The 71,876-nt window shown below is 42.5% G+C and overlaps 3 protein-coding genes across 3 annotated transcripts; 1 reads left to right on the top strand and 2 right to left on the bottom strand.

Annotated features, from left to right (window-relative positions):
* Positions 1 to 24,802: 24,802 nt before the first annotated feature.
* Positions 24,803 to 42,375, bottom strand: coq8b (coenzyme Q8B). The gene is made up of 16 exons (XM_085370386.1): positions 42,320 to 42,375; positions 41,608 to 41,789; positions 40,871 to 41,027; positions 40,376 to 40,581; positions 38,706 to 38,772; positions 37,694 to 37,768; positions 35,626 to 35,745; positions 35,456 to 35,541; positions 33,097 to 33,237; positions 32,929 to 33,010; positions 29,448 to 29,541; positions 28,860 to 29,001; positions 27,965 to 28,072; positions 27,813 to 27,878; positions 27,524 to 27,610; positions 24,803 to 25,788 (listed from the first exon to the last, which is right to left on the bottom strand). Coding segments are annotated over exons 1-16 (1,920 nt in total). The 5' UTR covers positions 42,321 to 42,375; the 3' UTR covers positions 24,803 to 25,482.
* Positions 42,376 to 45,487: 3,112 nt separating this feature from the next.
* Positions 45,488 to 56,067, top strand: fbxo46 (F-box protein 46). Its single transcript, XM_085370897.1, has 3 exons — positions 45,488 to 45,885; positions 51,579 to 52,159; positions 52,299 to 56,067. Exons 2-3 carry the CDS (start codon positions 51,692 to 51,694, stop codon positions 54,126 to 54,128), a joined length of 2,298 nt encoding a protein of 765 aa, XP_085227023.1. The 5' UTR covers positions 45,488 to 45,885; positions 51,579 to 51,691; the 3' UTR covers positions 54,129 to 56,067.
* Positions 56,068 to 56,694: 627 nt separating this feature from the next.
* On the bottom strand, positions 56,695 to 67,848 carry slc5a2 (solute carrier family 5 member 2). Its single transcript, XM_085371578.1, has 15 exons — positions 67,762 to 67,848; positions 67,619 to 67,690; positions 65,157 to 65,261; positions 64,984 to 65,043; positions 64,796 to 64,900; positions 64,601 to 64,706; positions 60,516 to 60,596; positions 59,809 to 60,038; positions 58,944 to 59,079; positions 58,635 to 58,742; positions 58,385 to 58,535; positions 57,541 to 57,709; positions 57,236 to 57,451; positions 57,017 to 57,149; positions 56,695 to 56,930 (listed from the first exon to the last, which is right to left on the bottom strand). The coding sequence occupies exons 1-15, from the start codon at positions 67,846 to 67,848 to the stop codon at positions 56,716 to 56,718; spliced, it is 1,974 nt and encodes a 657-aa protein (XP_085227704.1). The 3' UTR covers positions 56,695 to 56,715.
* Between the last annotated feature and the right edge of the window lie 4,028 nt (positions 67,849 to 71,876).

Here is a 71,876-nt window from a genome sequence, read left to right as displayed (position 1 = left end):
CGGCTCTGCAATCTTCACCAAACTCGATCTCAAGTGGGGATACCATCAACTAGAGCTTACCCCGGAGTCAAGAGAGATAACTACATTTGCAGTGCACAACGGAGTATACCGGTACAAAAGGCTAATATTTGGAGTCTCATCAGCTAGTGAGCAATATCAGCATGAGATTGCCAATGCACTAGCTGGCATTGAAGGAGTTGAGAACATTTCAGATGACGTAATCATACACGCGCCAGACCAAGAAACACATGATAAGCGCCTGCATGCTGTGATGAAGAGACTCTCTGACTGTGGCCTGACACTAAACTCAGAGAAGTGTCAGTTCAACATGGACAGACTCGTGTTCATGGGAATACTGCTGACACAGAAAGGCATCGGCCCGACTGAAGAAAGAGTGAGAGCTGTGGTGGAAGCCCGAGAACCGAAGAATGCTACTGAGGTGAGAAGCTTTCTTGGACTGGTAGGCTTCAGTAGCAGGTTCATACCACAGTTTGCTACACTCTCTGAACCACTAAGACGTTTAACTCGAAAAGAAACTATGTTTACATTTGGGCCAGAACAAAAGCAAGCATTTGAAAGACTAAAGACTGAGTTAGCCAGAGCAGGTACCCTAGCCTATTTTGACAAAGAAGCCCCAACCAGAGTCATAGCAGATGCAAGCCCTGTAGGCTTGGGCGCAGTGCTAATACAAATACAGAACGGAGAAGAGGTACCAGTGTGCTACGTAAGTCGGAGTTTAACAGACTGTGAGCGAAGATATTCTCAAACAGAAAGAGAAGCCCTAGCACTGGTATGGGCATGTGAGAGACTACATCCATATGTGTATGGCAGGAAGTTTGACCTCATCACAGACCACAAGCCATTAGAGGTCATATACAGCCAGAAATCTAAACCTTGTGCACGCATAGAAAGATGGGTTCTCAGACTGCAACCATATGACTTTAAAGTAGTGCACATTGCGGGAAAGCAAAACATTGCGGATTCACTGTCAAGACTGCTGGCTGACACCACGTCAAAAGAGATACATAAGCATGAATCTGAAGAATACGTGAGATTTGTTGCAGTTAATGCTACTCCAAAAGCACTCACGACAAGAGAGGTTGAAGAAGCCTCTGCTACAGACTCAGAATTAACAGAAGTGCGAAGAGCTATTGAAAACGGACACTTTGAAAAATGCAAAACATATGCACCCATTGCAAATGAACTGTGTGTCATCGGCTACATAGTTTTGCGGGGAACTCGCATTGTATTGCCAGAAACCCTCAGAGCTCAAGCACTGTCACTAGCTCATGAAGGACATTTAGGAATTGTTGGAACCAAACAGCATCTCAGAACAAAAGTTTGGTGGCCAGGGATGGACAAAGCTGCAGAAAAGTTTTGTAAAGCTTGTCACGGATGTCAAATAGTAGCCAGACCAGATCCACCTGAACCACTGAGAAACACACTTTTACCAGATGGACCATGGCAAGATGTGGCGGTAGACTTACTGGGACCACTACCTTCGAACCACTCAATACTTGTACTGATAGATTACTACAGTCGGTACTATGAGTATGATGTAATGTCATCTACAACTGCTGAAAAAGTCATCGACTCTATTGACTGTATGTTTAGCAGACATGGGCTACCAGTTACAATCAAATCTGATAACGGCCCACAGTTCAAATCTGAGCTGTTCAGAGAATATTGTGAAACTAATGGAATCAAACATATAAGAACTACACCAAAATGGGCTCAAGCAAATGGAGAAGTGGAACGGCAAAATGCATCATTGATGAAAAGAATCAGGATCGCACAAGCCGAAGGACTTGACTGGAAGCGAGAGCTAAGAAAATATGTAACAGTGTATCGCAGCATTGAACATCCAACCACGGGCAAAAGTCCGGCAGAACTACTGTTCAACCGCAAAATGAGAGGAAAGTTACCGAACATCAGTGAGGCAAAAACAACGGAGTTGGACGTGCGTGACAGAGACGCTGAACAGAAAGGAAAATCAAAGACTTATGCTGATGAACGAAGGGGAGCTGAGTATTCAAAAGTTGACTCGGGAGACACAGTGCTGGTTCAACAAGACAAAGTGGACAAGTTTACAACACCATTCAACGCAACACCACACAAAGTTGTAAGCAGAACTGGAAACCAAGTCATTATTGAATCACCAACAGGAGCTCGCTATCACCGGAATACCACACATGTGAAGAAATACGAGACGAATGAGACCAGAGAAGGACACTATGACACAATACCTGAAAGGGAGGAAGGTGAAACACCCACAAAGACTGACACCTTCACTCCAACACCACAAGAGGGCTCCCAGGGGCCAGAGAGACCAAGTAGATCACAGAGGGCTAAAAAGATACCCGAGAGGTTTCGTGATTTTGTGGTGAAATGAACTATAATATGTTAAGGTGAAGAGGTAACTTAAAGTTGACAAGTTTCAAGTTCATATGTGTATTTTGACATGTATATATTGAAAAAAGAAAGGTACATGTGTGGTGAGACAGTTAGATTATATACTTGTTAGAAAGTAAGACAAGAAGAATGTTCAGTGTTGAAAAAAAAAAAAAAAAAAAAAAAAGTTATTACAACTAAAGTTTGAGTCTAAGGAAAAGGGGGATGTCATGTATTGATATGGCTATGTCTTAAGGTGATGACCTTTGAACCGGATGTTGTTGTCCGAAGGAAGCCCCGTTAAGTGGCTAGTTGTAAGATGGACAGTGTTCAATAAAGCAACATAAAGACCGTGCTTTATGTCCTGATTCAATTCAGAGTGCTCTGCCTAATTTAGTAATAAGGTGAGCATACAACACTAACGTGCACGAAAAAGCACGCATGAAAGTGCAAGACTCAAACACCGAATTAATGACTGCTAAACTTATCTTGGTCTGGCAAGTTAACAAGCTTACATGATGCACATAATAAATGCTATAGCCTCCGAACATCAGTTAGCATGTGAGCATTTTAATATGCCAATACTAGCATAACCCAAAGAGCTATATGCTAAATGGTAAACTGCTACTTGCATAGTGATTTTGTACTCTGAATACAGAGAGCTTTTACTGCAAACTTCAATTATCCAATCACACACACATTCATTTCTATACCTAAGCACCTTGTCTACACTCTCACTCCGAATGATCCGTCGGGGCAACAATATTTTGCCCAAGGACACTTCGACATGCCGGCTGGAGTAGCCAGAGAATCGATCCACAAACCAGTTCTACCTCCTGAGCCACAGGCGCCCAGGAATTATTCACCAAGCCATAAGAAATTCCTGAATGATCAGTCAGTTAATCATTCTCTTTTTATGAACAAGTTGTATTTTTTTTGTATTTTTTTGGAACTGAAACAAAGTATTCAATAATTCTCCGCTTTTTTCCATTAGCCAACTTTCAATATCACATTTCCACACAGCCACGTTTTCCACTCCCTGTTTGGCAGCACAATGACAATGTGTTAGTGATGAGCAATTACCTTTGAATAATTACATATCTTAAGCATGTATCAAGTCTCAGCAAGTTGATATTGATGCAAAATAACATAAAAAATGAATGGCTTTCCAAGTAAAGGGTAAAACTGATTCCCATGACCAAATACAAGGCAGAAGCCATCCTGGAGGGCCCAAAGACTCAGCTGGTGGATTTACTCCAGCCTTAGGCTTTTACTCACTCTAACGGATACATCAGCACTCGTGGGACATGTTTAATGTGACTCGCTGGATACAGCCTGAACAGTCTAAAGGTGCTCACGCACGTGTTCTCGTTGAAGAACGTGCATGTTTGTTTAGTTTTGGTTTTTTGTATGCGTGCAAGGGGGTCAAGATGCATTGTGACAGGGGAATAGAAAGGTTGGAACAGCTGGGCTGAGTCTGCAAGAGGACACGACAAGGGGAAAGCTGGGGGGAGTGAGTTAGAGAAAGAAAAAAGAAGAAAAGGGACAGGCACGTACATCCAGGCAGGCAGGCTGCTGACAGGCTTCTTTTGAGGCAGCAGCTGGTTAGACTGGGGGTCTCACCAGCTGTGCCTCTGCTGACCTCTCCCTAAAACTCTCCACCTCCTCTTCCTCCCCAAACTCCACTTCCCTTCCCCCAACAAACTGGAACCCTCACCCAAATGCAGGCAGGAACACACACACACACAGACACACACAACCATCTGTCAGTAGGAGGACAGTTGTCTCTCTGATTGCTCCATAACGGTGTTGAAGCAGACTTGGTAAGACACAGCACCACGCCCCAAACGAAAGCCCTGGAGATATGGAACTATTCTAAACCAGACGTCTTCCAACAAGCCCCAACTGACGTCTCAAACTCGGAGACATGTCCCTGGATAGATCACCCAAAGCCTGTGACTCATGCATGATTGCGAAGCAACACAGAGACGCAGAATTAGCAGTGATGGGAAAAGAAACCATGTACATGCTTTCATAGCTTTTATATTTTGACCAAAGAGATTCATGCATCAACACTGTGCTTATATTAAGTAATTTTTTTTTTAAAGACCACGCTGTTTGCTCTTATTTTTATAAAGTAAGACAAAATTTACCAAATATGGTAACTCAGTGGAAGAATCATCAGTGATCCTTCTAAAAGAGCGAGCTGCTGTTCCAAAAGTGCATCTCTCATTTTTCAAATCAAGCTTCTTGGAAGAGAGAGGCTGACTCACAATCTCACCAGCTCCTCCTTCATTATGATCTGCATCTAGGCTGACAGCAGATCAGCACCGATCAGATCTGATTTATGCAGAAAAAACAAGGAAAAGTTGCCTCGCCCGATTCAGACAGCATCACTTCAGAAGTGCTTATACGGAGCACCACTAAATCAAGTGCATCCAGTGAGTAATTGATTCAAGCTCTGTTCTTGTTTTTCACTCTGCCGTATAGCTGGCAAGGCAAATCTGCTGTATCTACAGCAGGAGGAAAAGAAAAAGTGAAGAGAAGAGAATGAGAGGAGACCATACTTGCTTTAGAGGGGAAAGAAACTAAAATGATGGCGTGCACAACATTGGCAAAGTAAAAAAACAATAAAGTCACTTCTGAGATACAGAGAATCTCTGCTATTTTTTTAAATCTTTCATTTACAAAAAGATTTTTAAAAAATGAAATACATTTTATGGTTTGTGTCTGTATGATAACAGCCGGTCTCCGACAGACTCTGGGATAAACTGCATGTTGACATCCTCAACAACACAAGCAAACAGCATGCCTGGGTGACTCCACCAAAGCACAGCGCAGCATAACTTTACACTATTAAACAGAAGGCAGTCAATCGGTCAATTCAAAAAGCCTCCTCTGTCCTCTAGTTTATTTCATGTCACAATATAGTCCACACAAACGTTGTTAAAAGCTCCAAGAGGAGCACTTTTCGCTTTGATTCTCATGACTAAAACTGCAAAATCTGGTTAAAAAGGAGCTGGCCACACCAATAAACAGCCCACACATCTGTCTTCAAATGTTTTAACTTAAAAGCTCCAAAATTGAAATATACACTAAAATATAAGCCATGTAAAATATAAGAAAAGCTGTTTAAATTTGGCAAGAACACATGATTATCTAGGACACCATTACGTATATGCTTTTAAAACTTTTTTATGGTTACTGAACATTAAGGTGTGTGTGTGGAACACATAAATCACTTACACACACACATGCATTTGTGACTTAAGTTTCAGTCCACCTACGAAGTGTCTGCAGCACTGTATAGACATGCCACACTGGCCACTTGATTGCTGTGGCATTTGCCAATGTGTACATAACTTTTTTTTCCAAGTGTGTGTATTAAATCTGTTTATTGGCATGCCAAATCCCTCTCTGCTCCTCCTCTCCTCTCCCTGAAGGGTTAGCAGTGTGAATATTAGATGGGGACAGATTGTATTAGATAACACAGACCTAAATAGAGCCACGCACAGATTCTCACACACAGGCAGCTTTGTGATGTACAGTTACACAGATGGTGAAGAAGTGCACTTGAAGAACACTTCATGGTGGCTCATTCAGAAAGGTAATGTATGACAATATGGCCACATTTCACCCAGATTTTGCTGTTTTATACCTAACATAACTCAAATTGAACACTGTTTTTCATTTTTACAGCAATGCAAACTTCTCTTTCTTATCACTACTGCAGCGGTCCACTGATGCACGCGGGAGAGATGAGCCCACACAGCTCACTGGGGGGCCCAAACAAATCTCCCCAAACTTTACTTGGTAAAGCTGGAGCCTCGGGCAAACACTTAGATGGCAGGATTTTTGTTTTATTTTCACATGTTAGGCAAGGTTTTAAAAGAGTACCTCTGCACTGGGGGATCAGTGGAGAAAAGTGAAAGAAATGAGTGCTGAGCTCTGCGATCTGCAGCTTGCAGGGATATGAAATGAATGCAAAATACATGTTTTGGATGCTGTCCGTACGTGTGGATCGCCAGGCAATGTAACGCTATTCATGAGACACCATAGTATGCACATGCATTTTTTTTAAGAGCTACTTTAGCACATAGTGGTAGGACATGGTTTGAAAGTGGAGCTGCTGTGGTGCACAGACACAGACAGCGTTGCATAAACAGTCCTGCACTTCACAGGCAGCTGGTGAACATGCAACTGCTCTGTGGGCTGGGATCTGTCCATCAAGTCACGTCTCAGGGGAACAGGAAAGGCAAGGATGAGAAACCAGCACGCTAGGATGTTTTCCTCCTCAGTTCTAAGAGCATGACAGTCTAAAAAAAACTTCCAACATACCTTTTTTTAAAAAATGAAAACAAGGCCAACTTTGCAGCCACATCATCATCACCATCAAGCAAGCACCGCTCAACTTAGCTGCACCTCAGCAAGAGCAAATATCTAGTCATGAACAGCAACACTTGGCTGCCACAGTGTAAACTGAATACATGCTTTCTGTAGTCTAGTGTGTGTGTGTGTGTGTGTGTGTGTGTGTGTGTGTGTGTGTGTGTGAGAGAGAATTGCAGGAAGAGAAAAAAGGAAAAAAGGAACTTCAAAGTTGGTGAACAGCTAAAAAGTAGGGTTAAAAGGGGTTAAGATTTTCCTCTGGCCCCAGAGCGGGAGCAATAGCGCATTCCCTGTGTGGAGCGCAGTGAGCATCCTAGGACAAAGGCATGTAAACATGCAACCATGCACTTATGGAAACAAGTCTAGGCCAGAGGTGTCAAACATAAGGTCCAGGGAACAACATCTCTGGTTTAGACTCTCTTGGTCTGTTCTCCCTGCACATACCAAGCAGCCATCTGGTGAGCCGGACAATTCAACCCTGCAGCCATTTATCTACATTCTCCTCACAACTGCTTATCACCTCGGCCAGCATCCTCTCCTTCTTTTAAACCGTGCCACTCTACTGGTACCTCGCCTTTGAAAGCAGAGGAGACGAGGAGTAATGTCAAGGGAAGGAGGGGAACTTAAAGAGAATAGCAAATGAGCTCTCACCTCCTCGGACAGCTCGGCTCTACAGAGACTGAAGGGGTGCTACGGGGTGAGAGATGAAGGGAGAGAGGCCCCCCCTCATCACAACATAGTGTTCCCATTACATCAAATCATTTCTACATTACACTGGCTGGGTGTCGCCTTGGCATCACCACGATATTCCTCTGTGATCTGAGGCGAGAGCAGACATAGCCTGTGGGAGGACAGTCTATATACTTTCTATTGATCTCCTTGTAAAGGCTTGTTGAGGCCTGAGGTGCTTGAAGCTTCATCCATTAAAACATAATTTTTGGAAAAGAAAAAGAGAGAGAGAGAAAGCGCTGTGGCTTTATCCTAGATTTCATCATATTTGGAGTCATATTAGAGTGTAGACAAAGCTGGGAAAATGATATCTGAAGGATCGTATTGTTCATAACAATGTAAAGCAGTTTCAGCTTTGAAATATGATAGAAAATCAATGTCACTGAATGTTTTTGGTTTCTTTATGTGGTTAAGAGAGGACGTTTGTGTGGATAGTGGAGTCTTTTCTAAATGAGGAGTGTGTTTATGGTAACTTGCACAGACAGATAGCTCAGAAACTTGATGTCAATAAGCCGGGATTATAGTTTCATTACGTTTGTGTGCCTCTCTTTTATGAAGTTTATCTGTGTATTTAGCTATTGAGGAGTCACTCCTCACATTGCTAAATCAGAACCAAAACTAAAAGGCTACTTCAGCAATATTAAGTAAATAACAGTAATCGTAATACGCAAACCCTTTACTCAGTGAGACATATTTTGGGGAATATGTTGTCTGTTAGGAACAGCTAAATGAGAAAATCACCACCACTGTATTTCTCTCAAAAATGGATATCAGCTTACTTTAATTAGCTTGGCAGGAAGAGATGGCACCCTGTACCACAATCTGGAACTTTTAGCTTCAACTTTTTTAACATTTTATTGACAGTTACAATGCTAAAAACAACACTTAGCAAGATGCTAGCTTAGGTCAGCTTTAGCTAGCTCTCTCAACAACTTGGCCATTTTAAACAAACAAGCTATGACTTGTTGTTTGTTTTATTACATGTTAGATTCAACATGAGTTTTATAAATGCTGGACAGATTTTAGTGTTGGACAGGGCAAGCTAGCTATTTGGCAACTCTTTGCACTAAGCTAATAGAGAGCAATAGTGGCCGCCCACATTTTTTAAGGACTCCAGTTCTAGAAATGAAAATCCACATTCATTTTCCCCACTGTCGTTTGAGAAAATTCTTATATAAAGAGTTTTAAGTCTTGAACATACTAGTTTCGAGGTACCTCGTCACCATAAGGAGATTGAATTAGGTTGAATTTTTGTTTTTTAAATTAAAGAAAAGGAAAAAAAGGAAAAAAACAACAACAACAACAACAACAACAAAAAAAACTTTGTACATAATTACTTTCAGATGTGAAGGAACTACTGATCCCCTGGCCTCTAACCAGCTAAGGCTGATGGCTGTCCCCCACCCCCGGAGCCTGGAGGTTTCTTCCTGTTAAAAGAGAGTTTTTTCTTCCCACTGTCGCCAAGTGCTTGCTCAAAGGGGGTCTCTTTGATTGTTAGGCCTTTGTCTTTATTATTAGAGCAACTTGAGGTGACTTTTGTTGTGATTTGGTGCTATATAAATAAGACTGTACTGACCAAAATTAATCCTAAATTGCAATGAAACTTCTAGATTTCAAAGCGAATTATTTCTAACCTTAAAATTCATTATCATATTGTTGTATAATAATAGTTTTGTATTTATTTTATAGTTTGAGTAGAGCAGACTAAAGTCCAGATGTTATATTTTTCTTTACCATAGAAAGGATCCTGTCATCATCTACTACCTTTGTCTTCTACAGGGAGTGCAGAATTATTAGGCAAGTTGTATTTTTGAGGAATAATTTTATTATTGAACACCAACCATGTTCTCAATGAACCCAAAAAACTCATTAATATCAAAGCTGAATGTTTTTGGAAGTAGTTTTTAGTTTGTTGTTAGTTTTAGCTATTTTAGGGGGATATCTGTGTGTGCAGGTGACTATTACTGTGCATAATTATTAGGCAACTTAACAAAAAACAAATATATACCCATTTCAATTATTTATTTTTACCAGTGAAACCAATATAACATCTCCACATTCACAAATATACATTTCTGACATTCAAGAACAAAACAAAAACAAATCAGCGACCAATATAGCCACCTTTCTTTGCAAGGACACTCAAAAGCCTGCCATCCATGGATTCTGTCAGTGTTTTGATCTGTTCACCATCAACATTGCGTGCAGCAGCAACCACAGCCTCCCAGACACTGTTCAGAGAGGTGTACTGTTTTCCCTCCTTGTAAATCTCACATTTGATGATGGACCACAGGTTCTCAATGGGGTTCAGATCAGGTGAACAAGGTGGCCATGTCATTAGTTTTTCTTCTTTTATACCCTTTCTTGCCAGCCACGCTGTGGAGTACTTGGACGCGTATGATGGAGCATTGTCCTGCATGAAAATCATGTTTTTCTTGAAGGATGCAGACTTCTTCCTGTACCACTGCTTGAAGAAGGTGTCTTCCAGAAACTGGCAGTAGGACTGGGAGTTGAGCTTGACTCCATCCTCAACCCGAAAAGGCCCCACAAGTTCATCTTTGATGATACCAGCCCAAACCAGTACTCCACCTCCACCTTGCTGGCGTCTGAGTCGGACTGGAGCTCTCTGCCCTTTACCAATCCAGCCACGGGCCCATCCATCTGGCCCATCAAGACTCACTCTCATTTCATCAGTCCATAAAACCTTAGAAGAATCAGTCTTGAGATATTTCTTGGCCCAGTCTTGACGTTTCAGCTTGTGTGTCCTGTTCAGCGTCTTTCAGCCTTTCTTACCTTGGCCATGTCTATGAGTACTGCACACCTTGTGCTTTTGGGCACTCCAGTGATGTTGCAGCTCTGAAATATGGCCAAACTGGTGGCAAGTGGCATCTTGGCAGCTGCACGCTTGACTTTTCTCAGTTCATGGGCAGTTATTTTGCGCCTTGGTTTTTCCACACGCTTCTTGCGACCCTGTTGACTATTTTGAATGAAATGCTTGATTGTTCGATGATCACGCTTCAGAAGCTTTGCAATTTTGAGACTGCTGCATCCCTCTGCAAGATATCTCACTATTTTTGACTTTTCTGAGCCTGTCAAGTCCTTCTTTTGACCCATTTTGCCAAAGGAAAGGACGTTGCCTAATAATTATGCACACCTGATATAGGGTGTTGATGTCATTAGACCACACCCCTTCTCATTACAGAGATGCACATCACCTAATATGCTTAATTGGTAGTAGGCTTTCGAGCCTATACAGCTTGGAGTAAGACAACATGCATGAAGAGGATGATGTGGACAAAATACTCATTTGCCTAATAATTCTGCACTCCCTGTATGGACATCCAGGCCTGTTTGCTTTTCTGTTCCCACTATCTGTTTGATGGATTGCATCCTCACATGGCCTGTTTCAGACTTCTTTGATGACATTTAGTAAATTCACAGCAACAGCTTCCAAATGCCAACGCCACCCTTGGAATGAATTGTAGAGCTTTTCCCAGCTTAATTCATTAATAATGATATAATGAGGATATCCCACAGCTGTCCATGAAACAGATTTTGACTCTAGTGTCCGATTATATTTAAACAAGCAAAAATTGGGGAAACTTTAAAAAAAAGGAATTGCTGTAATTCTTCAACATTTAAAGCAATATTTTGTTTAAATTAAAGCTTAGTGATAAGAGACAAATGTAACTTGAATTTTGTTTTGCTGATAATAATAATAAGGCACTGCTTTAGTGCGGGCAGAGGTGTTAGCCTTATTGAGGAAATAGCTGAATTAACTTAATGTTTTAATGCCTCTTCATGTGAAAACAAACACTGGCAAATCTCCCTGCAGCTCACATCTGTACATGTATCTGTACATCATAGCGCTGCTTTTATTTCCCTTTCTCACACACATGCGTCAGTGTTTTTTGTTAAAGTTGACTATTACCAAATAAATCATCTAATTATATTCCACAGAAACAGGCATAAACAGGTCGTACATGTCATATGGTGTTTTAGATCATCTGACAGTTCCCACTGGTTGCTCTCAGTTCTTGGCATGAGGTAACAAATTATGCTGCAATAATTTCACATTTTGGGTTTTTCCTCCAGGCATTGGAAATGTACGTATCGCTGTTCAGATTTCAAAGCCATTGTACATTTCAAATGCGCTTGGAGTCTCTGTCTCCGTCTCCACTGTGCCTCCCTGTCCACTCCTTCTAATAGTCGTGAGTGTCTGACATAATACCTAGTTGGCTGGCTGGCTGTACAGACCTTGAAAGGCCCTGGCTTGAGTGGCTGGCTGATTTACAGGCGTTCTAGGTGGCTGGCTCGCCACAGACAACCCCCTCACTCCTACTGGACTTACTGGGTTTACTGGGTGGACTGGCTACTCATCTTCCTACAGTGAAGACAGACAAAGGCAGGTCTGTTCCTCTGGGAGCAAGCAGGCAAAGACTGCCACTTCCCGTGGCCAAAAGAGGCAGAGGGAGGAGGGGGAAGTGAGACAAATGAAGAAAGGAAAGAGAGAAAACTGAGACTGATAAAGAGCAGAAAAAAAGGAGGGTCCTTTTTAACTGAGGGCTACGAGGAAATGGGAAAAAGACATTATAACAAGAATCAGGAGAGAAATGTGAGAGATAGAGTGTAGAGAAAGGGTCAGGCACAGCCTATTAGTTGTATATTGTCCAATATGGTACTTGCGCAGGTACCAGCAATCAATCACAATGTTGCTTTCTATTACACTTTTCACAAAGTATTTGTCTCGCAGCCCATAAGCAGTCACGACAGGAACAATCCACTCTAAATGCTAACGCTATCAATAATCTTCATCTCCCATATGCTTGTTTGGTTTTTTTCCCCCACTATGGCATTTTAGTGCAGCTCGCCTGCGAAACAAGACACCTCTCCCTCCTCCATCTTGCCCTCTTTTCATCTCCCCGTCCATCTTTCCAGCGCCTACAATGGCTCCTCACCTCGCTCCTCTCCTCTTGGCCTGCAGCCTCATCCATCTGCCACTGCAAATACTGACATGAGAAAAGCAGTTTGGAAGATTTGGAGTCCATTTCCCTGTTTGTGTAGTTCTGCTGTTGCAGGGGACAGAATATATAGCAGGTTACTCCACAAAATTTCAAGCATATGAGCATGCGACTTTTTAGAATGGGAGGGTATTTTATGCTGTGAAAATACTTATTATCTATAGACGATGTATTATGAAATAATAGGTGAAAAAAACATATTCTTGTACTTTTATGATGCTAATGCTGCTTTATATGTTGTATGTATAACTTGATGAATAATATATAATAAACACATAAACACAATAATATCTATGGACACCTGTGGGGGTGTCCATAGGTTGCACAACACACAAGGAAGAGAAAAGGGAAAGGACGACAATGCTTCAGGGTCACAAATGGTATAAAGATGGACATAGCTTCTGGGTCAAAAAATTGAAGCAGATTCGAAAGTCCTTTAAACCTGCATTCTATCTCAAGGCCACCAGATGGCGATAGTTGTGGTTGCAAAAAGAAATCCAGGCGTAGATAAAACCTCGCTCTGTCTTGATACGCATAAACACTTTCCTGGTGAGTTTATTGTCTCAGTCACTCATTTATCCAAGGTATGCAGTTGGTTAATGACTTGCGATTGACAAGTCTTTAGCCAATGAGCGAGCAGTCTCACAGTCCTCAACCTTCTTTGTCAAATCTGGTTCTTTTAAGCCAAGATGGAAGAAACCCTCATCTTAAGACTTCGCAAACAAAAAGGATGTTGTCTCAGTAGAGCTGTCCGTTTTTTTACGCCGTCTATTGTTGGCAGAGATGGGCAGTAGCACGTTGCAAGTAACGCGTTATTGTAATCCAATTACTTTTTTCAAGTAACAAGTAAAGTAAGGGATTGCAAAAAAGGTAATTAGAAAGGTAATTAGATTACTGTTACTTTCCCGTAAGCACGCTGCGTTACTGCGTTACTAAAACCGTGATTTTATTGCGAGAGTGTCTCATGACAATGATGTAAGCGAGTGCGACGTTCGTGGCAACAGCTGTGTGCAGATCAAAAATGGATAATATAACGAGTCACGTGACGTGACGCTGCGGCTGTGATTGGTTCGGCTCTGCGCTACTTAATTTGGATTGGCTGTTCTTCTTTATTTTTTTTTTAAGAGGACAAGAGCGGTGAGGCCTATCGCAATAGTTAAATTTTTCTATCGAGAAAAAGTTATTTCGCAATACATATCGTTATCGTTCTATCGCCCAGCTCTATGTAGCACTAATTGGGATCCAAAAGGAGTCTGTCTCTGTACGATACAATTTCTTTTAAACAGTTTTAAGCATAATTTGAATGACACAAGGAGCGCACACAGTTACACTGAATGTCAGCTGTTATAATTTTTTAATTAGTTGGTTTTAGAGACACTGAGGTGAGGCTGCTAGCCTAGCTCTACACTTTATCGAACAAGTGTAAATGTAACTTAAATATGTTAAGTGACTAAATATTTCATATATGATTAAATCTTTTTATTTTAATCAAAGGTTTGTATAAATTTTGTGGTTATATAGTCCTGAATTCTTCTGAATTGGTCGTTGTGCATTTTCTTGTCCAAGCTGTGACACCATGGGTGCAGCTGGTTTCTGAGTTACAGACCCTGCGTCCACACACAGGGGTGGCTTCAGTATGATGCTGTACCTGTTGCTAAATTAAAAAAAAAAAAAAAAAACTGTAGCTGTTTTTATTTTTAAGTTGGGAAAACAGTAAATTATATTACCCACAGTGCAGTTACATGTCTATGTTACTTCATAATATGGTATTTTTTAAAATCAAAATGCCAGTTTGATTAAAAAAAGACGATTTAAACTATACAGTGGATCACAAAAATCCCAGTGAAATACTTTTTATACAAAAACAAAAATGAAGCAACTGTTTATATAAACTTTCTTGCTTGATTATATAATGATGTGATTCAAATAATGTTTTTAAGAGGTTCCAGCAGGATCGTTTTGATCTGTGTAGGCGTTACAAGAGTCATTTCCCCCGGTGTTTTATGAGAACCTACGCCAACCTCGTGCTGCTGCTGGAGCTTTTTATTTTGACTCACATTTTAACACATTTTAACTCTCATTAATACTGTGAAGCACATTTTCTAAAACATTAACCTATTGCTTTATACGGAGAGAGGAATACAGGCTACTGAGTGATATTTTTATTTCTACACTCTAGAGCTTTTTCTAGTCTGCTAATAAGGATTTTTCTTCTGGTTGTAGTCTGCTGACGAGGTCTTCCTTTCATTCCTGAAACTCTACAAATATCCCTTATGTAACTGCTAATTTTACTACAAACATTATCATGTTATCTCGCTGTGCTCTTGTGAGGTACACTCAACAGTATTCAGTGGCATTGCTATAATTTCCCCATGAAGATTTAGAGCGTGTCTGTGGTACTCGGCACAGTGGGTGATAAGATGGGTAATAGGTTATTTCAGTCTCAACAGCAGGGTGATTCAATTGTGGTTAATAGTTGTGGTGTGAGGGTTTTTTAATAGGTTATTCTTACTTCCTTCGTGAAATCTGTATCTTTATTAATACTTCTCATTTGCATTAAAAGGACAATCTCTTGTCTTTCATGAGGGATCCTTTCCAGCTATTCCTCCCTTGATCGCGATCGTGATGCCAGCAGCTCGGAGAGTGAGCTGCATCTGGCGTAAAGCTGGACACCACAGAAAGACAAACAGATGGAGATGATTGAAAGACGAGTAAAAGAAATCAGAGAAGTCATAAGAGTTTAAGATAGGGAGCTGTGAAGGGCAGCAGTCGAAATAAGAAAATCTATACGAGCTATATTAAAGGTTGATGAGTGCTGCAGGAATAAAACAAAGGGGAAGGAAAGGCGCGAGGCGAACAGTGGAAATAAAGGAAAGGAGAAGCGAGTGAAAAGATAGCAACAGAGCAAGAAATGGAAAGATGCAGAACTCCAGAGAGAGAAAGAGAGACGGACCGGTGGAGGCACAGAGACAGAGAGAGATGAAGGGGGGTACAGTCATGTGGAGTCAGATGCTCCTAATCAGCTGCGTTGCTGTCAGAGCCTCCTCACTATAGCAACCATGAGTCATAGCACAAGTAAACAGAGAGGATGTTTTATAAAGCGAAAGCCTCGCTGGCACATTCACTATGCCGTCGTATGTTTTACGAGCGCAGTGTAGCGGGAGTGAGACAAACTGGTTCGCACAGGCCAAAGAAACACGTGCAGCTTATTTAGCACTTATTTTTCATTTCTCAGGGCGCCATTTTTACACGTCCACTTGTTACTGATATTTTACTTTATCCTCTGCAAAAACTGTTTGGGCGCCATCTAAAATGTATTGGGACATTATCTATATCACTGGACTGGTATTGCTTAGAGTGTTTTCTTGGGTCTGCACGGCTCCCTCGGGTACTTTTGTTTTCAGACGTCACACCTTAAACTGATTTCCACAGTTTTTCCTTCAAGAAATGCATGGGTTACTACAGTGTGTAGTGTAAGATGCTGAATTTATAAAAACTCAAAATGACATTCATTACTCATCAATATTTACATGGCTGTGTGTCGCAAGCTTCAAATAATAGGTCAGTGTACGCGCAAGTTCTCCCTGAGAGCTAAAAGCTCTTTTTCCAACAACTTTTTGGGCTCTGTATGATAGAGGGGACATCCTAATATTACCACCTCAAGTGCAAAGAACCAGCTGTCTAAACCTTCTGTTTGGAGGGGCAACCAATCAGAAGAAAGTGAACTTAAAGGAAGGGGGAAGGATGTTACACTGCCTGTTACAGTCAGTGAATGAACTGAAGGTCCAGTTTGAGATAAACAGTGATTATTTTTGACTATGAAGCTGTGAGGATTATACTGTAAGTTATTGGAAGCTAGTGTGGGGTTAACCTTTGAGAGCTAATGAAGTATTTTTGGTTGTTCTAAATTGATATTTTCAAAGAGTTCTTTTGATCCAGCTACAAACACTAAGGAACTGCTTGAATGCAAGTAAAACTGCTGTTTTTCACTTTCATCTAAATTGTCCTAATCACATTCAGATGTGGAGCTAACAGCTTTATGCATAATAAAATGTTTCCCAGTGTCTCGGATATCTACTGAAAGGATTTCACCGTATCCGCAGTGAGCTAATGTCAGCTGGTTTATTAATCTGGATGATTTCTTTAGTCGGGCTCTGCACACTGCTCTAAGAATCTATAAACTCCGTAAGTATTTCATTTAAAGGCTGCGCAAACCGAGGGCCTAGCCTGTGCAGACTTTTTAAACAGCTTTTGATGAGCGCACTGCTATACATGTACACAGAATCATACATGTTCACTGAGCCACAGAGCAGACGCTGATGCGTTTCTCTCCGGTGACTCATTCTTGTGTTTTAGCTGGAAGTAGCCTCTGTGCCCCCTCTGAGCCGCACGCACTCGAACGTACAGAGGCACGAAGACAGAGTTTGATTCCTCTCGTATGTCCTCTGCCACTCTGCCTCTCTGACTGCCTATTGCAACACAGTCTGCACAGATGCACACCGCTTTAAGTGTAGTCACCCCTCTCATCTAACCCACCCCATCTCACCCCCCAATCTCCCTCAAACACTTTCTTCACACAGTGAATGGGCCCCTCTGTGCTCTGGAAGATTTAACTTGGGTTCTTTCTATCGCTAACAATTTCTCTCGCTCTGCATTGCTCTAAAATTGTGCAGCGGAGAAGCCTGCATCATTTTAAACCGTGTCTGCAGCACGCACACAGAAAACTGTGCAGGCAAGGAGGAAAGTGATTGTAGGTGGGCTGTGGTAACTGTAAATAACTCCAGATTTGAAACTAACAATGCCTACGTTCATCTGAGGCACTACGGTCCACGCAGGCCGCCCGGGCTCATTTAGTATCTCTGCACAGATCACATGGAAGAGTTCCTGTCATGCAATCCTAACTTTTTTCACACAGTTACATGGAATCCAAGAATAGCTGTAATCCATGAGGCTCTGTGCCGTGCTTTGGAAACGGGAAGGTTTACGAGATGGTAGTGAGACCTGCTGTGATGTACGGTTTGGAGATGCTGGCACTGACAAAAAGGAGGAGGTGGAGCTGGAGATGGTCAGATTTCATTGGGGGTGAGCAGAATGGATGGGATTAGAAATGAGGACATCAGAGGGACAGCTCAGGTCGCTCAGGGTTGGACATGTGCACAGGAGGGAGAGTGGATGCAATGGAAAAAAGCATGCTGAATATGAAGCTGCCAGGCAGGAGGAAAAGGACGTAGTGAAGGCGGACATGCTGGGGATGAAAGGGTTAGAAGAAGAAGAAGAACAGAATGTGCAAACTGTTGAGGCTGTTTCAACACGGTACTAAATGTTCTGATTTATGTTTTTTAAATTGGTTATTTGGCGATTCCACCACAGTTTGACCCCGAGACTGTGAAAAACCTCTCGTTACAAAAATGTATCAAAAGTGTTCAATACTGGACATTTGTTCAGTGGCTTCTAGGTGCAATTTGGAACAAACCACATAAAAACAATTGGGCGGCAAGAAGAGCAGCTGCTAAAAGCCTGGAAAGGGATATAGATCAAACCAACCCCTAAGGGAGAGGATGTGGTGGGATGTTTTTTTTCTTTTCATTTCAGGTATTTTTAGACGCAGGTTCCTTATCGCAATATTGCATCTGAGCTTCAACAGCTAAACGGGCTAAAATAGGTCATCAAAAAAAATAAAGAGAGAGAGAGCAATGAGATTTTTTTTTTTTTTAAATGCAACCCTGGCTGCTCCGAGTGACAGTTATTAGTTGTGATGAGTTCTCCACTCGGAGTTGCGGTTGCTGAGAAAGACCCATTTCCACTTTTCTTGTTATCTGCAGAGAAAAACGCCACTGAAGCAAAGACAAACTGCTGATTGCCAAGGAAACAGGCGAACACACACACACAAGCCAGTCAGCATCCCTTTACGCGCATGCATGGTCAAACAAACTGAGAAAACACAAATTGCTGCCTTCACACATGAGCGTCCACTAGACGGGCATTCAAATCCATCCCTTCACTCGTTTATCAATCCAGACTCAACGTAATACGCACTGGTAGGAGCACAACATGTGCACACGAACATACTCGCATACAAAATAAAAACTATAGCACCATGTCTTTGTACTGTGAGCATGCCATTAGTGCGTGCAGTAATGGGGCTATATGGTAGATAGGAGTGGTTGCATTTAACTAGCCTTCAGAAATCAGATAAGCCCACTCAGCACATACTGGAGGCACTTAGGCATCAGAAAGCAGTGTGTGTATGTGTGTGTTTGTTTGTAGAAACATGCATGTGGTGACATCTTCTGGATCAGAGGTTCTGCTCAGCCTGACGTGGTCACATCCAAACATCCCTCAAAGGAACCGTGATACCCAGCGATGGCCTTCACGGCTCATTCCCACATTTTGAACCTCCTCCTGTTTGGTTTATCACTTTCTTCCCGCACCTCCTCGGACTTCCTGCCTCTCCTTAGCTTTTCTCACCCCACCTTTCTATCCGGGCACCCGACTCAGAGCGTTTCCTCCCTCCATCCTTCCTCTCCTCAGCGTCTTCGGGGTACGCCAAATCTCATTATTTAAAATCTGGTTCTCTAAATTAATCCTGCCAGCAGAAGCAGAATTCTGTAATCAATTTACGGGCTTTATTTGTGGAGTATTTTTTTTTTTTTTTATGCTTTCATTCATTAACACCCACACATCACAACTGCTGTGCACACAGCAGAAGAAGAAACAAATCCTCTTTACACAAGCAGTCACCGAGCAGCACTGCAGTCAATTTGGAATAAACACCTCAGTGGCGCTCCACACATAATTTATAGTTTCAGTCATAACTTTTCATACTTGTAATCTTTCTCAGCAACAAATCAAGTTTTGAAGAAGCATTTACAAAAGATCTTCAAACTATTCACAAACTAAGAAAGGATTTCCTCTACAACCTAAAAAAGACCCTAACCTGCAGTCCCACACAGTCGCCAGGGGCTGCTGTACTTTGCCCTGAGGAAGCACGGCCTTGCTGCCGGGCCGGCAGTAGCGGGGACGGGGCTGGAAGTGGTGCTGCTTGTTTAGGAGACCCACCCTGACCAGCACAAAGGGGGGGAGCAACGCCCTCCTCCACTACCAGCTAACCCAGACATCGCTCTGATTGGCCAGCTGGATGACCTTTGCGCCCCCCTGTATTGTGGTTTCAGCTGGCCCAACCCTCCCCCTTGTGCGTTTATGTGCGTGTGTGCGTGTATGTGGAAAACAAAAGACAGCCAAGTCCTAATGCAGCAATCAGAGCTCGAGGACAGGGGAAATGGTCTGAGGGGAAATGGAGTGTGTGTGTGTGTGTCTATGCATTGATGTGTGTGTGTGTGTGTGCTGCTGTGTATATGGGGGCGGTGTAATTATGTTCTAGTTGTGATGACTGAAGTGCAGCAGTGATTAGCTACATCAGAGGCGATTTATGTTCAGCAGTCACTTGGTTTGGACTTCCAGAGTTGCCACTCCTCCCTCTCTGTCACTCGCTCTCTTCCATCCCTGGATCTCCAGCTTACCTCGGCTCTGGAGACATAGCGTGCCTCTAGTCACATCCCTAGAGCAAACTTCTTCCAGCCCCACCTTTTAATCGCGTGTTCTCCTTCATTAGTTGAAGTCCCAGATCACGTTAGTATGTCTCAAGCTTCAGATTGTCCCAAAACTACAACCTCTACAGCCAGTCTCTAAACCAATCTGTTCTTCGTTCAGGTCCCGTAGCTAGACTGCACTAGCCCTTCTTTACACCAAACTGAGATCTGATCTTTTAACCACACAAACCCTTCTTTTCAGCCTCATCATAAATCTAATCATCAGTCCTCTAGAGTCACTTGCCCCAGGCCCGTTCCAGCCTTTCTAAGCCAAACTTTGGAGCAAACATGTTTTGTTTTTTTCCTGTTCTCCATCCTGAAACCATAACTGTAGATTCCACTTATTCTCCATTCAGCTTCACTCACAAACCTAACCTCAAGTAAGTTGCAGGTGTGGACTAAACCTTACCATATTTTAGCCACATCTCTAAATCAAATCATGCCTCATTACAGAACACACTCCAAAACAAACTCCTCATGCTGTAGCTTAATCCATGACTGAGACTAGCCCCACAAGCCTCAACTTAAGCCTTACCCTCCAGCTGCACATGCAAATAGTCTAGGACCAATGGCAGGAGACAGTCTGCGCCCCTCTCTACTAGTACTCTAAGAGTACTACGCTTTTAACACACCCTAAGTGACTCCTGTGTCCTCACTCTGAGCCAGTGGGTCAGCACAGACCAGCCCTAACAGCATGACTGCCTGTCTGAGGAATGCCATGTCATGGAACAGATGGAGCTCCACAGTCAATAGAGCTGCATGCATTACCCAGCCCTATGTACGAAGGTATGTGCCACGCTTTGCGTGTGCATGTATGTAATTTGCATTGTGTCACTGTTCTCGATGCACTTTGCATCCTTTGCCCCCCGTCTTTACATTCTTTCCAAAACACAACAAGCAGCAATGAGACAAAGAAAGATACACCCTTGGAAGAAAACTTTGAAAATGATGCAAACACGCCCAAAAGGCACGATTCCCCACATGGTGTGATGCAATGGAGAGATAATGCAGAAAATCCTGGAGATGCATGGAAATATTGGCCTCTGCACACAAGCTGAGGTTGGCTAAAACTAAAACAATCCCATGAACCAATAAGTTACTACTTTCAGTTCAATCAATAACACATTATCTCATTCACCTTGCCACTAAAGATCAAATAAAGCTGATTTCCAGACCACAAATGCTGTAATAGGGTGGTTATAACACCTATAGATCATCAATACAACAATAAAGTTGGAGTTTTTCTTAAATTTTTAGAGCATTATCTGGAGACTCCTGCACAATTAGACAACCTGTGCGCACGCAGTTGGCGTGAAAGAGTCGATCAGAGTCCAGGCACAGTGTAGTTGTGGTCTTTGGTGATGGATCACAGCTGTGAGCTGTTATCATAAAGACCAAGGCTGCCACATTTCATTCATTTCACATATATGGGCCCGCTGGCGAGGTCCATATCAGAGCGGTGCACTTCCAATGAAACATTAAATCAGCTCCCAAACTATTTACATCAAGAATTTAAACGCACGCTGAGTGGATGGCTCCATTCTTGGTTGTGGGTCCAGTCGTTATGGAGACATTACCGGATTGCTAAATAAGGCTGGAAGTGTCAGTAAATCGGGATGCCAGATTGGACGCGAATCCAGTGAACTCACCCAAGAGAACGACGGATGATCGGCTCCCCGCTCCTCCTCCTCTGTGTAAATCCAGGACCTCGGACACAAATAAATGAGCCCTGTACGAGAATCAGGCGGAATGTGTAATTTCACAAAAATCCCCTCTTCATCCGCACTACCAAAGCGATGGAGTGGAGGCGACGTGGAGCCGCAAAACAACCTGGTCGGCGTAGCCTACACACACACGCACACACACATAAACACGCAGGCACAATTTTTTTTTAAAAATTAAAAAAGCAGGGAGTCTGTCTTATTCGTGCAATCAAAGCGATATTTCCCCAAAAAGGCACCGACTCGGGGTTTCGGGAGGGGGGGCTGATTTCGGTGGAATCGGTGTAGTAATCTCGGATGCTTTGGTTGTTGACTGTGCACTTACTGGGCTGCTTCCCCCGGCTCCACCCGCTAACCCAGCCTTCCCAGTGCGCCCATTGGCACAGACGGCCGGACATGCAAATCTACTCTTCCCATTGATGTTTTCCAGAAAAGAAAAAAAAAGCACAGCGTTGTGGTTCTGTTGCTCTACTGCGCCACCGTGCGGCATCTAACCTGCTGTGATTCACGGTTTACTATAGCCCTGTTTTAAGAAAGTCCCCGTGCCTCCCTAAAACACAGGTGTCAAACATAAGGCTCGGGGGCCAGAATCGGCCGACAAAGACTCCAGTCCAGCCCACTTTTAGCTTCATTGTCAGTGAATGAATGTGAAATATGTCTGGGCAGTGAGCTACCAGAACGTTTTTCTGTCATTTTACAAATGTGTTTATTTGTTCTGACAGATGTCTTTCATTTACTACAACTGCATTTCTTTTTCATGTACAACAACTGATACCCACTGTTGAAATTACACTTCTTTTTCTTGTATTAAATGCAATTAAATGTTTAGTTAAATTACTTTACACTGACAGAAGGGGGAGGTTTGCTGGTTCAGCCCACTTAACATCAAAGTGGGCTGTATGTGGCCCACAAGTTTGATATCTCCGCCCTAAGAGGACACCCGCCCATTTTAGCAAGGCACAAAATTTTAACTATATTTTGCAAATGTAGTTAAATTAACACTGAATTTCTCCAAGATTACAAGCACTTTCTCTTCAAAGATTTTTAAGAACACAGTATTTTACATATTGTGAAGCAATGATGTAGAAAGTTCGTAGATTGTTAAATGTTAAAAAGTCCATACTGAACGCATGGCTGCTTTATTAGTTACACTTTCCTAGCACCAGATCAGACCTTCCTTCAGAACTTCTTTCATTTTTTGTAGCACAGATTCAGCAAAGTCGTGAAAACAGATGTTAGCCCTTCACGATGTTCACAGATGTTGGTCCATATTGACATGACAGCATCACACAGTTGCTGCATATTTGTCAGCTGGAAGCTCTCACTCTCAATGGTGCACTGTTGGATTGAGATCTGGTGACTACAGATTAAACTGACTGTCAGTTTCAAGAAACCAGTTTGAGATGATTTAAACTTTGTGACAAGGTGCAGGATTATGCTGGAAGCAGCCATTAGAAGATGGGTACACTGTAGCCACAAAGGAATGATCCTGGACATGGAGCCTATAATCTAAATGTCACAACAGAAACAGAGACTTATCAGACCAGGCGATTTTTTCCAAGCTTTTTTTGTCCAGTTTTGGTGAGCTTGTGGGAATTGTTCCCTCAGTTTCCTGTTCTCAGCTAACAGGAGTGGCAGCCCGGGTTTGTAAGTGTTAAGCGTGTATTTTTCTGGCGATATACTTCAGAAACTACATCACACACAGCTGTGATGAATACTGTGCTGCAAACAGTGCTCAGATTGTATACAAACATGTTGCTGGAGCTTGTCAAAAACCATTTTCAACATCATATTCTAGAAGAAAAACATACCAGTAAATCTGCAATAGCCTGATTAAAACTGGTCTGATTAAAACTAGTGACAAAGGTGGCAGTAATTCTGACTATTACATATGTGGGTAGGTATTTTATAAGTGAATCATATATTGCATCCTACTTAATGTTGGAGAGGAGAAAGTTTGAGACTGCTTCCATCATGGTCAGTTTTCACCAAAACTGCTACTCACTCTTTGTCTTTACACACAAACAAAATGTAAACAGTGACACCTTCAATGACAATACGTTTTCACATACGCACCACATTTAACACTTCATAAACGGGTTGGTTCTGGTAGAAATCACCTCACACCGGTCCAATGTTGAGCCTCAGTGAAAGGGCTGAGACCAAGAAAAAAAAAAAAAAGGCTAACTCTGCGCCAATAAACTGAAGCCAGCTGCTTCTTACACGCAGAGAAGCACTTCAACTTTCCATTGCGTGAAACTACAAGAGAAGAATGTGCTTTTTCTTCTCTGTACATGTGCAGCGGCCCATTTCCAAGACTCAGGAAAATAAACTTGATTCCAATGCAGAGTGCAGGAACGAGCAGACCTCGCTGTAGGAGCAGCTCAGCAGCTGTACTGTGCAGGACGTCGCGGAGCTCAATGGAAGGACTCAGTTAAAGCCCCCTCCCCAATCTCTCTCTCTCCATCAGGTTTTTATAATGCCAGTGAAGGCCCAATACTTCTGCTCCCATGATTGTGTGAGAGCCTTGCAGGCAGCTGCGTAGTGCTCTAATGGCTTGGTCGCAGACTAAACTGGCAGCACTGCCTTGGAACGAAAATAGTTCCTGGAAAACACAGCTCCATCAATGCCACCATTAGCTCAAATCTAACATTGTTTCAGCTCAACTACTATTATTACGCGTAACTGTCAATACAAGACCATTGCAGGAAAACGGTGAGGTCAAACATGGCCTCCGGTCACTGACATTTCCCAAAACAGGTCTAAATGTGAAACGGAAAGATCAATAGGGTGTGGAAGAATCATTTGTTTGTAGACACCTGCCAGTAAAGCTCACTTGGTGACAAACACACAAACAATACTGTTTCAGATTTTATTTCATTACAAAAGTAAAACATGCACAGCACACTGCCTTCTAAAGATACAGTGCAGGTATTTGCAATAAATAAGCATGAAAAAGAGCTGACGGTACTTCATGTTATGGAGTTTTATGCCAAGTGCACTTTATAATGCAAGGCCATTATTTTGTAGGGTCCATTAGACTGTCTTCTCTAACTAATCTGATAATCTGGTCATCTCGGCTGGCAGCCATCACATTTAGGTGAAAGCTTTATTCACCAACTCATCAGCAAGCACAAAATGCCTTCTATAAAAACAGGACTCGGCAGTTGGCAGCATCTGTGATTCAGTGCAGGGGCAGTATCATCACCCCCAAGATAGAAGATACTCACTCCACTTAAAAATAAGGTGGAGCTCGCAGGCAAACCCAGCTGAAGCTGGGAGGACAAACAGAACATGCAGCTCTCCTTGCTTTGTGTGTTTACTTTTACAAAATCTAATCAGAAAGCCTGCACTTCTCTGTGATCAGGTCATTGTTTAATTTCTATCTGTACATAAAAGTAAAGGTCACACCAAAATGTTGTGTTTGGACATCCTTAACAACATCCTCACACTGATGTGAGTGACGTGTAGCAGCAAAAGTCATTTGTGGTCCTTGTTAGAGCACGCTGGCAAAGTCTGTTATTACTGACACGATGTACGTCCAATCCAGTGGCTCCACTTGTGGAGTTAAGTGTGACTCTTTTCTGTCTCTGTACTCCTGAGCCACTCTGAGAAAGGCAAATTAAGAAACTTGTCTCAGAACTGCTAAGCCCTAGCCTGCGCTGCATGCCCGGCCTGCCTACGCTGCATGTAGGCGTGGTACACATCGAGGAACATGTCCTTGCACGGTATTTTCGCCTTCAGCTTGGAGCAGATGAGGAAGGAGCCGGCCATCTTGCGGTGGAGGGAGTAGGTCTCCTCAGGTGGAGGGGTGAGGCGGTGGCGGAGCATGACCGGGATGAGGCTCTGAACGCGCTGAGTAGTGCTCTGAGTGCCGAAGTCGAAGGGCTCGGCGGATGCGAAGGCTTCACCGAGAATCATCACCGCTTCCACGTGAGCATCTGCGAAGGCCTGTCGTGGAGCAGGAAGAAGAATTACAGCAGGCATGTTAATGTCAGAGCATTAAGTATGCATGATATCTTGGACTGTATATATAATTACATGCGTTTTCTTTAACTGAGTCATATTTCATATAATAAATGACACTTTAATAGCACACATAGGCTGATACACGCCAAAAGTACTTGCTTGTCTGCCTTCACACGCATCTGAACTTGAGTGACATCTCATTAAAAATCCATAGGGTTTAATAAGCCATATTCCACAATTAAGAGTGTGCTTATGGGAATTTTTGACCATTCTTCCAGAAGCACATTTGTGAGATCAGACACGGATGTTGGACAAGAAGACCTAGCTAACAGTCTTCAATATCTATCGGGTTGAGGTCAAGCCAGTCAAATGGTAAATGGCCTGCATTTGTATAGCGCTTTTCTAGTCCTTAAGGACCCCAAAGCGCTTTACACTACATTCAGTCATTCACCCATTCACACACACACACACATTCACACACTGGCGATAGCAAGCTACATTGTAGCCACAGCCGCCCTGGGGCGCACTGACAGAGGCGAGGCTGCCGGACACTGGCGCCACCGGGCCCTCTGACCACCACCAGTAGGCAAACATGGGGTTAGTATCTTGCCCAAGGATATTTGGCAGGCAGCCAGGAGGCAGCCTGGGATCGAACCACCAACCTTCTGACTAGTGGCTGACCTGCTCTGACACCTGAGCAGCCACCCCATAAAGTCAAGTTCTTCCACACCAAACTCACTCATCTGTGTCTTTAAGGACCTGCTTTGTGCACTGGTGTGCAGCTTCATGGCTGAGTTGCTTTCATTACCATTAACTTCCACTTTGTTAAATATCACAAACAGCTGACTGTGGAATATTTAGCAGAGAGGAAATTTCACGGCTGGACTTGTCGCACACGTGGCATCCTATGACAGTACCACGCTGGAATTTGCTGAGCCATTATTTCTTAAATGTTTGTAGAAGCAGTCTGCATGCCCAGGTGCTTGACCTTATACACCTGTGGCCATGGAAGTAGTTTAGATCTCCTCTTCAAGATCTTCTTCTTGTGCACCTCTAATCTGCTTTTACTGCAGCTGTAATTTTAAGACTGTGTGTAAAATCCACTGTTTCCCTTTGCCACATCTGCTCAAGCGTGTCAAAACAATGATGCTTCAACTTGAGGGGGACCGAGGAGCAAGGAGTCAAATCAGGTGAGTAAAGATTCCAATCGTGTGACCACAAAACTCCTGTTATTTCAGGTTGCTGTTTGCCAGCAAACAACAGCTTAAGTTTTTTCTGCTTAATTTCCTCCCACGCTCCTGACCTGAAGCGCTGCCTTTGGGCTACAACACTGTGGACGACTCCTGCTTGGTCTCTGGGTTGTAACCAGAGAAATGACTGTCATTAGCAGTTTGATACAGAAGAGATGAAATAGCAGAAGGGCAACCTTAAATGTTTAGAACTGGACTTCCACAGAGCAGCAACTCTGCAAGCAGTCCTCGGGTGCATGACAAGAGACCCTTTAACTTGAAATGAGTCAAAGTTATAAATCAGGTAAGCATCATATTGCATTTATCTACTGAAAACAAAAGGGAGACTAGTGAAACGGGGTAAGAGCATAAGGGCTGTGCGCTGCAGTGAAACAGTGCTGAATGCAAACAAACTGAGAACACAAAAGAGACAAAAACAGATAAAGCATATCAAAAATAAGCAGCAGCAGCGACTAAAATAAAACTACCTTGGCCTCGAAGCCCGTCAGGAATTTCAGGTCCTTGGATTTGGAAAGAACGGTGGCTCGATCGCCGACAGAAGCTGCATAAATCACCTGAGCACACAACACAATCTTGTTTATTTACAGAGCTCCACTTTCAGGCTGAATGTGTGCACATGCATGCGACTGTTCACAATCTTTTTTTTTTGCCTTGGCTGACACAAAATTTAACCAAAGGCTCCGACGTTAAATTATTGAGAGAAACCTTGATGCATAAATCATGTTGCGAGGTTGACTGCGGGCAGATTTATCATACCTGTATGTAGTCGTCTGTGAAGGATTCTGGGTAGCTTCTGCACGCTCCAAAATCCAAAAGAACAACCTAAAGACAAGAGTGGAATGAATCTGCTGTATTTGACATCCCTATTAACATTTAACATTGGTTTAAACATGGCATGACTGCCCCACCTTGTTGGTGTCTGAGTTGTAGAAGAAGTTGGCCCAGTTTGGATCCGTCTGCATGAATCTGAACTCAAACAGCTCCCTGAGACACAGCTGCAGGATGCTGGAACAGATCTGAAGTGGAGAGAAGAGGCTTGTGTTCACCATCATGCTGTCATTTAACAATGTGACATTTCCTTCCACCCTTTGGATCCTATCCTGTGTAGCCTTCTCATGGTGCTGTGATTCCCTGCCACACTGTGTCCACTCTGTCTAAAATTTGTTGCCTTATCTCAGCTCTGAAACACATATTTCCACAGTGACACAGAGTATCACTTCCACACTGCACTGTAGGTGCTGCTGAATAATTTACCACCAAGTCATTTTGTTCTGAGAGATTTATATGAATCTGCACTTGTCAGAGTACAACACATGTCAAAACTTATGATTAAATTGCTTTAAATTTTATTACCAATTACGAATGGAAGGTGAAGACCTCGCAAACTCTACGCATATTTAAATTTAGACTTGGCAACAGGGTAAGTCTTTAACAAAAGCCTCGTATGGGGGCAGAGCTATCCGATCTGCTCCTGCTCATCAGAGGCTTTCAGCTCTAATTGGTTCCTACAATTAGAGCTCCAGACTGTCATGGACCTCTAATTGCAGGCTTCCCAGCCCAGGACTGCCCCGTGGATGATTTTCACTGAGTCTTCTGTAAAACTGGATGACCTTTACTTCACTATGCATATTTTAAACTGAAGCATCATAATGTGATTTTCTTTTCTTTCTTTTTTTTTTTTTTAACCCAGTTGAGCATCACCACCACAATAACATCCCCTTGTATTCCAGCGCAGTTCAAACCCTAGCACCTAGACATCTGACAAATGAATGAAATTCACCTAACTGTTGAAGTAAAACACACCTGGTTCCTGGTCTCCTGGTCCAGCTCTACGCACATGTCCAGTGGGACGCCCTGCACCAGTTCCATGGCGAGCACCCTCTGGCCTGACAGCTCATCAATCACCTCGGGGACTTGGAAAAACTCATCTCCCTCCAGCAGTGATCTAAAGGCCGAGGTACGAGAGAGAGCAAGAAAAAAACAAAACAAAAAAAAACTTAATGATTTATGATTAGGTTATTTGCAAAATGGAAAATATGCAAAACCCAAAATATACAAAACCAATCTCAAATCACACGCAAAGACAGTTAAAATTAACTATACCATAACTGCCTGCATTATAATTAAGTAAAGATTACCAAGAAATGCTAAATGTGATGCTTGATTTACTAATTACACTTGAAATATATATAATCTGCCACCTCTACTGGTATACTGTACATTATAAAAAACAATACATCAGCTAGACGTGTACCCAGACAGCTTAGGTTGAATGTATATGTTCTGTGGCAGCTACCAGGACATAAGTATTAAGAATCCACCCTGTAACGTCAGTGTAGCTCAAACGGTACACAGCAGCACAACACCGGCCTGGGTTCAACAGAAACCTACCTGAACTTCTTGGCACATTGTGCTTCCCTCTTATAGTCACACTCCCATGCCAGTTCTCTCTGTAGAACCTCCAAGCTGCTGTCTGCAAACAGACCTGTGGAAAAATAAATGGTGCAAAGAAAACACACAGACCATGTCATCTTCTAACAGAGCAGGGTAGCTTCTGTCTAAAAATAATTCATATACTGCATGAGTATGTAGCAGGGAGAACACAGAAAAAAATCAACATCAGGTTGTAGGCATTGCATTAAAAGTGTATTTTGGTACAGGGCTCTAGACTAACTTTTTGCCATGGTTGCACTGGTGCGCCTAAAAATAAAATTTAGGCGCACCAGCACAAAATTTAGGCGTACAAGCACAAAAGTTAGGCGTACCCAAATTTTTAAACTGCATTACTTAACACCGCAGTTTTACATGTTCACGTTTTTTTTGATTTGTAAATGATTAACTAACAACCTTTCAAAATGATTAACTTGACACCCCCTTTGCTGCCCAAATTAACAGCAGCTCCATCAGCCCCCATAGCAATGATTTTATCCAACCAGTTACTGCACTGGTCCCCAAGAGCAGCAAATGCTTTCTTTGAGGCAGCATAAATTCCTAAACAAATTAAAAAAAAAATACCATTTACTTATCAGATCAAGAGTTTACAATGCAGTCTTTTTCAGTTTGAGTTTCTATATTCATGTATTATTGCTATGTTTAATTTTCAATGATAAGAACATGCTAGATATGGTTAATTCAGTAACACGACGTAATATTATTAATCATATACATAGGCTACGTGACATGACATGGCTTACCTTGGGCATGGGCATGCTGGACCTCAATGTGTCCAATCAGTATATTCGCTGGTCTTCCTTTTTGCAAGATACGAGCGTACACAATGACACATTCTTTTGTGGCGATGTCTGTGTCTCCATCGATCAGGAAGGCCATGTATGTACTGTTCGCAATTTCCACTGACGTCTTTTTTTTCAGTGTGTCAGCGATTACGCCTATAAACTGGGCGCACGCAACATCATTGCTGTATGTGGGGTTTATGTCCAAGCCATTTTTCCTGTGAAGAGTTATTTCTGACTTGAACTTAGTAAACGGAACTTCTTCTTTTGCAATATTGTAGGCGATGTTAAACTTAATGATCATCTCGGCCTCCTCCGATGACCTGTTTACTCCTGCCTGCCGCTGAAAGGCAGTGGGGAGCGGGGACATTTTGGCAGAGCATTTATCGCGGCATATAATGTGTCTTCTCGATGCTGTATGCTTTTTCAGCGTTTCAATTCGAAACGTATTAGCACCAGTGACAAATGCTGTGTTGCCGGCCATGGTCTTTCCACACTCGCGACAATAAATGCAGTGCATCATATTGTCAGCTTGGCTGTATCTTAGCCAGGGAAACTGGTCAAGCCACTCGATTCGAAATCTATACATTTTCTCACTTTTACTTTCAGTGGACTCCGGCTGGGAGTCGATCGTATGTGGCTCATTTTCTGATGCCGTCTCCGGACCAGTGTTTGACAAAAACGGAGAGGTTGATGGCTCCGTGTCAGAGCGCTGGCTCAGAATTTTGGACTGATCAGGCCTTAACTTAACGAAAAAGTTATCAATTGTTCTTTTCATATTTTCTCAATACCAACTTCATACACTTCTGACCTGGGCTACTCACCCTTCTCTATCTGCCCGCACTTCCAAACGTAAACACAAGTAGGTCTGCAGGAATATCTGGACCACGGCCAATCACAGAGGTCCCCGCCTCTGAGTATCTCTGATTGGTTTAGAACACGACATGGGCATAATGTGTGCCTGTTGTTGAACACACGGAGACTTTCAGGGTTGCTGAAACTTTTTTTCCGAGAAAATACTTGGTTGCACCGGTGCGACCAAGTATTTTTTTTACTTGGTCGCACCGGTGCAACCAAGTATTTTTTATTAGTCGCACCATGGAGAAATTTGGTCGCATTTGCGACCAAATTGGTCGCACTCTAGAGCCCTGTGGTATACTGGTGGGCTATAGGTAAAAGAAAATCCAGGCATTATTCAAGCTAAGCCTTGGGTTACCATTTTTTTTTTTTTATTTAGAGTGTTAATTGGGACAAAAATGAATTAATCCAATAGGGAGCGAGTAATCCCACAGGGCAACAGTCTGTGTCAGAGTTAAAATGTGAGTATTTGCCACCAACAAGCTACGATTGTCTTTGTAAGTGTCTGACAACATTGAAAAGGATCCCCAAAGAGTGTGCCTAACATTCAATATGAGTGTCAGTGTGAAAGCTCAGGGGAGGCACGGAGCTGCAGTGCAAACATGGGTGAGAAATGAAGAGAGATGTTTGGTGAAAGAGTGCAATGCGTACAGTTACCACAAAGAAAATAAACAACTGTAGCTGCACAAAGAAAACTACAGTCACAAAAACGCCACTTGCTTTAGCAAGTGTTGCTGCCACTGGATGAAATGCGAAGAGCTTGCTCCGCGCAGCAAACAGCTCCCATTTACAGATTATATTTTTATCAGCCGTGTAATTCCCTTCCTGACTTCTCGGTGTGTGGATCAATTTGTTTTTACATCTGACATTTTCTGATCTAGCAACCATTCTATTGAACACTAGGATGTGCATGGCTTTACAGATTATTTCTGCAGATTGCTGAAAAAACACTGAGCCATAAAACTCATCCTGTTTGCTGCAAAGGTTTTTGAGTGGGCTATCTACTGCCAGCCAAACTGAAGAAGAAGTCTTAAGAAAAAAAAAGAAGCAGGGAGCAAAAAAAAGACCTGCCACAGATGGAGCTGTGCTCATGTCAAGTTATTCATTTTATCTGGCATTAAAGCGTGACGAGAGCGCAACTGACAAAAATAAGCACTTTTACTCTGACATGGACAGATGTCCCCAGGGATCTAATTATTCTCTCCCATCACATATTCTGTCATCTCTCCACTGTGGGTTAATAAAATAAAAGCTTAAAATCCAGCGTGGTCACTCAACTGGTTGCACCAATTATGCTCTGTAGCTACTACAAGCCATTATGCACCTATAATAACGGTGTCAGCAATCACTTAAACAACACAACTTTGAAAAGGTTTGTGGAAAGCCCTCAAACAGGTAAGTTGAAAACCACATAAACTACATAAATAAACTAATTACTTATTATTTTAGACAATTAATAAATAAATATGCAAATTCTTTATTAATAATGAAAGAATTATTACTGTCTGAAACAAGCCTCTCTTGGATAAAAAGCTAGTTTGACCTGCATCTATAGCACCACCTTGTGGTCTTAAATAGTGGAGACACTGGTTATGATTTACACATGGGTGAAAGTCATAGTATACAAACTTGCAATGTACAGTTGTTTTAAGATTACAAATAAATAAATAAATGAATAAAAATCAGAATTTCTTATTGACTAAATACATCTTGCTGATTTTGAATCTGCTCTGAGGAAAGTCAGACACAAAAAGGACACTACAGAGTCCTGTAGTTGTTACCTTCTGGCAGAGCCACGCTCATTTTCAGTACTGCCATCAGGTTGTCTATGTCGCTGCGGATGCTCTCTGCCACACCAGGGTACTGAGAAGAATAAGTGACAAACAGACGGTCGAGTCCAATGCAGAGAGTGAAACGCAGACTGCGCAAGTGTGTCGATAAGCTTCTACCTGGATCTTCATGGCGATTTCTCTACCATCTTTTAAAACCCCGTGGTGGACTTGGCCAATAGAAGCTGCAGCGAATGGTTTGTCCTCAAAGGATGAGAGCTTTTCTCGCCAGCCTGGCCCCAGATCCTCCTCCAGAACTTTCTATACAGTCAGAAACACAGATTGCAGCACTGTCATACATCACACTGGGTAATGCTAAAGATCCCGAGCTATAGCACATGTAAGAAAAAGGCTTAAATAAGGTGTTTGGCAACCACGTGCTGCTACAACAGCACTGATCCGACATGAAGGACAGCGCACAATTCCTCCCAATAACAATCATCAAAACACCAAAAAGTGTAGTGAATAATGTTCTTAATGTAGAGATATTTGTGCATAGGGCTGCCTGAAAAGCTCAACTTTTTATTACAACAATATAGGCATTTACAAACTATCCAAATGGCCTTTTATGATAAGAAAATAAAAGGCCAAACTGGTGCTGTAGTATCTACACATTAATCTTTTTGCATAGTAGGTGAAAACTATATGAAATCATCAGAAAATAAAAGCAATGAATACATAGCTGAAGTAGTTGTAAATCCAGTTCCATAACAAGATACTGCATCCAAATAATTGTCCGTCTTTCTGTGTTAGACCTGTAATAGACTGGTGTACTGGTTTAGAGAGTGCTCTACCTCTTTCCCTGTAACAGCTAGGATAGGCTCCAGCCTCCTACAACCCTGAATTGCATAAGTGGTTAAGGAAACGGATGGATGGGTATTGTTTGAAATCCATTTATGAGTGCCTATGGAGAGTTAAAGAAGTAGATGCTGTAGAGGGTAAACCAGCCACAATGCAGGAGTGGTTATAGGCTCAAAAACAATCATGTTTTTAAGAGACCTGAGCAACTGAGATGCACAAGATATTTAACAGGCAACAGTGTCACCCGCTATGCATGACAGGATACATGTCAGGATGAGGTTCAGACTTGTGGCGCATTCAAAGTGACGTATAAATAGAATTACTTGTCGTCTAGTAAGAATCCTGTTATGGAAAGGCAAACAGGATGCTCATTCAGACATAAAGCCACTTTGTTTAGATACTGTCAGAAATTACTGGAAAGGAATGTGCTGCAGTGGTTTGAATCACAATTATGTAATAATCTCCAGTTTGTTCATGTAAATGGGCAGTTGTCGTCACACACTGTGGTTAATTATGGAGTTCCACAGGGTTCTGTGCCAAGACTGATTTTATTCACATTGTACATGGTTCCTTCAGGCTGTATCATTAGAAGGCACAGCATGCATTTCATTGCTAGGCAGATAGATGATACCCAGCTCTATCTATCTATCCATGAAGCCAGATAACAAAACAATTAGTTAAACTGCAGAAATGTCTTAAAGGCTTAAAGACCTGGATGACCTCCAGTTTCTGTTAGGATCATTGGTTTTTAGAATCTTGGTTTTGCGTTTGTAATTTCTTTAGACTATATTATTCTTTGTTTTTTTAGATTCTCTAATGTTTTATTTGGCTTTCTTGTATTTTGTTGTGAGTTTTCTTTAGCATTTATTATAACCTTTGTAGTGTCTGCTTATATTCTGGCTCTTCTTATTGGTTTTGGAACATTTCATTATTATCTTTTTGTGATCCCCTTGTTTCCCCAGTCAGCCCCCCCATGTCTGTCCGCTCTGCATGTGTTAGTCAGTTTCTGTACAAGATGATTCCTGTTTTACTGTGATAGTCTCTTGTCTCGTGTGCGTTATGTTCAGTCTAACTTCCCTTGTCTTGTTATTCATGATTTCCCGCCCGGAAGTGTCTCCACTTCCCCTAATCACCCTCCTGCTTATAGACAGTATCTGTCTCCCTCTGTCCTTCGTCAGTGTACTGTTCATTTCATTTCCCTGGTGTAGTCCGTTTCCTGGTCTTCGTTCCCTAGCATCTCAGCTCCTTAGTGAGTTTCATTTGGCTTAGTTTTGTGTTTTGCCTCATGAGATTTTTAACAGCTCAATAAAGGGCTCGCCTTTTTAAAAACTGCCACCTACTTGTGTTGCACCTTGGGTCCTCACACATCATATTCTGACAATTTCCTGCTTCTAAGATTAGATAAAACTGGTCGTGGCAGATGGCTGCCCCTTCCCGAGCCTGGTTCTACCAGAGGTTTCTTCCACTTAAAGGGGGGGGGGGTTCCTTTCCACTGTCGCCAACTACTTGCTCATGGTAGGGTCACCCTATTGTTGGGGTTTTCTCTCTATTATTATACGGTCTTTCCCCTTACAGTCTTGAGGAGACTGTTGTTTTCATTTCAAGCTTTGCAAATAAAACTGAATTGAAATAATTGTGTGAAAATAGCTGAAGAGCCAGTAACAGGTCTTGGGCTTACAGTCATCTGCCATGTGGGCATGAAGTCTGCACTCTGTCGGACCCTCTCAAAGATCTTCTGCAGTTGGGGGTTGATAAAGGAGTTGTCTGAAGAGAAAAAGCCACTGTCAGAAAAATCCTGTGAGGACATCTAAAGAGCATTTTGCGTGCAGCCCGTGTTACAGCGTGTACCTTGTATGCTGAGCATCTGGCCTATCTTGAGAGCAGCTCCACGGACCTTACACAGAGTGCTGACTATTCTCTCAGCATTGGCCTCTGACAGGAAGGGAGAGTCGAGCAGGGAGCTTACATCTGTAAACAGAAGCAGTATTAGTAATGATATTAGGTGCAACATATTAAGAGTATCATAGCATGACAGAAGTCATTTATTTCATTTAAACTGGTGCATGTAAATAAGCTCTGGCCTTAAACTGAGACAACTGTGGATAGTGGAGCATAAAAGCTGAGGCAGTGGTACATCATCAAGCACTGCTCATTTAACACATATTACAGGGAGTGCAGAATTATTAGGCAAATGAGTATTTTGTCCACATCATCCTCTTCATGCATGTTGTCTTACCCCGAGCTGTATAGGCTCGAAAGCCTACTACCAATTAAGCATATTAGGTGATGTGCATCTCTGTAATGAGAAGGGGTGTGGTCTAATGACATCAACACCCTATATCAGGTGTGCATAATTATTAGGCAACGTCCTTTCCTTTGGCAAAATGGGTCAAAAGAAGGACTTGACAGGCTCAGAAAAGTCAAAAATAGTGAGATATCTTGCAGAGGGATGCAGCAGTCTCAAAATTGCAAAGCTTCTGAAGCGTGATCATCGAACAATCAAGCGTTTCATTCAAAATAGTCAACAGGGTCACAAGAAGCGTGTGGAAAAACCAAGGCGCAAAATAACTGCCCATGAACTGAGAAAAGTCAAGCGTGCAGCTGCCAAGATGCCACTTGCCACCAGTTTGGCCATATTTCAGAGCTGCAACATCACTGGAGTGCCCAAAAGCACAAGGTGTGCAATACTCAGAGACATGGCCAAGGTAAGAAAGGCTGAAAGACGACCACCACTGAACAAGACACACAAGCTGAAACGTCAAGACTGGGCCAAGAAATATCTCAAGACTGGTTTTTCTAAGGTTGTATGGACTGATGAAATGAGAGTGAGTCTTGATGGGCCAGATGGATGGGCCCCTGGCTGGATTGGTAAAGGGCAGAGAGCTCCAGTCCGACTCAGACACCAGTAAGGTGGAGGTGGAGTACTGGTTTGGGCTGGTATCATCAAAGATGAGCTTGTGGGGCCTTTTCGGGTTGAGGATGGAGTCAAGCTCAACTCCCAGTCCTACTGCCAGTTTCTGGAAGACACCTTCTTCAAGCAGTGGTACAGGAAGAAGTCTGCATCCTTCAAGAAAAACATGATTTTCATGCAGGACAATGCTCCATCACACGCGTCCAAGTACTCCACAGCGTGGCTGGCAAGAAAGGGTATAAAAGAAGAAAAACTAATGACATGGCCACCTTGTTCACCTGATCTGAACCCCATTGAGAACCTGTGGTCCATCATCAAATGTGAGATTTACAAGGAGGGAAAACAGTACACCTCTCTGAACAGTGTCTGGGAGGCTGTGGTTGCTGCTGCACGCAATGTTGATGGTGAACAGATCAAAACACTGACAGAATCCATGGATGGCAGGCTTTTGAGTGTCCTTGCAAAGAAAGGTGGCTATATTGGTCGCTGATTTGTTTTTGTTTGGTTTTTGAATGTCAGAAATGTATATTTGTGAATGTGGAGATGTTATATTGGTTTCACTGGTAAAAATAAATAATTGAAATGGGTATATATTTGTTTTTTGTTAAGTTGCCTAATAATTATGCACAGTAATAGTCACCTGCACACACAGATATCCCCCTAAAATAGCTAAAACTAAAAACAAACTAAAAACTACTTCCAAAAACATTCAGCTTTGATATTAATGAGTTTTTTGGGTTCATTGAGAACATGGTTGTTGTTCAATAATAAAATTATTCCTCAAAAATACAACTTGCCTAATAATTCTGCACTCCCTGTAAAGCCGTTATAAATTCTTGTTAGCATATCTGATCTAAAGCCTGTCCTGGGCCTATCGGGTATTGACACATTAGAAACAACTCAAGGTTTACCAGGCGTCCATCTGTCTGCTGAATCTGCCAAGAGTGTAGGACACAAGGCTCGTTTACAGGATGGAAGGAGAGAACAGCAGTAAAACATCTTTACCTGCTTTTTGTTTGCCTCCTAGTGACTGCTTTGCCACTTCTGCAATGGCACCGATTCCCAGCCCTACCGCCAATCCTGCAGCAGAGGGACAGAAGCAATTTTAACTGCAGGGCCCTTGAAGACATGCTAGAGGAAACCACCAATCCCACACAGATGTTGCTGCTATGTAGCAGGATGGAAGTATACTCCACTACCCCACATATTTTACCACACCTTTAACTCTTCTTGACTTCTGATGATTAAGAAGCAAGAATTTTATTTTTATTGTAACAGTGGTAAGCTAATAACCAACAGTTGTCAATGAGAAAACAAATAAAGTATTGTTAATAGACTCCAAGAATATCCATAAGTGACTGAATGTGTCTCATCAGAACTGTTAGGTTTACATTGAAGGCTTCATAATGGGATTGATTTGTAGATTTCACACCATAGGCTCAAGGTTACATTAGTATTCAGGAAATTCCTCACATGAAGCACAATTTCACAGATTCTAAGTGGGGAAAAGAGCCTCCAACATTTCAATCAGCAGTCAAATCACTAAACAATAGTGACGGCAGAATGGACCATACATGCCTCAACAAGTCAACTAATCAAAAAGTTTTTTTGTTTGTTTTTTTTTTAACAGGAAAAAAAGAAAACACTCAACACCAGAGCTTCAAAGTACTGATGAGTCATTTCTCCAGTTACTTACTGAACATTTTTTTCTGAAATTTTCATTTAAAATCTATTTTTGTGGTGTAAGAAAAATTCATTCAGTTGTGTCTTTGTCCACACCTGACATCATGGAACATATTGCATTTATTAAGCAAAGCCCCCCCCCCTTTTTTTTTTCTTTGCAACTAAAGATGGTCACCGAGTTATGATTCAAGTCATTCTTATGTCACCACTTGATAAACTTGGGTTTCCCAGCTTAGACATTTTAGTGAACGATCATCTTTGTCCGACGGCTCCTGGAGTCAATTTGAAACCCAGAGACAAACTGAGCAGGTAAACAAAAACAGATTATTCTCACCCCCGAAATTAACCAGCCTGCTGATTCTTGTGGCGGGCACCTTTCTCTCTTTGGCACGGTCGCTCAGCTGCAGAAAGTCAAACATGTGAATGAAAAAAAATGTTATTAATAATATCTGTAGTGGTGACTGACTCTTTTCCAACTCTTCCAGCATCTCACTTTACTGCAGAAATAGGACTAAAAAGACCTCGTGAACTCTGGGAACAATGACATGTGGGTGGAAGAGAAAAAATATATACCTTTTACAGAACACACATAAAGAAATCATTATTAAAATATAATTTAAACGAACACTAAAAGTCAAAAAGACTGAATATGTACACAAACTCATTAGATAAATATTATGGGTTTTGACCATCTGTTCATTCACTCAAATAAGATGAAATGTATGAACTCAAAGTAATATAACGATATACATCCACAATAATGCATATTATTAATTGTATCTGTCTGCATGTGTGTATACAGTTAGCTCCATAAGCATTCTCTGTTTGCATTCCCACATGACATGAATCAAATAATGCACTGATATGAAGTGCAGACTTTTTAAATTCAAGGTCTTTAACAAAAGTATTGCATTAACCGTTTAGGAATTCACATCACTTTTAGATACATTTTCAGAGGCCCAAACATAACAGGACAAACATAATAAAGACCATCCAGAATATATGGATTCTTTTGAATATTTGGATGAAAATTTTTTGTAGTACACAACTGCCTGAAGCCTAGAATCCATGGACATCACCAAATGCTGTGTTTCCTTACTTGCTCTGCCGGGCCTTTATTGCAGCTGAATCCAGTTGCTGTTTGTTTGTGGGTCTCTATGAATTCATTTTTGTATTTGATAATTGAAACGCTGTTCTAATGGGTTGGGATGAGATGGTCATTGAACAATCTGCATCGGGAAGCTCTTGGTAGCTTCTGCAGTTTGCTTTGGGTCAAGACATTTGGTTGAATCTGATCAGAGCACACACAGCACCATATTGTAAACCCTCTGCACTTCCATCCATCAAGGCATCTTTTGACTGTAGACTTTGATGATGATAAGCATACGTCCACAAGGGTCGAGGTGTGCCTCAACTTAGTTAGATGATGTGACGTTGACCATTTAGTTGTCTTCTGGGGTTTTTTGGGCCTTTTTGTTATTGCTGAGCTGGTCAGTTCATTCAATACATTTAAGTTTTTCTTTTAGGTTTGATGAAGTGTTAAGCAATGAAGTGTTAATGAAAAGGATCAGAACACAATGCAAAAATAAAGGCAGAGCCCTGTTAATTTGATTTTGTGTTCTGTTTTGGTACCATTTTTTAATACATTTGTTTGATTTGCCTTCTAAGAGGAGCATTCAGTTTAGGTAAATGAGGACCATTTTATATTGATGCCAAGATTTTTACATTAGCAGGAATGTCACACAACATGATTGTAAAAGCAGAGTTATGCTTTTCTGACAATGAAATAAAAATATTTTTAGGAGCCACTAAAGTAATCGTGCAGGACTATATAACACTTTTATTAAACCCAATGAATTAAAGCTGAACGTCTGCAGCTCAGTCACACTCTTATCATTTGGTTTAATTCCATTGTGGTGGTGTACAGAGGCAAAACCACAAAACTTTTCATTGTTCAAAACCTTTTGGACCTGACTATTTGCACACGGGCGTCCTGGAACCAACCTTCTGTTTGACAGGTTTGGCCAATGCCTGCTTTGCCTCCCGGGCTTTCTTGATGTCCTCAGGTGTGAGCTTGGCCACAACAGTGTTGTGGCGAGACCTGCTCTGGAAGTAGTACCGGTGGAGGGCCGAGGTGTTGTGAAGGAAGCGAGCACCCTGCCCAGGCCAGCCTGCGCCGCCTCCTGCCATTCCTGATTTAGGAGATACCCCTAATGCAGAGAGAAGAAAAAAAAATACAATACTTAAGGGCCAATAACTGGCTGAAATATACACGCCACGTGGTATGGAGGCCTTAAGGATGCTATTTTCTTTTTTTTTTAAATGTGTATTTGTTAAACTTAAAAAGACCAGTACCTAAATAAATGGTTTCTTTATATTTGTTGAGGCAAACATTCTGGATAAAAAGGAGCAATGCTGGAAACCAAACAATACCATTTCTATATTCTTACCGTAAACCTCTGTTAGTGCATCCGATATTCGATAAACACTCAGTAATACCTGTGTGCATCTGTGCTGCAGGTCCCGTTTCTGTTTGGCTGTGCTCCCCTTCAGCAGGGGGGAAATGGGACCCCACAGCCCATTTGGCTGCTTCTTCAGGGTCCATATTCTCCCAGCCCTCCGCATCCGGAAACACATCCTCCTGTACTGACTGCTGCTGCACAAACACACACACACACGCACACACACAAAAAGAAATTGCTGAGTGAACTATTGTAGTGCCGGTTTAGGGAGCAGTGTAATCCAAGTTTTTGTAGCTATAATTTGCAGATTGTGGGTTTGCAGCCCTCTCTCATTTAAAAGAGCATCAGTAAGTGACTGAAGTCATTATTTACAGGTAACAAGACAAAAAATATACAATGACATGTCAAGTTTTAGCCTGTCAGATGAAATGTTGTATAGGTTAGAACTTTTGCTTATAATCAGGTTAGGTTAAGAGTTTGGCACTTTTATCTACCCCTTCAGAAGTAAAAGGTTTGGGAATACAGAAATGTCAGTGAACAGTCTCACAAAAATGTGAGTACCTATATGTCTGCCTCTTCCACTACACACAGATTGAAGCAGGCAGCAACCTTTAACTAAAGGGGATTAAATCAGCTGTTTTCAAGACAAGCAAAGAACAGAGTGTTTTGTTTATTTGTTTTTTAATTATGACATTAATGGCTCCTTTTATGTATGACTTGTTTTGCATTTAGAGCTTATTTTTTACTTTCTGCTTATTTTTCAGTTAAATTCACCTGACTGCTGCCACCCATAAATGTGCCAACTAGTCCTTCTACCACATCCTGAGCAACTTTGACCCCTGCTCCCAGGGAAGAGTTGCAGGCCATTAATTGGAGCTGCTCGCCTTGAGTGGAGACCAGTGAAGAGCCCACTTTACCAGCTCCTCGCAGCACCTTCAGGACTTCTGACAGCATCACTTCAAACACAGAGGAGGGAGAGAGGAGGACTCAAGTTACAGGTTATGAGACGTTTGAGTGACAATACAGGAAAATGCCAGCATACAAAACAGCAAACACACACACACACCATACTCTAAAATTGATAATTTATAGAAAATGTAGAAGTTTGAGACCTCAGATATAAATGTAAAAGAAATAGTTCTGGGCAAAAACTGCAAGATGATCATCACCCCGTTTAACCTTGAATATACACAGCTGCCCATTTTATAAGAGGGAGGTGTCACGTGTAGCCTCCTAACTGTAAGCCACACCACATATAGGCAAAGTATGTTTGCAAGAAATGTCAGAATTAAAGAAAACGACACATGCATCCAACTGGGAATGTCAACTAGCTATTAAGTTAGCTCCTGGTGTTATCCAGGTTGTGTAACTAGTGGACTCGCAGACTAGCTAGCTAACGGTATCTAAATTAGACCCAAGTTAACAACAGGTATACGGAGAAGTGCTGAATGAAAACAAAATAATGTTCCCAAATTAAGTAACTCACTTTTTTCCTATCGCTATTTTTCCAGGTTTATCTCAGTGGCTGCCCACTTCCACGACTGCAGAGTGGAATGATCTATTTTGCAACGAGTCGACACCCGGAAGTTAAAATTTGACTAACTTGACTGCGAACCAATCACAGGGTGAATAGGCGTGAAGAAAGACGGGAAGCGTATTCGTTTAACGAATGGTAGTGCAGAACGCCAGCCTATAGGAAGGTTGTATCTGAACAGTCTGTCCAATTACAAACCGTATTAGGCGGGACTGAGCGGAGCAGCTACCAATGAGAAGCAGGGGTGTCATGCGTGTAGTTATGGTTACCAAACCGGAGAATTGAATTAATACGCAGACGTTTTCTTTTCATTTATAAAATTCAGGTAAAGTTGAGAGATTTTGTTCAATTTGTCCTTTTGTCTGTTTGCACCTGCCTCACCATTATCTGCCATAATATACTGACCTTTTGCACATATATGTATATACTTCTTCACTTTTTCAAATATCAACTTAAAGATGTTCAACACATTGTTTTTCACTTCTACTATTCTTTAGAATGAAACATATTTATTACTGTAACCAGACTGCATTTATTTAGACATCAGTCATTACTTTATGGTTGAATTTTGTCCTTCCGTGAGGCTGACATACAGTACTGCTATGGGGCAGTCAGGTCTCTTCATGCGTGTAAATGCAGAGAGAAGGTCTTTCTGCAGTGTGAATCATTTGGGGTTTTTTTCAGCTAGTTTTCATTTTGGTATTTATTTATGACAGAATTCCCATGGGCCTCATGATCCCTCTTGTGTCAACACTTTTATGTTTTTTTGTTATTTATTTATTTTTTTCTTACAACCAGCATTTCTATTTTACACAGAAAAAAAGGGAATCCAATGAAAAATCTGACGTTACATTATGGATTTAGAAAATGTTCCTGCTGTAATTATGGGTGGTCTATTGATTGACACTGAGAGTTATTGCACATTTTATGAAATTGCTGGGCAGTAAAACTTTATGCTCTGTATTAACTAGATCTGTATAATTAATAAAAATGATTAAAAGTTAAATGTTTTAACTATGGTCCTGATCCAGGCTGGTAAACAAAATTGCAGATGGATTATTGAAATATGTCCAAAAATAAATGACTATAAGCCAAAAAAAGACTGTACAATTCTAATGAGTTTGAAAGCCAATATTTGACATGATCACCTTTATTCTTCAATACAGTCTGAACAGAATGTCTTTAGTCTTCAGGAATAGTTCTCCAGGCTCCTTGAAGGGCATTCAAAGCTCTTCTTTGGATGTTACTGCACTTTGTTGGCATCACACGCTATATTATGCCTGTCAAACTGTGTTATCTTTCATTTTTCATAGATTCAACTAAAACTAGTAGTGTTTTTTGCAGACTGCTTGTAATAAAGTATCTAAAGATATGATTTAAAATTGCTTATTTGCTAAATTGTCTGCTATGTCTAGACACAACACTGGTTAATCCCTTGAGTTTGGCACTTTTTTATGCTTAAATTACTCAGTGTTTACTATCTTAACAAAACAAAAACATCCCTAATCACTGCACAATAATACAATAAAAACTGTTACCACTGATTAACTTTAAATAACAAACAATTGGTTCTTTTTATAGATATGGATATTTTATGGATAGTTCTACTACCTGATGAGTTACAGTTTAAGTTACACGCTGGTATGTCACTGGATGCTGTCACATATATGATACTGGCATGATATGGTTCCACTGGTCCACCGAGACTGAGACCTAACCCATCACCCCAAACAGTTGTGGCTGATGGCTGACTCAACCTGAGTCTGGTTTTGCCAGAGTTTTCTCCTTGTTATAAATGGGAGTTTTTCCGTCCCACTGTTGCCAAGTACTTGTTGTTTGGTGCTATATAAATATAATTGAATTGAAAGTAATTGAATTAAGATAGAAAGGTCACTGAAACTTTATATAAAGCTGCTTTGAATAGACCTGTGATGCAACATTTCTGGCCCAATAGAACGACAGTGCCCCAATCCATCGGACCTGAAAAGTCTCTGAATGGTTTGATGAGTGTGAAAATCATGGAAATCATATGATACAGCCTGTGCAGTCACCAGATCTCAACTCAGCTGAACATTTATGAAAGATTTGATCCCGGGGGTAAACAGTACCATAAACCATATCATCAAAACACCAGTATGTCTTTAAACAGTGTTTTCCAATGTTTCCAAGTAGGTTACCAGATACTTGGCCCAACAAGCAGTATAGCACAGATTAAGTCAAAGCATAGTTGTTTTTTTGTTTTTGTTTTTTAACATTGATAGTGATGACATAAGCAAAAAAGATGCTGACATTTATGCACACATAAAGCTGCGGCATCTAGCCCTCTGCTGGACTGACACGGTGCTGCTGGAGGCTTTTACACAGCTGTTTCTGAAAAGCAAATGTGCAAAAGATACTGACCACTATAATACACAATCTATATTTATCAGAGACAGCATTTAATTATGTGTGTGCATTATGGGTGTGTGAGAGTATTTAAATATAGTAGTGAGTAACAGCCAGTGCTGCTGTGAGTTTTATTTACTTGGACACATCTACAGCTTTTGGAAGATAAAATGAAACTTTAATGATCCCTGTAACCAAACTGGGTCACTGCGGCACAAGACAGTGTTGGAAACTGGGTATAAAAATGGATACAAATCAGTCGATTTGGCACAACATTGTTGATTTCAGCTTGCGGAACATGATTGTGAACAATGAGATGTGTCGGATAACAGCAGGAGGACTTCCACAATGGAAATTTAAAAAAACAAATACAAACAAATTGTAGAAGATATGACAATATGCAAATGATTACCTAGCCAAAAAATTAAAAATGCTGATTTGGACATATTAAGTCACAGAAAGTATAGAAAAGGTGCAGAGTGCTCGTCACGGTGAACGTCACGCTGGTGTGGAATGAGTGGAAATGTGCCTATATGGATTTTCCCACCTGTCTTTGACACAGTGACCTTTTGATGTTGCGTTTTTACAGTGTGGTCCAGTGTAGAGAGCGTGGATGGAGCGGGGGGGTGCAGGGGGCGGCAGAGGGAGGGAGCTGTGCATACGCCATATATGGGCACACCACCGACTCTGCATCGCTATTGGCTGCGGGTCTTATGCAGCTGCTTGTCAACAAGATGGCCTTCCTCATCTCGCCGTTTTGACACTGATTATTTTGGTATCCCCGAGAACATACCGTAAAAGCTTGTGTCACTTCTAAATAGATAGTGGTCGAGCGGCTGTTGATATTCCTAACAAGGCCTACAGTCAGCTAGACTGTGTCCAGAGAGCTGACAAGCACGCCATCCTCGTTGGCTGCCACTACTAAGACAAGGTTGATAAATAGAAAGTAGCTGCTGGCTAATGACGACGTTAGCCTGTGAGTGAGCTAGCTTAGCTACGTGGACACGGATAGTTAACTCGTGTCACCTGCATTTGACCAGACAGACTGGTTGGAGCGAAATTCAGCGAGGAGACACTTGTCATCGACAGCCTGTTGGTTAAGAAGGTTGTCTGCTTCAGTTAAAACCACTGAGGTAAGCCAGCTGCCAAAATACAACGCTCGGGGTCTTTTTTAAAAAAAAAATCGTAGCTTGCTAGCAAGCGCTGTCATGTTATTATGCAGGTAAGTTGTGCTATTCAGCTAGCAACCTTGGTAGCTACTAACCGACCTGTTTGCTATGTGCGACTACTCATTAATAATCTATATGAAGTATTCAAGTCTGTAGAAGATTTTTTAGGTTACCCTCGACGTTAGGTTATGTTAATTATTAAAGTGTTGGAAACTTGGCCAATAAGGTGATGGGAATTTTTACGTTACTATGCCGCTGTGTAAGCTAACTGTTTGCTACTTTCTCAGCCAGCTACTGGATTCCCAAAGACATTGAGATGATAACGAGCATCAAATGATTACAATAATAACAACAACAAATAAGAGTATTTGTTTCTGGATGGTGTTTTGTGATGCCACACTTGTTGGTTGAGAGTGTGGAGAGGTTGGCAGTATTTCAGCTAGTTTTCGGAGTTGTTTGGTTACCTTAAACACAACTAGGAAAGGTAAGGGATAACCTGCAGGCCTCCGAGAGCGAAGACTAAATACTCCGTGGCACAAATATCTAGATGTATGCACTGCGATAGAAAATAAAATAAACTTCTCTTTCGTATAATGTTGTTTGTTTATAAGCCCATATGAAGAAGTCTAAAGGAAATCTGTTTTTGTGACTGTAGCTTAATACTCTATTTTAAAAAGTCAATCTTACACGGAGTTCAGTTTGATGTGATTTTGTTTGCGAGTGTTTGATTTGCCCTCCTCCTTTCAGATGTTCAGTTGGATAACACTGTTGACACAGTGGCCTTTGTGATTGAATCAAAACTTGCATCACAGTCTAATTTGTGATGTTTCAGCACAAACGTGCAGACACACACAGACGCAGTGAGTCCTGCAGTCTACTCAGCCACACTCCCCAGGTGTCCAGACAGAAAGCCTGCTCTCACGTAATGTTCCTGGGCAGACTGCTGGAGCAGTGCGCTCTGCCCTATTGTTGTGTTGACAGTTTGCAGCAAAGCTGGCCTGCTGGCTGCTCGTCTGTTGCATTGTCTTCATGCAGGGAGGGAGATTGAGCTAAGGCTTTTTGGCATGCTTGGGTCCCATCATTCGTCAGCTTTTGCCCGTCTGGCTGAAATGCTGTGAAAAAGAGAGCGGGAGAGCTAGAGGGTGGTTGGAAGGAGTTTGAGTTACTCTCACTCAGTGTTATTCAGGCTGACTTCTTTGCAAAGATGGCATTAGACCAGGAGCTGACAGTCTTAAAGGGAAAAACAGCAACACCATCTTAAGTTAAATGCTTTGGTTCAGCATCTGCTAATCCGCCTCGTTAAACCTTAAATTAGAGTTTACAGGGATGTAGTACACTGTGTGTTCAGAACTGTGCTCACCTGGTGAGAGTGAAACTGCTCTTCATTTGTATAGGGAAATGAGTCCCTCCAGCAGAAATGGAGTTTTGATGTAAAAGGTCAAACCTGCAAATTTGTTCTAACAGCAGGATTTTGCGAGCAAATAAATACCTTTTTATATGTGTTGTGTGGAGCTATATTGTGTAAAACATTTGCTTTTGCAGTTGTGTAGTTGACATTTCTTCAGTAGGCTTCAGTAGCACCATCATTGCATGAGATGGGGCAGTAGCTCATATTGTCCATGTCATACGTGGTGTTTGCATCTAGGCTGTGGAGTTCGGTGTGTACTTTCTACATGCGCTAAGTCATTATTGTTGTTTTTATTCTTTTTTGTTTATTTGGCAGTTTGTGTATGTAAACGCCCAGTTAAATAAATTGGTGGTATCAGTCGCTACATTTGTTGGGACAGGTTTGGAGGGATTAGTTTGTTACAGGATGCGTAAACCCAAGCTTTTATTCGCAGCAACTGGCTCTAATGAATAGGGAATAACTTTCAATTGCTGGTCAGTCTAGTACAAAATATTATAACTGAAAGAGAAATTAATCTCCAGCTTTGTCTAGCTTTGTATAAAAACAAAACAGGAGTACACCTTCTCTCACACATGCTCTTTATGTGCAGACCTCAAGTATACACAAGTCCACGCATATACGTTTGTTTGTTTGTTTGTTTTTTTTGAGCAAACTGATTTTAAGATGAATTTTTAATCATCATATTTATCACTGTTAGTTTTTACAAACATGGCTAAATAAACCAACATACAACTTGCTATTCACAAAGTTCATTACAAATATTACAAATAACATATTGTGAATTTAGGTTTATTAGACAGCTGCTGCTGCTTCTTATTCTTGTGGTGGTGATAATTATTGAGGATGGCTTGTAGTGAGTGCTATAAATAGCTGCAGCAGTATATATTGGTGTGCTTTTCTTGTATAAACTGATGTGCTTTTGCCTCTCATTAGTAGTGTGGCAAAAAGACTACTTTTAAAGCTAAAAATAGGTGTATAGCACAGCCAATAACATTTGAGATTTATACATTTTTACATCTTGAGCCACAGCATAACAGAATAAATGTGTAAGTTCTTTTCTTTGTGCATACTCATAGTTGAGTTGTGAATAAATTTTTATGAGTGTTCTGCATTGTACTGCAGTGCACTGTAATGTGGCTTAATAACACAAATGTAGACTCAGAAGGGCAATAATCATGGGGCATGATCATTTGAGGATGTTGAAATACGATTCAGTGTGTCATTTGCAGTTTGTGTCACAATTGTTACACCCCTGGAATAGTTAAGATGACAGGTTAACTTCAGAGTTTCATAATTGACTAAATCACCGTCATAACGAAATGAATCACCTTCATATCTCTATGATGTCTCCTTAAAGGAAGAGTTAAACTGGTCAAACAACTAATGCGTTGTCATTTAAATGTATACTTATTTAGCATACACAGACTGGAAATTGCTGTTCACCTGGGCTGTCTGGTTGCATTCGTGTTCTGATGTACTATTAGTCAGTCATCTGACAACAGATGCAAGGAGTTATGCAATATCAGTGGAGCTGCCTGTTAAGCTTTATGGAAACGGAGAATACAGTGAGTGAATACAGAGAGCAGGAAGTAAAAGAATAGACTTGCTAAAACCCAGAGGAGCAACCTGGCTGAGTCCCACTGCTTGCCAGATTTTCATAGAACTGAGCAGTTTTGTTCTTTGCCAGTGCCAACACATCCACGAATAGAGAAAGAGGGTTTTCTCCAACCTTCTTTTAATTCTGTTTTTTGTTAGTTTCCTTATAGGTAGGAAAGTACAAGGAAAATACAAAAATAAAAATGTGACTGTTTTTTGTTTTTGTTGGTTGTGTGTGGGGTTTTTTGTATTTAAAAAATGTTTTTAGATTTTTATTTTTTATTTGCCATTTTTATATTTACAGGAATGTAGGTGCTATAAAGTCTGGTCTGCAGTTTAAAGTGGCTGATGTGTTGCGTGTGAGAGACTTCATAATAGATTGCTGCTGTGGGCAGGCATTCTCTCTTCTGACCCCTCTTGTTATGCCATCCAGTAAGGTATGAAAGATGGATTGCTTGCAGTGAGAATAGGGAGAGAGAAATGGATAAAAAGGAGGCCGAGAATAAAAGCGTTCAATAGACATCTGTAAGGGGTCGTGGAGCGAGGCAGGAAAAAGGGCTCGCTAGCTTCTTTTTCTTTTTTTCTTTTTTTTTTATATTCCTCACAACAGTATAATCTCAGCTCTTAGCCGTGTTGTTGCTGTGTGATTATAGAGGAAGCGTTTGAATTGGTTCACCACACTGTGTGGGTGGTGTTTGGTTTTTGCACCTCTCTGAGCTATTCCATTAGTCCAAATGTACAAAGCACCACCCATCCAGTGTGTCAGACGAGAGGCACAACCAACGAAAATGGAAAGCAGGGTTTGGTAAAAAACAGTCATACAGTAAACAGGTCTTCAATTAGCTGTGTTATCAGGCAAGGTAGGTTCGAGAACTGCCAACCACTCTAGTTTATGTGATCCATTAAAACACACCCTGTATGAACTTACATGGCCATTTCTCCTTAGCAGTTGGGATTACAATACATAGATGATCACCAGCTTTTGCACAGTGCCAACTTGTTCTATCTGGGAATATTTATTATGGCCTGTAGTAGAATAATGTCCCCTGTCACCCTTTCTAAGAATGGGTGGAGGAAATCGCAAGAAACATTAATCATAACTGAATGAAAAAGGGTGGATGCAACCTCAGGAGAACAGTGTATGACGTAGATGAACTTCAGCACCAAACGGGTACTGTAGCAGTCAATCAAAAGTTAAACACAGAAAGTTAATTACAGATAAACAAAACTGCTTTTTGTGAAAACCTCACTGGAGCGAGATCTGAGCAGACACGCCACACAAGAAGCAAGAGAGGGCTCAGTTGTTGATATCATTTATAGTATGACAACTAGACATGTCAACATGGTGTTCAACACAGCGAGCAGTTGTTACTGCTGTTGTCTCATCTTGCCATGGCTGTAAAAACTTCTCATGCAGTGTAGGGCTGTCACAAACGATTATTTTGATAGTCAACTAGTCACCGATTATTTTTGCGATTAGTCGACTAATCAGATCCTGCGTCCATTGGGCGTAAAACGTACAGCTTATTGCACCAGCATGCGTCTGCTCTTATATATCGTTATTACTCTTCAATCCTACTTATTCTTGCGTCTTTTGGGATCTTACAAAGCTTCAAACAACATGTTAACTATTAGATTAGTCGACTAATCTTTAGAGTCTTCACATTATTTATATAGGGGTCAGGATGTCCCCGTCAACATAGTCTGACAGTCGTTTTTAACAAAATATTGCCATGAACGAATCAAACATGATTCAAACTACATTTAAGCTGGGGTGGGTGGTCAGTTTTTACATCTGTATTTCTGTGGTTACATTCAGGTCTGCTTTAACAGTTTAAACATATTGCTTACGACTGACAGATGAGGTGTAATTATTCAAGCTGTTCTCAGATGTCATGGACACTTTCAGGTTAGCAGTGTGCCGAACATGTTGCTCTGTTGCCACTTGTTCTTTAAGTGTGCCGGCACGTTCCTGGCAGTCCATACAGCTGGCATAGCTGCTGATGCAAAGCATGCTGGGTGGACTAAAGGCTTTCCCTCTTAGCCTGCAGCATACGCTCCTTGGCAGGGAGAAAAGGGTGAGGACAGGGAAAAGGACTACAACAGTTTCACTACTAACCCGCCTTCTCTGCTGTTTGCTAAAAATAGATCCATCATATGCCTGCATGCTCCTCCCTGTTTTGCCTTCTATCAAGTCCTCTTTGAAGCCTGGAGATGCAGAGGGAGCGGGGGAGAGAGAGGAGCGTCCATTTGGCTCTTTTGTGTTCTGTCTTTCATCCCTTTCATCTGCAGGCCACAGACCCCAAACCTGAAATGGAATCCCTTTAATTCGATTTTAGAGGCTCCAAAGCAAGTGAGATGATCTTGGTGCACAGTAGCAAATGTAACCGCTTAATCAGGTTTGGCCAGAGTAGGAGGCAGACCAGTTGTGATTAGTCCAACAGCAGTAGGATGATTGTTCTGTTCTCACCCCTTTAGCGGCGCTGAATGTGAACTCTGTGAATACTTCACAGCAGCTGTTGAGGACAGCGCTAGTTGGCCATTGATTATCTGACTTGATCTCAGCACTGATGAACACTGGCGAACTGCAGTTTAACTTTTTCTCTTCTTCTTTCCTCTTCTACTTCCTTTTCCCTCTATCCTGTCGTTGTAGGTTGTATGCCCAGCGCCCATCAGGTTGGCTCTAGGACAGGGAGCCGACAATGAGAGCTCCGGGTGTTTGCTGGCCAGTGTAGATGCCGATATGCCACGGTGGTCCGCATCCTGATGGACCGAGACACCTTCTCCCACATCCGGCTGTGGTGCCCACGCCCCTTTGGCACCTACTCCCAGAACAAAGCTAGGAATCCAGGCTCAGGGGGGAGTGGTGGAGGTAGTGGTGGTGTGGCAGGGTCCCCCTCCCTCTGCAAGTCTGAGCCCTCTTCAGGTGCCAGAAATGAAGATGTAGGGATGATAGTGGGGGTGCAGGAGCAGAATGGAGAAGAGGAGGGTGTGGGTTCAGAGAACACTCCACCTGAACCTGAGCTTGACTCCAGCTCCCTCACACAGAACCAAGCCACTCAACCCCCTTCAGCCCCTCCTACACCACCCTCCTCTGGGTCCCAGATGGAAGATGGCCGTGTTTTGTTAGACACCTGGTATGTTATTAAGCCAGGTAATACCAAGGAGAAGATTGCCTTCTTTGTTGCGCACCAGTTCAGTGGAGCTGGACAGCCTAGACCCAGTGCAATGAAGGTAAGGAGGTGAAACCGTAAAGAAGTATTGTATTTATTTATTTTGTAGTTATATAATTGTTTTTGTAAGATATTTTAGTTAGAATTGAGACAAAGACCTAAATGCATTTTTTTTTTTTTTTTTTTTTTTTTTAAAACAGGTCAAAGGTAACTGGGCGACTGACTGCAGTAAAGCCAAAAGGCGGAGGCGATGTTCATCCTATGACCCTCCAACACGCTCCCAAGCTTCAGAGTCACTTCTCAGCAATGACCCCTCCCTTACACCTCCCAGCCCTGATGAACCACAGCTGGGAGGGGTGAATGAAACGGACCTGCTTTCAGTCGCAGAGATGGTTGCCTTGGTTGAGCAGAGGACTGCCATGGCCCTTCAAGGGATTGTGGGTGTTCATGGTAACCAACACCACCAGCCCTCTATTACCACACAGAGCCCGGGCCTTACCCACCACCAGCACACTCTCCTGCGGGGCACAGTGTCAGACCCCTCTCCTATGGTTTTTGTGTCAGACAGTTCCAGTGGTCAACCCTCCAAAGAGGTCCAGAAGTCGTCGTCTCCCATCCAGACAGACCAGCAGCTTGAGGAGCAGCAGCAGGAGTCATTCAGGGTTGCCCAGGCCATTGCGCACTTTGAGTCCCAGAACCTGGAGAATCAGCTTCATCTGGGCCCTGGTTCTGGAATAGAGTCCTGTAATCAAGACAGGGGAAGGGAGTGTAGGAGAGGAGGTGAGTCTGGTACGGTAACACCTCCTCCACCCCCCAGCCACAGTCATGGTGAGGTTAGGATAGCTTTCAGAGTGTCAAATCTGGACCCACGGTCTCAACTGGAGCCAGCTGGCAGGTCCCGCTGTATGTTTATGAGCTGTGGTGGTGGGAGTAATCAGGCAGCAGCCAGGGCCAAAGAGAAAATTACCTGTGACCTATACCAGCTTGTCAGTCCCTCATCAAGAGACCCTAGTAGTCTGCTGCTTGCTGCCACAACTGCTACCCCGAAACCAGATGGAGACCTCCATCACCCTGACAGGCCGGCCTGTGGCAGCCCAGACCCAACCCAGGAGCTCTCTTCTGGGGAGAAGAAGGCTGTAGGTGTAGGAAGGGAGCGAGTGACTGGTTTCCATGTGGAGGTGGTGGTGACAGGTGCTGTGGATCAGTGTGTGTTTTATGGCAAGGACAGTACAGAGAATGTGCAGGAGGAGACTGTATGTTTTGCTATGCCTAATGGGGGAGGGGGCAGTGGGGGTGTTGGAAACTCTACTGATCCCTCATGTGACGATCCCCCTCCTGGACAGCTCTTTTTCCTTCAGCCCCCTCGGGCTGAGGAGGAGGATGTAAAAGGAACGGGCCCTGTCAGTGGGTCAGGAATGTGCTCTTTGGACTGCGCCAACAACAACAGTCCTGGAGCAGGGGTGGCAGTGGGCTCAGGGGAGCGGGCGACCCGACCAGACTCTCCTAGCGTTGGAGAAGACTGTTCAGACCCTTCACTGTGTCGCCTCTACCGTCATGTTTCCCATGACTTCCTGGAGATCCGCTTTCAGATTCAGCGACTCCTTGAACCTCGACAGTACATGCTACTGCTCCCTGACCACATCATGGTCAACATCTTCAGCTACCTGCCAACGCGCTCGCTGGCAGCCCTCAAGTGCACCTGCCACTACTTCAAGGTATTGATTGAGACATATGGGGTGCGGGCTGTGGATTCACGGTGGAATCAAGACCCTCTCTATAGAGATGACCCCTGCAAGCAGTGTAAGCGACAATATGAGCGCGGGGATGTTTCTTTGTGCCGTTGGCACCCCAAACCTTACCACCATGACCTGCCTTATGGACGTTCCTACTGGATGTGCTGCCGGCGTACAGATAAGGACACGCCAGGCTGCCGTGTTGGACTCCATGATAACAACTGGGTCCAGCAGCCTGCTGATGGCTCTCAACCCATCCGCACCAAGCGGGAAGACAGAAGGGAGGAAGCTAGGTAGAGAAGAAAGGGCACACCTCACATATACCAACTCTCATCTCATTCTGTGCACCTCCTTCTTTCCCACTCTCATCTGATCAGAGGACAAACAGGAACAGAGAGGATCAGCACTCCAGGACTGTTTTGTTTTTCTTTGCTGCAGCACTCCTTCCTCATACCTGCCCTCAGTAGGAGGTGTTTCAGTGGTAAAGAAGGAAGAGAGGTGTGTCACTCTCCTTGCCTTGTTTGTTTTTGTTTTTTGAAGCCCTCCAGAATCCCCCTCTCCCCCACTGTGCTCCAGAGTGGTCACTTTGAAAAGTTTCCATACCAGGGTTGGGTCCCCTACTGCTGCTGTTATTCAACCCTTTTTCTGCCTCTTAATCATTCGGGTTCTTGTCTAACTCTGCACATGGTTGTTAGGTAATACATGTGAAAACTTTGCAGTGTATTTGATTGAGATTAGCATTCATAAAGTGACGCATAAAAATGTAATGCCCTAGAGCCTGCTTATTATTATTATTATTATTATTATTATTATTATTATTATTCCCAGAACTTGTTCTATGTTTCTGTGTCGTATCACAAACTTCCATGTTTGCTGTACAATGGTGCTTCAAGGAATGAGCTGTACCGAGTCCAACAGATGTAAAACTTTTCAGTGGTGGAATGTTCAGCATTAATATAGAAATGTGATTGTATAAAGCAAACTTGATTTTTTTTCTTTTCCGTTGTACAAGGTTGCCATTTGTACCTGTCCTGCACCATGCATTTCTATTTTCTGAATGTGCTGTAATGTTGTACACGTCGATCAGTCCCCTGATAATGCTGCTGAAATCATTGCCTGTGTCACTGATGTTAATTCTGAAATAGCCATTGGTTAATTACAGGCACAGTCTCTGCACACTGGCTGAGACTGAGATTTTGGGGCCGTGTCATAGTTTCAGATTGGACCCTAACCTTGCTGACCAGCCATAAAGAGGAGCCACTGAGAACTTTCTGGTTTACAGAGAATCATGGGAGATGAACCTGATTAAGTTCAGGGGGATTGAATTGGGGGGGGGGGGAGAAACTTGATGTCACTTTGGAAAGGCCTGATGTCACTTTTGTATGGTTTGATTGACTTGGTTGTTTGCCGTTTTTTTGTTTTTATTTTTTTGTTTTCTTTTGCTGTTTTTTGGGTGTGTGTGTGTGTGTGTGTGTGTGTGTGTGCGTGTGTGTGTGTGTCAGTGTCAGATTGTTTGCTGTTGTATTTGCTTTTATTTTGAGGACTGAGTTCTCCCTGTACCAGTCTGTCACCCTACTCAACCTGCAAAGATTTATTTTTAAGTATTCTATGTTTGTTTTAACCCCTAGCTCTCTTCCTTTCTTCCACCCCCTCCGTCCTCCGATCTGGCAGAGGGCAGTGTTTGCCAAAGCTGTCATTCATGCTTTGAAGTGGGTTAAACCAACTACCACACGCCGCAGAAACTCTCTACACCAGCTTCCAGCCTTAAAAGCCCCCCTACCTCTTACCCACCCTGCAGGAGACTGAGGCATCAGATACCTCACAGATGATCAAGAGTATTGGGAGTCGCACAGGACCCTGTAAGTGGCTAGATTTCAGATGCTCAACAGACTTCATTCAGCTCTTCTGGATCCACCCAAAACTCTTAGAGTGGGAGTGTAAGATGAACAGTGCCTGGTGACTGCTCTGACTCTCCATTCTTAGGGAGGGGAAACAAAAAGCCTCCGCCTTTCTCTCTCTTGCTTTTACACTCCCAGACCCCCCCCCCTCCCCCCTCCCCACAAGCTGACAGACTGGACATTAAAGAACTGATGTGATGAATGATGCTGAAACTCTGCATGGAGATGGGAAGGTGGTTGGATAGTTATCGGAGACCTCTGTGGGTTCCAGATGTGTACAATGCTCATGGGAAATATCTGCTTAAATAAAAACAGAAGTGATGATTAAAACTGGAAATCGGAATCACTACCTGGTTTGTGTGGTGTCTCAACAGCCAAGTTACGATTACAAGTCAATCTGTGTCCCTGCCTATTTATGGAGTAATATTAGAGCCGACTCGATTATTGGACACAATACAAACCACCTTTTTCCTTCCCTTGAAACTGCTTTTAACGGAAAAACGGGAATGAAGATGGGCACAGTATGAGCACACATGTTGTTGGGTGGTATAAAGCAACTCCAAACTTTCCACTGATTTTCTTTTTCTTTTTTTTGTTTTTGTTTTTGAGACGGTTTTAGAGGAGGTTAGAAAAATCTTTAGGCTTTATTGAGTTAACTTCTATTAGAATTCAATCTTCACACCTTTCGAGATCGACCTGTGATTGAATCACGATGTAACCGTATACAGTAATGGCATTTTAACCTGAAAGCATTTTTCAGACTGTGCATTACATATGCTTTTTAAAACTGGACAAAAGTAGAGAAGGACCATGCTGTGTCAGAATGCAGCATGGTTGTATATTTGCACGTGCACCTACTTTGAACTACTTCAAAATAAAGAAAATAGCTTAAGTGCAGTGACCAGAGTTTGCCAACAGATGGCAACACTTGTATTTATTTCTAGACATTTAAAAATCCACCTTCATTAAGCAACATAAGGACTCTGTCATGCATAGTATCCCCACATGAAAACTGCTACAGCCATCATGATGAGAGCGTTGACGTCCACTGCGTTCTTCCACACTGGGTCCTCACTGATGTCGGGCATCTGCACCGGTTCCTCAGGTTCTTCTTCGTCATTGGTCGGGGAGGAACTGCCACCCTGGCCAAAGAACCGTTTGATAAGTTGGCAGATCCCAGACTGCTCTTCCTCTTCAGCCACTGAAAGGGAGAAATAGTTTGTAAGCTGCTTTAGTGAGTGTTTCTTCTGCTTTTCTCCATCACTGCGATTTCACTTTGTTTCTTACCTGCATCGCTTTTATTCTCCCTCATCCTCCTGCTGGCCTCTCTCCTGGCCCTCCTCCCTTTTTCCTCTTGCTCCCAGTCCAGATCTTTTCTCTCCTCTTTGGAATGACGAAGGCTGAACACCAGACGATGAAGCTGGAAGGCATGTTTTTGTCATAAGCATTTGATAAATAAGGCCTTATTTTGGCCCTCAGTGAATCAGTGCTGTGTAAATCACTTACATGCTGGTCATCTATTGGCTCGCTGCAGCAACTGACCAGCAACACAAGCGCTGAGGTACAGAAGAAGAGGATAATGGCAAAGTGGAGGTAATGGATCCCACACACCAGGTAAGGGCAGCTGGAGGGGAAAATACAGCTGCCGGTACCAAACCAGAACTCAAGCAACATCCGACACAAACCCATCAGCAGACCACAAATCAGGCCCCAGAAGGCACCCTGCAAGTGGAGGAAGATGAGTGTTATGTCATATAACTGTGACTACACCTGGTGTTTCATCGCTGTAATGTTGGCAGACGATGTCTCACCGTTTCATTGACCCTCTTAACAAACACAGCCAGGAGGAAGACGGCGGCGATAGGGGGAGCCAGATAGCTGGAGACGGACTGGATGTAATCAAACAGCTGACCGCTCTGTGCCGCCTGCACCACCGGGATCCAGCAGATACTGACAGCTACAATACACAGAACCCAGACTCTAAAGACCAGAGAAAATATGAGAGTTTGGTAAATCAGTCCATATCAGTTCAGTTTTATAAACCTCTGCTGTTTATATTACTTTCCTAGGAAAGGAAATGAAGAACTTCTCGTATGACGTCTTCAGCAAAGTGTAATTCTTTAAAACTCTACTGCTTGTTATTTAACAAAAGTTTCTGACATGCGCATTATTACAGTGTTAGATGTTCATATTAAACATGTTGTCACCTCTTGGCCAGGACTCCCTTGAAAAAGAGGTTTTTAATCTCAATGGGACTTTTCCTGGTAAAATAAAGGTTAATAATAATAAACATGGCCATAGTTTCAAATAATAAGGTCAGTGTGTGTGCAACAAGTTCTTTTTGGTTATTTCTCTACTCCTAGTTCATTTTGACGAGCAAAGTAAGAGCAGATATTCTTAAAACGATCCTCTCAGGGACGCTGCTCTGGCTCCAAACCTTCAATTTATGAGGGGCTGCCAATCAGTAGCAAGTTAGCCTACACGGAGCTAGGGTTAGGGTGATGAACACAAGGGCCGTCCAGTATAAGATAAATACGATTATGTTAACTGTGGCTAATGCAGGGTTACTCAAGCAGAGTCCAAGAAAAGGACCTCTCTTTGGTTATGCTGGTTTTCTGTAACATTGAGTGTTACAGAAAGCATGCTGCACTGTACCTGCCTACGACGATGAGCTCACGCTCAGTGGCCTGTGGTCTGATACGGGTCCAGATGTCCATGGTGAACAAAGTGCTGCTGCTGTTAAAGATGGAGGCCAAAGAGGACATGAGAGCAGCCAGCATCACAGCCAGCATCAGACCGCGCAAACCTGGACAAAAGCGTGACAGGAAGCAGAGCAGGGGTCATGTAAGGCAAAAATAACCATCTTTTTTTTTTTTTTAAATGTAGCCAATAATTGTGTCCTTACCATCCGGCATTATTGATATCACCAGTTTAGGATAAGCTATATTGGAGCAGCCCACCTCAGTCCCACAAATGTTCTTGCAGAGTTCAGGGACCACACAGCCAACCTCATCTATAAAAACACACACACACAACGTTCAGACACATCACCTGCCTACAGCAAGTCAAGCTTACAAGCGAGAGTTCAAAAAGCTTAATGGAATTATGGTCTTGGATTTGAGATGAGTCACTTTTGACGATTCGGTCTCAAAAGAGCCAGGCAGGTTCATAAGGATGCAGTGTGCACCTGCCACTACTAGTGTAGCCCACAGACCTGGGTAGAGAATCCTGCTGATCATGCCGGGGAACACCATGAGGAACATGGGCAGCAGTTTGAGGTAGCCGCACATGATGCAGCCGGCCTTCACGTCTGTGATGCTGCGAGCTGCGAGGCACCGCTGTACAATCACCTGGAGAAAGACACAGACTAACGATATGTGCCTAAAGGTTCAGACATTTGCTTTAAAGTAGCAACTGTTAATGCAGTAATTCTGCATCTTATGGGCCTTATTAGTGTAACACAGCATGTGAGGATGCTTTACTGGGGGGCAAATGAAATACTGGTTTGCTAATGTGTTTTTCTTTCATCCTTCACCAGCTAGACTATTTTTCTGTATTGTTGCACTCCATTGGTTCCTCCTCCTCCTCCTCCTTGAGGACAGGCGCCCTTGTACCAGGTTATCAGCTTGACTTCAGTGTATCGTAAAGACAGTTACAGCAGTGTATGTGCGCTGCAGCTGGCTCCACAGTGTAGCGATTTACACATTCGACTAACAAGCGAAAGATTCTGGGTGGAGACATGAATCCCTTTGGGGTAATGCCAGGAAGGGAATAAGACTGTGAATAAAAGAGCTGCCCAAAGTAGGTTCTTCTGTGAGCTGCAGTAAGCCTCTCTGAGTCAGCGGTAGTGTCCGCTGACTGCATAAACAGAGAAGTTGAGAGAAAGGCTACAAAGTTTGTCTTTAACTATTGATTTTTAAGAACTAAATTACTAATACTGGTAAAGCGTGCCATTTAAAGTTGTAACTCTGACAACATATGTTGCTGTATTTCACCTTTTATGGTAGTTGAAGCTGTTAGAAACTGGCTGAACTCCCTGGCTCCCCAAACCAAAGTGCTTCCACTGATATAAAAGTCACCTGATCTGTACACCAGTACCAGATGCCCCCTATTGGAATCCCAATCAGCACCCCGGGCCAGGGCAGGTCCCCTGCAGCTGGGTCTCTCAGCAGGTTGAAGGCGTCCGCTCTGGGGGTGTAGCAGTGGGGGGAGATGTTGTAGCGGTGGGGTTCCAGGGAGGTGAAATTAAGCGGCGTGGTGGAGCTGTATTTATTAAGCAGAGCGCTGTAGCCCCCGACTTTAGCAAATGCTAGAGGTGAGAAGGAGAAAGCATGAGGATAATTTGTGCTAGGGCCCCTCCCTCTAAGGCTGATGATGCTTAAAACACACTCAATTTCCCAAAATCTCAAACAGGACTCTTGCTTGTGTGTGTAAGCGTGTTGTGTTTTTACTGTTCAATAGTCCAGAACTCTCTTGTTGTGTCAAACTGATATCCTAACTGAAGACATGAGTCAGCTGCTGAAGCAGCACTAACTGCTCAGAGGATTAGTTAATATTCTACACCAGTACTAGACTGTGATTTCAAGACGTTTTAGTAAAGAATGGTTGTAGAGTCAGCAAAAGGTGTGGTGGGGTTGCATGTCTGCACTGTCAGCAAACTGTACACCTCTACTGTAATGAAGTCAATGATTGCAGACCCTGGTTAACGTCTTTCCTGTTGTTGTGAAACTGCTGGGGACCCAGGTGTGACCCGCGTGTTGTGTCGTGCTGCAAAGATTGGACTCACAGAAGCCGGTAAGGACAAAGGCCCCAGCAATGATGACAAAAGTCTGAACTGTGTCGGTGTACATCAGCGCAGCCAGCCCACCTGGTAAGACACACACGCACACGCACACACACACACACACACACACACTGAACTACACTGATATGGAAAAAATCTCTGCAATATTTTGTCAACGTAAAGTTGTCAAGAAATCAGAATATAGGACCCTGATATTATTTTTTTAGTCTAATGGGGCGAATTTTAGTATCATTGCATTCTGCAAAAGACCTTTCATTAAACTCTCTCTGCGCTGTGGTTGCACTCATCTTTTAAACTCTGTAAGCCAGAGCTTATCCTACAAACTACAAGTTCCCACATCCAAGGTCTCCCTGGTGATATCACTATAGCAACGTAATAGTTATATGGTTTCACATGTGTAAAGTTAGTGGAGTAGACCTTAAATAAATAACTATTTCATCCCCTGCTAAATTTGGAAGTTTGCTAACTTGTAAAGAAATGAATGGTCTCTAATTTTTATGGTAGTTTCATTTTAATGGAGAGAGACAGAATATCAACTCAAAATAGATTTAAAAAATTAAATAAATGTTAAAAATTGATTCGCATGTTTTTGAGTGAAAAAAATATTTGTCTTGTCTTGGTAGCCGGGGATCGGTCCGCCAGGGCCTCCGCTCCTGGCCGCCGTCCGACTCACATTGCACCCAACCCCTACAGTGCCTCCTGCGGGTGGTGGACCTGCAGGAAGATGGGCCCACATCCCTTTTTCGGGCTGTGCCCGGCTGGACCCCATGGACTAAGGCCCGGCCACCAGACACTCGCCCTCGGGCACCCTCCCTGGGCCTGGCTCCAGGGTGGGGCCCCGGTAACCCTGCTCCCTCGATAGTCTTTTCATACGGGTCTTCTGAATCGCTCATTGTCTGGTCCCTCACCCAGGACCAATTTGCCATGGGAGACCCTACCAGGGGGCAAAAGCCCCCAGACAACATAGCCCCTGGGAACCCTGGAACACACAAACCCCTCCACCAAGATAAGGTAGTGATTCGCGGTTTTCGTCCTGGTCGCGGAACACTGGACTAGCTCTTTATCCTCTCAAGGATACTCGAGGGCGCATGGGAGTTTGCCCAACCAGTCTACATGTGTTGTGTGGACTTGGAGAAGGCATTCGACCGTGTCCCTCGGGGGGTCCTGTGGGGGGTGCTCCGGGAGGCCCATTGCTACGGGCCATTCAGTCCTTATACGACCGTTGCAAGAGCTTGGTTCGCATTGCCGGCAATAAGTCGGACTCGTTCCTGGTGGGTGATGGGCTCCGCCAGGGCTCCCCTTTGTCACTGATTCTGTTCATAATTTTTATGGACAGAATTTCTAGGTGTAGCCAAGTGGCGGAGAGCTTTCACTTTGGTGGTCTCAGGATCTCATCTCTGCTTTTCGCAGATGATGTGGTCCTGTTGGCTTCATCAGGTGATGGCCTACAGCTTGCCTTGGAACGGTGCGCAGCCGAGTGTGAAGTGGTGGGAATGAGAATTGGCACCTCCAAATCTGAGGAAATGGTCCTCAGCCGGAAAAGGGTGAGGTGCCCACTCTGGGTCAGGGACGAGACCCTGCCCCAAGTGGAGGAGTTTGAGTATCTCGGGGTCTTGTTCACGAGTGATGGGAGAAGGGAGCCGGAGATCGACAGACAGATTGGTGCTGTGGCTGCAGTGATGCGGACGCTGTACCGGTCTGTTGTGGTGAAGAGGGAGCTGAGCATAAAAGCGAAGCTCTCAATTTACCGGTCGATCTACGTCCCTACCCTCACCTATGGCCACGAGCTGTGGGTAGTGACCGAAAGAACGCGATCGCGGATACAAGTGACAGAAATGAGCTTCCTCCGAAGGGTGGCTGGCCTCTCCCTTAGAGATAGGGTGAGAAGTTCGGCCATTCGGGAGGGGCTCAGAGTAGAGCCGCTGCTCCTCCACATCGAAAGGAGCCAGTTGAGGTGGTTCGGGCATCTGACAAGGATGCCCCCTGGGCGCCTCCTGGACGAGGTTTTCCGGGCATGTCCCACCGGGAGGAGGCCCCGGGGCAGACCCAGGACACGCTGGGGAGATTATATCTCTTGGCTGGCCTGGAAACGCCTTGGTGTGCCCCCGGATAAGCTGGAGGAGGTGGCTGGGGAGAGGGAAGTCTGGGCTTCTCTGCTTGGGCTGCTGCCCCCGCGACCCAGCCTCGGATAAGCGGAAGAAATGGATATTTGATCCCCAAGCAAAACAGGACTTAGTACAGCATGAAGAGACCCTTGTTGTCGAACACGTCTCTTATACTTGGTCACCAGGTTGGCTCACATCTCAGCAGGGTCCACTCCTCTTTACGGAAACTCTCTAAATCGTTTTGGCTTCTTGGCTGCTGCTTGGCCACTCAAAGTTTCATGTGGCTCCACAGATTTTCTACAGGATTGAGGTCTGGAGATATGCAAAGTCACTACCTTTCAATGGACTGAAGTCATCTTGTACCCTTAGCAGAAAAACAGTCCCCAAGCATTGATGTTTCCCCCTCTATGCTTGACTGTGAGGATGTTTTTTTTTGGGTCATACTCAGCATTTCTCTTCCTACAAATATGGTGGGTTGAGTTGATGCCAAAGAGTAGTGTTACTGATGGTATTTTTAGTGACTGTGGTCCCAGCTGCCTTCAGATTATTAACAAGCTCCTACCATAGAGTTTTGTGTTGTTGTGGAATTTTCTATTAAAAAAGTCTACAACAAGGTCAGCTGTGGTCAAGCTACACTGCTCAAAAAATAAAATAAAATAAAGGGAACATTTAAACAACACTATGTAACTCCAAGTCAGTTACACTTCTGTGAAATCAAAATGTCCACTTAGGAAGCAACACTGATTGACAATCAGTTCCACATGCTGTTATGCAAAAGTACAGACAACAGTTGGAAATTATAGGCAATTAGCAAGACATCCCCAATAAAGGTGGTGACCACAGACCACTTCACAGTACCTATGCTTTCTGGCTGATGTTTTGGTCACTTTTGAATGCTGGCGGTGATTTATCTCTAGTGGTAGCATGAGATGGAGTCTACAACCCACACAAGTGGCTCAGGTAGTACAGGTCATCCAGGATGGCACATCAATGCGAGCTGTGGCAAGAAGGTTTGCTGTGTCTGTCAGCGTAGTGTCCAGAGCATGGAAGTGCTACCAGGAGACAGGCCAGTACATCAGGAGACATGGAGGAGGGCAACAAACCAGGAGCAGGACCGCTATCTCCACCTTTGTCAAGGAGGAACAGGAGGAGCATTCCCAGACCTCTGCAAAATCACCTCCAGCAGGCCAGAAATGTGCATTTGCTCAAACGGTCAGAAATGACTCCATGAGGGTAGCATCAGGGTCCAACGACCACAGGTGGGGGTTGTGCTTAGAACCCAACATCGTGCAAGTCGTTTGGCATTTGCCAGAGAACACCAAGATTGGCAACTTCACCACTGGCGCCCTGTGCTCTTCAAAGATGAAAGCAGGTTCACATTGAGCACATGTGACAGAGTCTGGAGATGCCATGGAAAACATTCTGCTGCCTGCAACATCTTCCAGCATGACCAGACCAAAACAAAAGGCTATACAAACCTCTACAGTGAAATCCTAAGCACCTAAATCTAAATGTAAGAAAAAATTAGAATTTTCCCCGTTACAGTGTTGATCCACCTCCTTTCTCGTGATCTATCCCTGACATCCTTTTACAACTCTTTGGTCTTGTCTGTCTTTGGTCTAGGCTGTCCATATGGTGATGGACAGCCAAATCTCTAGAAGCCATAATTCTGGCTGGGTTGTAGGGGATCAAATACTTATTTCATGTACTGTATAGATCAGGGGTGGGGAACTCCAGGCCTCAAGGCAGGTGTCCTGCACTTTTTGGATATCACCCTGGGTCAACACACCTGAATCAAATGATTAGTTCATTACCAGGCCTCTGGAGAACTTCAAGACTTGTTGAGGAGGTAATTTAGCCATTTAAATCAGCTGTGTTGGATCAAGGACGCATCTAAAACCTGCAGGACAGCGGCCCTTGAGGCCTGGAGTTCCCCCACCCCTGGTATAGATCCTACCATACCTGTAACAGTGTACAAAGCTGTTATTAACAGAAGGGCGATGACAGCCACGTAGATATTCCATCCTAACGCCTGCTGGATAAACACTGCTCCTGAAAACATATCCACCTGGAGAGAGACAGAGATTGAATGAAGAGAGAAATACACACAATAGGGACAGTTTTTTAAAACACGTGTGCACTAATGGGATCACTTACTGAGATCTTAGTCAAAATGTACAGTAACAGTGAGATAACTGACAGGTAGAGGCTGATTCTGGTCCCACCAAACCTCTTCTTCAGGTACTGAGGCATCGTGATCACCTGCCACAGCACAACATCTCATCACACCAGTGAATGGCTACACTTTATGATGCCTGAAATACAGCACAGGCTGAACTTCTTACCCCGGCTGTGAGGTAGACAGGTACAAACAGCCAGCCGAGCAGCAGCACGATAAACAGAGCCTGGCACATAAAAACAAACAACACACAAAAACACGCGACATATTTAGACCTTCTTCCAGTCACTTGTTGTCATTTACAGTGTGTCTAATGTAGGCAAATAAGGTGACTGTTACACTCCACTCAAACCCTCCAACGGCGATGCCGCCAGCCGCCCCGGTGCCTGCCAAACCAACAAAGTGACCACTGCCGATGTTGCTGGCAAACAGAGACGCACCAACCTGCAAAAACCACACGAGATGCCGATCCAGCAAAATTACAGGAGCTTTTAATAAATAACTGATCATTAAATTAATTAAACTGGCATTTCAAAGGCTTAAAATCACGAAAATTATTGAATATTTGGTCATTTTTGCCACGAAGGTGTTGAGAGGGAGAGAGAGAAAATTTGAGATCTGGCACTACATAAAAAACATATACTAATTAATGCAATCAAATGAATTTTGATGCCCGGGACTTCTGCTTCGGGATCTGTACATACACTTGATGCATTACTCGACTCTTCCTCCGCACAAAATGGACTGGTTACTCCAGTCAGAGGCACTATCACAGGAAAAGGCGAAAGAGATCTATGAAGCACGCAGAAAACGTAACAGTAAAACGCAACACTGACACTGCAAGTAAGACAAGAGAAACTATTTCAATGTGAATTTGTGATTGTTACAAGTGAAACAGCAAAACCAATAAATATTCTCTTCACTGCTGTTTATTTCTATGAGATCATTAGAGGTGTTAAACTTTAAACTTCATATGTTTAAACATTACAGGTTCCTCAGTACTGTAACGTAATAACTGTGCTTCATTTGGTGTTGTTACTAGGATGTGACTCAGCAGTTATATATACAGTACTGTGCTAAAGTTTTGAGATACCCTTTATTTCTTTATATATTTGCTAAGAAAATGGAAAAACATGCAAACATAGAAACAATATATAAGCTAAAAACAGAGTTTCTATCCAGGTATGCTTTTACTATACTGGCAGTGTGTTTGTGATCATTGTCATTCTGAAAAACAAAGCTGTTGTCAATCAGTTATTTTCCAAATGGTTTTGGATGTTGGTTTAAACTCTGACGATATTATTCGTGTTAATAATTCCCTAAAACCACTCACAGAAAGCCAGCTCCAAACCACGACAGTGCCTCCATCATGCCTTGCAGATGAGTGTAGACACTCACTGTTCAGAGATATACTGTACGTCTCTGATAGGTCAAATCAAATCAAATCAAATCACTTTTATTGTCACATCACATGTGCAGGTACATTGGTACAGCACATGTGAGTGAAATTCTTGTGTGCGAGCTTCACAACCCATATGGAAAAGAAATAGTAAAAACTTATATGTGATTAAGTAAATCATATAAGGCTTACATGATTTACTCATGAAAGTGGCCACTTTCTCATTACTTTCATACATTGTTTTAGTAAGTATCCAAAACATACAAGTTTCATTATATAATTTTTCAAGGGCTCTTATATCTGTTTTCACTCTTATATGCTTTTCATACAAGTTTCACACAAGACAGATACAAACTTTATAAGATTTATATATATCTTTTCCATATGGGAAGCAACAGAGTTGTGCAAAATACAAAGAAGGTTAAAGAAATGCAAACAAACGGTGTGCTTTATGACAGGCTGCTAGTAACAAAATGCCTAAATATACAAAAGTGGTTCCTCTCTTGAGTAAAGCGTCTTTTTTATGCTTCATAGATTCATATTTTAGTAGGACTGTACTGAAAATGAGCGGGGGGAACAGCCAGTATATTTAAAAAACTTTTAAAGACCTTCAGAAAACTTGAAAAACTATTTCTTAAGGTAATGTTAAAAACTGGTGACTTGGAAGAAAAATATCCAGAAACGTGGCTCAAGACTTTTGCACAGTTCTGTATAAAACCTATTCCTTCAACAGAGTATCTGTATAACACTTAGAGCTTACTTTGAATAAAATAATCAGTGAAAACATGGAGCTTAGAAACTCAGAACATAACCTGCTCCAGATCAGTTTGTGATGAGCAGAAGTTTCCATGGTGCTCTAGCCAGAGAAAGAGAGCCACTTCATTAATCTCACCTTTTTGCACAACCTTCAGGCCAAAAAATACAACTGAATGAGAGAGAATGCAACAGGAAAAGAAAAATGGACACATTCAGACATACAAATGTTTTCAGGTCAAAATGCAAATAGTTTGTGGCGCATTTTCAATTTCAGAACTGATGATGTTCGGTTGAAGCCTCATATTCAGAAATTTAGCATTTTTCAATGCAGGAGTGTGTGCTCATTCACAATCACTCACATTTATGGGGGATTATTATTTGATATACTGATCATGTTTTAAGATACTGCAAAAAGATTCTATGCAGATTCAATATTTAAAAATCCAATAACGATAGTATCGTTTTTATGTATTGGCTATTTATACACCGCCTTTGGATAAACCGCAAAGTATAGCACAATTGTTTTAAAATTACTTCAAACTTTGGTATTTCTGTGCAGCGCCTATTACTGGCTGATGAATACAGTGAAGATATTAAGCCAATAACAGTTTAAAGTGTACATTTATTGTGTATCTACTGAACTCACCGGCCACCAGGTCATGGTACGACCGGCCAAGAAATATCCCCCAACTGTCCCACGATTGGTCCGAAACATGGACTGGAACATGGAAAAGTGCGTAAACATCAAAGATGATCAGAATAATCAGGAATTCTCTAAGGCACACTTACCCAGACGCCAACACTTATCACCACAATGAAATATCCAACAATGATGGAGATGTCTGCTGGATTGCTGATGGTCACCTTGTCTGCCATTGCTCCACTTGTACCTAAAAACACTCTAAAACTTGACTTGATATGATTCCTTAGAGGAAACCTGCTTTGGGTTTACCTGCAACTTTTCTTCAAGTAAAGCTTTTTTTAAAGTCTTGTCATCTACAAAAAAAAAAATACACCTACATTTCTGCATCAACTTGACTACAAAGATGAGCAGCAGTTAGGCAGCAAAGTTGGGGCGACTGGTCTAAGTGAGAGCTCTGGTCACTTTTGACAATGGGCAGATTCAGCAGTTTATTTATTAGAGTAATTATTAACACTAAACCATGAAAAACATGCCTTGAGTTAAGTAGCTCCACTGGATTGAATTAATATTTTACATGCACAATTACCCACTTTATGCATGTCCTGCATCTTTTATTCCCACAACAACCCGTAATGTTACCAGTAAAGATGGGTACTTTTCCTTATTTTGGTCAACGGTTCACTAAACAATGATAAAAATATGATTATTGCAAATCATTGTGACCAAGTCAACATAAAAGGTTCTGGCATGTCAAAAAAGTCACAAAACACAAAAGCAAAAAAGTCCTTTATTCATTTGATAGCACTGCTTCCATTGAAGCATCCATTTGCCTTCCAGTTCACAAATGTCATTAAGTAATACAAATTAGGGCAGCTTCTTTGAATGGGCGCACGGCATGTGAGCCCTGGATGTGTGCGAAAAGCTTGTGTAGAACACATTTACGCCTCAGCATAGAAAACATGCATGCGTACAGTCACTTTTCACATGTCACACAAGCTGTAAGCACACCGAGGGAGAGGAAATCAGTTCGTCTGACATTTCCGGGGTGACAGCTCAGAGCAAGTCAGGGGAAATAATTAACAGGCAGTGTAGTGTGGAGTTTTCTGGAAACACAAAACAAACAAAGAAACCCTCACTGGTCAGACACACACTGGTATGAATTCTTCCATATCAAATGTCTAAAATGGCAAACCGTGAGCAGAGACCATTACGGTCTCATCATGAGAGACTCGCATTACCAGCTCTTCCGTGAAACTTCAACACCAGGTTGGACTGACCTCACCTGAGGGAGAAGAGAAAGCTGCCAATCTACTGGCGGTCATATTTCAGCTAATGGCAGTGGCTCAGTGAAAGGCAGGAAGAAGCAAAAGTGAAACATCGGGTGCATAAGTTTTTGTGGAATGGCATTTTTTTTTTGTAGTTTTGCTTCAGCACAGTACTAGAGTGGATTTTAAACCATCAACGTGATTAAAGTGCAGATTTCCAGCTACAACTCAAGGGGTTTAATAAAAGTATTGCATTAAATGTTTAGGAATTACAGCTGCTTTTATACGCAGTTCCCCATTTCCAGAGGCTCAAAAGTAACTGGACAACTGACTTAAAAAGCAGGGTTATGGCAGTTGATGTGGTTCCATGACTAATTAAAAGGAAAAAAAAAAAGTTAGGAGTGAACAAATTCAACAATCTGAACCAGCAACACCAAAAGGCCTGAAAGAACCCAGAAGACAACTTAAGTTCATGTTGAATTATTTCCATGATTAAGCAAAACAACTTCACAACATCTAATCAAGTCAAGGCCACTCATGAGGAGTTTTGTGTATGAAGAGACCTCTCCATGAATGGAAATACAGAAGGTTTTCAACAAGTTGTGAACCACTGGTTATGCTCAACAACTACAAAGTCAGACTGGACATCATCTAAAAGAGCCTGGTTAACCAGGATGAACTTCCGAGATTAACAGCTCACCACATTATATGAAAAACATGGAGGCAGCGTTATGGTATTGGCATGTATGGCTTGGCAGTGAAACTGGGCGACTCATCATTATAGCTCATGTGACTGCTAACAGAAGCAGCAGGATGACCTATGACGTGTATAGAGCTGTACTCTCTGCCCAGACAAATACAGAAGAACTGATGGGACCGTGCAAACGGATAATGAGCCAAAGCAAACTGCAAAGGCAACTCAAGACATCCTAAAGGCAAAGAAATGGGATGTTCTTGAAAGGCAGAGCATCTCAAAGGAGGAAATACAGCATTGGTTCTCCATGAGTTCTAGACTTTAAGAAGTCATTGACTGCAAAGGATTTTATCCAAGTATTAAAAAAAAAAACTATCATTACACTCAGACACAATATACACCTTGAATTAAAGCTGAAAGTCTGCACTTCAAGAGTGGTAAGTGGTGCAGTGATTAGCCTCACGGCAAAAAGGTCCTGGGTTCAAATCCAATCTGTGGCCTTTCTGTGTGTGCATGTTCTTCCAGTATCTGTGTGGGTTCCCTCCGGATACTCTGTCTTCCTCCCACAGTTCAAAGGTTAACTGGTGTCCTTTTTTTTTTTTTAAATAGCCTGTAGATGTGAAAGGTTGTCTGTCTATGTGTCAGCCCTGCAATAGACTGAATTTGCATCCAGGGTGTACTGCACCTCTTCACCTATGACAGCTAGGATTGGCTCCAGCCCAACCGCAACCCTGAATTTGATAAGTGACAGAAAATGATCCACTGTGGTGTTGTACAAACTTACGGCAAAGAAGGTGGCAAATATATTAAAATTTTGTCATTTCCCAAAAACATATGGAATCCCCTGTACCAACAAAGCACTTGGAATAATTCTTATCCAAACTGGACTGATTATCAGCAGTGAAGAGGAAAAGGGAATCCTGAAACTCAGCTCACGTCCATGTATTTAACAAATATAAAGCAAGAATAAATTAGAGTAAGCAAAGTATCATTTAGTATGCACTACATAAAATAAAGACCACAGTATTTAATGGGGATGCACAGCCTAGGAAGTCACTATGGCCACTAGAAATAACTTGCTGCCTGTGAAGCGAGCTGGGAAAATTGGAGAAATTCCACTTTTCCAACCTTGAAGGAGAAACTATTAGCGCAACATTTTCAACTGGAACGATAAGAGGACGGTTTGACTTTGGATTCTGAAATTATTTATCAGTGGAAAGTGGAGAAAAGCGGATTTAGAATGAAACAAAACAAAACCTGACCGTGACCTAATCTCTGTGGCATCTGAATAATTATTAGTGCGTTTTAGAGTCACAGCAGATCATTTCTGAGCAGACCTACAGGACATCCAGGAAGTGCAGTCTCAACACAAATGTTTAGAAACAACAAAAGACTTAAAATACTTTAAAAAAATAAATAAATAAGGTGCAATGCTACTCAATGTGTGTTTAGATAGTCCATAACCTCCATGCCAAGTACATTCAAAGTCCTACGGCTGAAGCTTCACGTGTCTGCTGAATCAAGCAGAGACTGAACTGGCTTCAAGATGGAGGGAAGATATGTAACAGAGTCTAGACACAAGGATACTGAAGGTCAAATTCTAAGAGGGGTTTAGATATCACATTAACTACAAAGTTAGTTTCCTTCAGCTGATTAAAAGAACTCACTGAATGTGTTAATACAGTCTTTCATTTTTTCCGTTTCTCCCACTCGAGTGTTTTCTAACCAAAACACTTTTAAAGGGGACATATTGTTCTCTTCATTACTTTCTGGAATACATGTACTGGTTACAATGTGACCTGGGGCCCGTTCTTCGTACCTCGCTAAGTAAGTTAGCTAGCTGGATTTGATTGTTGACGATTTCGCGTGATCTTGGATCGTTCGGTTCCCCGAAGCTCATCCGGGACTTGCTGCCATAGCTATCACGTCTTGTTTTTGTTTTCCTATTCCTATTCTGGGCAGCCACTCAGAAGAAAGCTGGCGTAAAGTGGGCGGAGCTAAAAGAGTCTAGGTTCATACAGGGAGTGACTTGAAGGGTTGCTCAAAGCTTAGTGTAAAGGATAACATTGGGGTTTCAGACAAATATAAAACTTTTTTTTAAAAACGTATTAGTCAGAATTACCAGGAAATTCACTTCTGTTAGGTTACACACTCTTTGTCTAGAATATTTATCCCAATCATGCTCACATGTGGAGGTTGTTAAGATAATACAGCAGGGCCACGATAGGGAATATGTAATAAATTAAAAACAATGAACTTAAATAGCCGTAAATGATTAGAATTAAGATATCTACAGTAAATA

The sequence above is a fragment of the Diplotaxodon limnothrissa genome, linkage group LG14 (assembly GCF_057381915.1).
Source record: "Diplotaxodon limnothrissa isolate DT_005_m linkage group LG14, D_limnothrissa_male_GT1.1, whole genome shotgun sequence".
Classification (NCBI taxonomy): Eukaryota; Metazoa; Chordata; class Actinopteri; order Cichliformes; family Cichlidae; genus Diplotaxodon; species Diplotaxodon limnothrissa.
This window is presented reverse-complemented; position numbering and strand designations above follow the sequence as displayed.

Excerpts from the sequence above, each read along its gene's own strand:
- coq8b (XM_085370386.1), bottom strand. Across the intron at positions 41,028-41,607 it reads TTATGGGTGGCAGCAGTCAG|CAGCAGTCAGTACAGGAGGA; the intron begins GTGAATTTAACT and ends GTGTTTGTGCAG. Across the intron at positions 35,542-35,625 it reads CCAGATGCTCAGCATACAAG|ACAACTCCTTTATCAACCCC; the intron begins GTACACGCTGTA and ends TTTTCTCTTCAG.
- fbxo46 (XM_085370897.1), top strand. The coding sequence starts at position 51,692 with ATGGACCGAGACACCTTCTCCCACATCCGGCTGTGGTGCCCACGCCCC. Across the intron at positions 52,160-52,298 it reads CTAGACCCAGTGCAATGAAG|GTCAAAGGTAACTGGGCGAC; the intron begins GTAAGGAGGTGA and ends TTTTTAAAACAG.
- slc5a2 (XM_085371578.1), bottom strand. The coding sequence starts at position 67,848 with ATGGCAGACAAGGTGACCATCAGCAATCCAGCAGACATCTCCATCATT. Across the intron at positions 59,080-59,808 it reads GGTACTGGTGTACAGATCAG|GTGATTGTACAGCGGTGCCT; the intron begins GTGACTTTTATA and ends GTCTTTCTCCAG. Across the intron at positions 56,931-57,016 it reads GGAGAATAAAAGCGATGCAG|TGGCTGAAGAGGAAGAGCAG; the intron begins GTAAGAAACAAA and ends TCTCCCTTTCAG.